Genomic DNA, 68,412 nt, shown 5'->3' on the forward strand with positions numbered 1-68,412 from the left:
CTTCCTTGAGGAATTTGTGCCAGTGTTCAACCACTCTCTGTGATAAACTTTTTCCTAATGTTCAACCTAAACCGCCCCTGACACAGTTTCATACCATTCCCTTGGGTCCTGTCAGTAGTCACCAGAGAGAAAAGATTGGTGCCTGTCCCTCCCCTTCCCCCTTCCCCTTGTGAGGAAGCTGTAGACTGCTATGAGGTTTCCCCTCAGTGTCCTGTTCTCCAGGCCGAGTGATCTCAGCCACTTCTTGTATGGCTTCCCCTCTACACTCTTCGTAGCCCTCCTTTTGGTGCTCTATAATACCTTTATATCACTGTGTATGTATTGGGGGACTCAAGCTGAGGCTGCAGCAGTGCAGAGTAGAGTGGGACAGTCACCTCCCTCAACCTGCTGGCACCGCTGTGCCTGATGCACCACAGGGCATGGGTTGGCCCTCCTGGCTGCCAGGGCACACTACTGACTCATAATCAACTTGCCATCAACCAGGACCCTCAGGTCCCTTTCTGTGGTGCTGCTGTTCAGCATCTCATTCCCCAGACTGTACTTACTTCCTGTTCCAGGTGCAGAATCCCCCATTTGTCTTTGTTAAATGTTATATGGCTGGTGATTGCCCAGCCCTGTAAGTTGTCTAGGTGTCTCTGCAAGGCCTCTCTAACTTTGAGGGAGTCAACAGCTCCACCCAATTTAGTATGATTGGCAAGCTTACTTGGTACACCTTCAGAAAGGTATATAGAAAGGAAAATGTTACACTATTATGTTATATCCTTCTCTAGAATGAATGTACAATAGCCCAGCATTGAATTTGATTTTTGTATGCAGCACTTCCAAACTATATGGGGTGCTGTTTTCAGTAGTAGAGGCCGTGGGTTATGAGAAAGCTCATCTTCTTTGTAACGTGCACTTGGTCACAGTTGTCATTTTCAGGTGGTGATGTCTGCATCCCTAGCTGAAGATTGACAGATCTGTAAAGAGAAAAGTGGAGTTATTGACAGTAGCGGAGACATCCCATACAGGTTTTGGCACCTGTCCTAGACATAGGACTCAAAAGCAGAGAGGCTGAAGATTTCCTGGTTTTCCTAAGCTACTTAAATGTCTGTTTCTTTTTGTCATGTGGAAATCCAGGTTGCTAAATACACCAGCAGTTTTTCAGTGGATGGAGAGGATTGGGCTTGCAGAATGATTGTGACTTGTTTCAAAGTGGCAAGATCAGCAAGACCAGAGCTGGAAGAATATACCGAAAGGAATGAAATCGTAGCTTCGAAAGATAGAAAGGAAAAAATAGTAGGAGATGAAATAATGCTGAATTTAAAGGGCAAAAATACATAAGTAAGAGGAAAAAGAGCTTTTCAGCTCTTTTTTTTCAGCTTTTAATTAAACTTCTTTTAGATAAGTTTTGTGATTAATAACCTAAGTGCTGGAATAAGACCTACAATCCTTGTATAAATGTAACCAAAATGCTTTCAGCCCTGTATTCATGTCAGAACACCTCATGCTCTGGAACTTATGAAAACTGTTCAGCATCTCATTCCCCAGACTGTACTTACTTCCTGTTCCAGGTGCAGAATCCCCCATTTGTCTTTGTTAAATGTTATATGGCTGGTGATTGCCCAGCCCTGTAAGTTGTCTAGGTGTCTCTGCAAGGCCTCTCTAACTTTGAGGGAGTCAACAGCTCCACCCAATTTAGTATGATTGGCAAGCTTACTTGGTACACCTTCAGAAAGGTATATAGAAAGGAAAATGTTACACTATTATGTTATATCCTTCTCTAGAATGAATGTACAATAGCCCAGCATTGAATTTGATTTTTGTATGCAGCACTTCCAAACTATATGGGGTGCTGTTTTCAGTAGTAGAGGCCGTGGGTTATGAGAAAGCTCATCTTCTTTGTAACGTGCACTTGGTCACAGTTGTCATTTTCAGGTGGTGATGTCTGCATCCCTAGCTGAAGATTGACAGATCTGTAAAGAGAAAAGTGGAGTTATTGACAGTAGCGGAGACATCCCATACAGGTTTTGGCACCTGTCCTAGACATAGGACTCAAAAGCAGAGAGGCTGAAGATTTCCTGGTTTTCCTAAGCTACTTAAATGTCTGTTTCTTTTTGTCATGTGGAAATCCAGGTTGCTAAATACACCAGCAGTTTTTCAGTGGATGGAGAGGATTGGGCTTGCAGAATGATTGTGACTTGTTTCAAAGTGGCAAGATCAGCAAGACCAGAGCTGGAAGAATATACCGAAAGGAATGAAATCGTAGCTTCGAAAGATAGAAAGGAAAAAATAGTAGGAGATGAAATAATGCTGAATTTAAAGGGCAAAAATACATAAGTAAGAGGAAAAAGAGCTTTTCAGCTCTTTTTTTTCAGCTTTTAATTAAACTTCTTTTAGATAAGTTTTGTGATTAATAACCTAAGTGCTGGAATAAGACCTACAATCCTTGTATAAATGTAACCAAAATGCTTTCAGCCCTGTATTCATGTCAGAACACCTCATGCTCTGGAACTTATGAAAACACTGGAGTGTTTTGCTCATATATGCAATGTTAGTTTCCCAGACTTGTATTTTATTTGTATTATATGTACTGATTGTTCATTAAATATATAGGTACAGAAATCAAAGGGTTTTTGTTTTTTCTTGTCTCTTAGTCCTTTCAGTTAAAAAAAATTTAAAAGGCAGGAAAAAATGGTGTTTGGTCCTGTTTTTTCAAAAGCCTTGTTTTTTATTTGTGTATGATGCTCATTATTTGGAATGAAAGGGGTAAAATTAATCTTGAAAGAAGTGGTTAAAAAGACAGATATTCAAGCTCTCAAGGAGTTTGGCCAATTGTTTTATTTTAAATGAAATTTTTATTTGTGATTTACATTGTTTTTTCATTACACCTTGTCACACACTTCTGAAAAATGGTAAAGAGGATTACATGGTGCCGGAGCAACCCATTAACATTATTGGATATAGTGGGAAATCTTTGGTGGTTAACATCTGTTGTAATAATTGGGGTTTTTTGTTGGTTGCTAGATTTCTCTGAATCCCTTCTTTGTCCAGATGTTGGGTACTTTGCTCTTTCTGTGTCAAATTTACCTGTTACTCATCTCTAGTTTCTGATGCAAATTACTGCACAGTTTTTGATATCACTCTCTTGTCATGCTCTATTTTATGTGGTTTGTTTGGTTTATACAATTCAGATAGAGAAAAGTCCTGCATAAACCCACTAATTATTTCTTACTCCAGGTGGCAGTAAGCAGGAAATTCTTGGACAACATCCACAGTGAGTTAGAAAGGGTGTAGAAGAAATAGGGATTGTACACTTGGGACTGGTTTCAGACAAGAGGCGTTCAAAAGTTTGGGCTTGGCTCAAAGTATGGAACCCTAGCCTATATGTAGGAATCCACTCATATCTGTGGTGTTAGTATATTTTTGGCATCCCAGGAAAAAACCCCAAATGTGTATTTGGTTGCTGAAATACTTCTGCATGGTGTCTTTAAGTGAGAGAAAGTTGTGTTGAGGGTTTACATCAGTTACTAAGTGAAGCATTCAGAAGCTTTACAATGGTGGAATTAGGGCTGTCTTTGCTAGTTTAGTCCTCAGTCCCCAGCCCTAGTTGTTACTGCCTCTGGTTTGTGCATTTTGCAGGAATTGTCATCTACAGTTGTCAGAAGAGATTTGAGGTGGGATGAGGTGTTCCCTTTGTAGGTAGCTCACACCCTATGTTTTCTTAACTGGCAGATCTGCCATACTTGAACAATGGTTCAGGCTGGGTGTTAATGAATCTGCATTATTTCCAGTAGTAAATATTAAGCCTTAATCTGTAATTAATTTTCAGGCCCAGTAACTGGCTTTGCTGTGTGATCAGCAGTGTAAAAATATATCCTCATGTCAAAATCTTCACAAGCAACCTCAGGCTTGGCTTTACTTATTACTCACTAGGTTCATGAGCATTTGCAATCTGCATGTAACAAAAAAGTGTGCTGTGTCAGGTCTGCTTTTACTTTTCTTTCTAGCCATTACAGACTTGCTGTAATACAGCTGTTGTTCACTTTTAGCAAGCAGTGTTCTCGTAATCCAGTACTGCCGTATTGCAGGAACAGGAGCCCCAAAGCAAAATGTAAGAAAGCAAATTCAGTCAGTGAAAAAGGTGAAAATTGAGTTTGAGGTGATGATAGAATGGTGAGAAGTTAAAGCTTTGGAAATTTTCCCTGGTGTTGTCATCGCTCTACTCCATCTTCATTTAAAATGATGTCAGTATTAGAAAGATCTCAAAATCTGGAGCTGTTTTTTAATACAAATAAATTTATTCATGTACATTCAAAGAAGAAGAAATGGTTGGTGCATAGAGAAGCTGCACTGCTCAGCTTCTTCTGCTTTTAAATCAGGGTCTTAGGATATCATGTATGTAGTTTCACTTGGATTATAACACTTCTGTAATTTCATATTGGCCTTCTGTACTTTCAAACCTTCGAAGAGAGCAAAGTACTTAAGGCTCTAGTTTGTATGCAGACACCTATGTGCAAATGAAATGACTAAACTCAGTAGCATTTCACATATGCACAAAGGTGTTTGGTCCTGGTCCATCAGCTGTCAGTTCACACTAGATGTTTTTGACTGATAAAATCCTTTACCTTTAGGAGGATTCTTAATGGTTTTTGTGGGACCAAGGTTACAAAGCAGTATGCTGAAACTTTATTCACTTTGGCCCCATGAATCCCTTGTCAGTAAAGGCACAGAAACCCTCAAAGACTGAAGTATTAATTACATTGATACATCAAATTGCATTTGTAGGAAAATACCCTAAGATTTTAGAAATGTAAGGGTTTTTTTCCCCATGATTTAATGAGTCTGTCTCTAAATGAATTTGTTCTGATGTGTGACTTAGTGTTTTCAAATAGAGGTTTCAAGTAGTTGATAACATATTCAATGATACAGACTTTTTGGTTAAGTTTTTTATGATGCACGTAGTGGTAAATGGTTTCACATGACTTCACATAAGATTGGTAATTTTTTTTTTTTAATACAAGGGGGATAAGCTAGGCAGAGTAACAGAGATAACTTTGAGTTAAATGCATTCTTTTCCTGGAGGAGTAGTAAGCTATAATTAAATTATTTTAATTCAAACCCCTTACAAGTACACTAAAATAAATCTGATTTTTTGGAAGGAATTTAAGCTCTAGAGCCAATAGTGATTGATGAAAGGAATGTTTGCCAATAAGTATGCAGGGAACACTGTGCTGCTCCTTCCTAAGTGTGCTTTTCTAGTGTATTTTTATAATTAGCTCATAGGCAAATGTTTTAAAACAAAACTTTGGGATGAAACAGTGTTAGCAGCACAGAAACCAAGTGATACGAAAAATGAGTGAATCCCTCGAAGTAGTGCAATTAAATAACTTAGCTATAAACTTTTTATATAAGCTGCTGCTAACATTTTTCTGGCCCTCTGCTAGCTGAGAGGTAACATGTTCTCATTGGTTCACTTTGCGGCCAAAGGCCACGATGGTCTCAAACAGCCTACCCAGATGACCAGGAAGAGTGTGTGGATGATGTGGATGGAGCCAAAGGTATGAGCTTTCAAATGCAGAAGGTAAACTGTAAGAAAACATGTATCTTACTTGACTGGGAATAATGTTTTGAAGATAAAACAGGAATAAGAGGGTTGAAATGGAGGTTCTTCTGTAGGGACTAGTCTGCAGCAAATCTGGTAGTGGAATATGTTTTATTTCTCTTAGTGCAGAATAGTCAACTTTCCAAAGGGGAAAAAGGTACTTATTTTAGAAACGGTAATATAGTCGAAAAAAGGCAAAAGGAATTGATAGTTTTACATCACAGTTGTCTCATGTTTTTTGATGGAGTCTTGTTTAAGAGGTGGTGTTTCTTTGTAAGTTCTTGCCATATATGTTACTGCAGAGCTGATGAGGTTGGATTGATGATGGTTTTGCAAATGCTTGTACATCACTATCAGAAATGCAGTTACTCTGCACATAAACATATTTTTCCATCTTGTATCTGCTACTGTTAATATTTTTGCCTTATTTTCTTTAATACTCTGTATAAATGATAGGGATATTAACTTCAGTAAAGTGTTTTAACATCCTTAAAGGAAAATCACTGTAATTGTAGTGCAATGGATAGTTTAGAATAAAGGAAGAATATTCAAATTCTTAAGATGTTACAATTGAAACTCATGAGTAGGTATAGTACTCCCAAACTGAACATCTGCATTGGAGCTATTTGGAGAGGTGTTTGCACCCAGATGCTTGAAACTACCTCCTAGACAGTATAAGATAATTTGTATGACTTCGGCTTTTCATAGAATCATTTATATGGAAAAGACCTTTACGATCGAGTTCAACCATTATTCAGCACTGAACATTTTCTAACTTAACACAGCAAAATTCTGTAAAGACAAAAATTTGTGAAATAAAATCAATAAATTTAAAACTGATACTTACCAACAAACATTCTTCTAAAAACTGTACATGATTTTGTAAATGGTCTTTATTCTTGTTTCCTTTATACTGAGTTACTGTTATAGATCTCTTCTCATTCTTTCTACTCGATGCCATCCCGTGTCCTGATGTGCCCTCTTCTTCCTGCATTTTCAGCCTCTGCAGGTTTGACAACATGGAACTAAAAAGAGGGAGTTTGCCTGGAGCACAGCTCTGTCATGGTTCTGGTTGAGCTGGTGTTAACACCAGTATAGCTACTCCTTGCTGTCAGTCTTAGGCCCCTTTCCTTTTGAATAATCAAAGAGAAAATTGTGTCCTTGAGCTAAGATAAGACCCCAGAAGTTTTTTGACTGTTCTAGGCTAACAGGGAGGCCTTTTCTTTTTAGGTTTTGGTTTTCTTTTTCTTTGCTTGTTTGTTTCTTCCAGGCGGCCCTGCCCTGTTTGTTTTCTAGTCTTCAGTTGCATCCCCATCCACTTATCTTTGTCATCCCCATCCTCTTCTCTTGTCAGTGGGTAGCTGATCCTTGCATTGAGCCCTGTGCTTTTGTGGTTGTGAGAACCCTGAATGCTTCCAGCTAGCTCTGCCAGTGGGGGAAGGCTCAACTGCTCATCCCAGGCCCTAAAGTCTTCTTCGCTATCTGCTACATTTCCATGTATGCTGTGGCATAAAAGTTCAGTCTATGCAGAGCTGAGTTGGATTCAGTGATCCTTGTGGGTCTCTTCCAACTCAGGATATTCTATGATTCTAATTTTTGGAAGTATATCTAACTACTTCAAAGTGTAAATCAGCTGAGAAGCACTTTTTGCTTGTATTTGAGTTAGTTTTCTGTTCTGACGTAGTCACTCACTGTGTGGTTAGGTGCATAGAAGTGCTGATGTGATGAGGGTGAGAGAAGGTAATGGGACACTGGTAAGACTTCCCTATTGGTGACAGATAGGAACCTACTGCTTAACTGTATCCACTTTTATAGGTCAGTCTGCCTACTTTAAGCACCAGTATAATCAATTTAAGTTTTAAAAAAGATAGAGGTGGGGGAAGTTTAGGCTCTAATTTGAGCCAGTGGTGCTCATGACAGTTCAGTCTTTCTTCTTGTCCTAGTCTTACACAATTCATAGAATTTTCATAGAATTTTAGGGCTTGGAATGGACCTTACAGATCATATAGTCCCAGCCCCCCCTGCCATGGGCAGGGACACCTCCCCACTAGACCACGATGCTCAAGGCTTCATCCAGCCTGGCTTAGAACACTGCCAGGGTTGGGGCAGCCACCATGTCCCTGGGCAACCTGTGCCAGTGTCTCACCACCCTCACAGGGAAAAACTTTATCCTAATATCTAACCTAAACTTCCCCTCCTTCAATTTGAACCTGTTATCCCCTGTCCTATCATTGCAGTTCCTACCAAAGAGTCCCTCTCTGGCTCCCTTGTAGCCCCTTCAGATAGTGAAAAGTTGCTATGAGGTCTCTTATAGGCCCATTTTGGAGTTCTGTACTGACCTGGGTTAGGGAATTTATCCAGCTGAAAAGTGGCCTGACAAGAAATTTATTTACCTTTAAACCAAATGAACTTCCCCTTTCATTCACCACAGGGTTGTTGAGCTGGTCTGTGTGGGCAGAGGGAAAAGAGCATAGGGATAGGGAGAGGGCAGGAGGACTGCAGTGCTAGCTTGCTGTCACTGGAGTGAGTAGAGCTGGGGCATGTAGCTTGGTGTTGCCAGTTCCAGCCATGTCATTCAACTGAACTGATTTGTCCTTTTTAAAAAATATGTTTGAAAGTTTTATGACAGCTTCATGTTGTCTCTAACATGCTAAATGATAGGCACAGCAATTGCACTTTGTACTTACTTTACCTCATGAAAGTCAGAGCAGAGAAGCAAATTAAGTCATGAGTGGTTTTGTCATATTTATAGAATAGACTTTGGTTTTATTCTGGTGTAAAAATTCCAAGTAAGATATTTTTGAGGAGAAATCTAGGTCTAGTTCAGATTCTGTATATTACTCATTGTTGTGATCTGTTTTGTTGCCAGATTTCACTAGTAAATATCATATGTTCAGTACTGTGTAACCTTATAATGTAATCTCTTAGCATTAATAAACTTTAAAAGATGACTTAAGAATGACTAATGTTAGTCTCTTGTTTTTTTCTTAATGTAGAAGTAACAGAAAATGCTCTGAAAAAGTGTTTTTAAGCCGTAGGTAACTTAAAATCTGCTTCATCTCTTAGTTTCAATACATTGCACTTTTAATTTTTTCATTTAATCTGGTGTTTCTATAAGCAATTTTAAAATGAAATGATTGTCATTCAAAATATCTGTATCTGACCGTAGAGTTTTCATAATGTTAGCATCCCATCTGATGCTATTCCGAAATGTATTGTCTACATCAAAGGGTGAATAAATAGTGTATTTGAGGATGAAAACCAGGTATATAACTTTGTTGAACTATACAGTGTTCTGAACAAATGTCCTTTAAAGAGTTTTTAACTCAGAAGCTGAGAAGTAAAAAACTGTGTTTGATAAATTCTCATCCCTTTGTTTTGAAGAAAGTGGATTTGGAAATGCATTTTTTTTTTCAAAGGTCTGTGTTTATTCAAAATCACTAGCTATACTCAGAGTACTGAATTCTGGAGACAACTGAAAATGAACCTCAACTGTACTTTTAAGTGTGAAATTCAGGCAGCAGCATTTGTTCTTGTTAAGTAGGATTTCTCAGTGAAAAAACTCCTAGATCCTCCATTGAAGAGACTTTGGGTTTTTTTCTGAACAATTGAAGTCTTCCACATAGAAATACAAATTTTAGGTTGTGGTCTAATACATGCTATGTTTCTCAGCATTATGAGAGTAAGTAAAAAAGCAAGTTTTTACAGGTAATGTAGAAAAATACTTGTATCCTGAAATAAAAATAATTCTCAACCTTTGTGCACTCTGTATGCAGATCTTCTATTTAGTTAGGCAGAAATTAAAATGTGCTGCCAGAATGTTGTCCTTTATTTTTGGTTCATTGTGCACATTGAGCAGAACAGAAATATTCAGGATAATTCTCTAATTTGTATCTGAGCAATTTTAAATTTTGGACTTTCCAGCCTTTTGATCTGTGTGATCTTTCCATGGTACTTTCTGCTGCTGTTTGTGACAGGATTAGTTTACTAGTGTATGTTGTATAAACAATGCTGTCTTGTTTCTTTAGATTGACTTCTATCTCATATATAAATAATAAAGTTCTTTTTTTCAAAATAAACATTTTTTTTTCCACTCTTGCAGACAATTCGAAGCTGAGACATGTAGAAAAAGATGTTTTGATTCCACAAATAATGAGGGATCGAGCCAAGGAGCTGTGTTCAGATAAGGTGCAAGGTAAGAGTCAAATATTCATTAAGAGATCAGATGTATTCACTTTTGTGCCCTGAATGTAATCCTTGGTTTTGAAGTCGTGTAGTCAGAGAATTAATATGTATGATCTGCATCTTATCTGTTCACTGTGAAACCAGTAGTGAAGCATATAAATCTGCTGTGTTGGCTTTGGCTGCTTGGTGGTGTGGACTTCCAAAATGACTTGTTCTTGAGGGCTGTGGAATTTAGTATGATTAATATGATAATTTCCACATCTTAGTCTAGACTATGTAGTGACAGAGCAACACAAGAATTACTGTATTCCTGTATGTATTACTTGACACATAAATGGAATTGCCTTGTGAGCCTTCAGTTAGGACCTCCTTCACTATGATAAATTTGTTTAAATATTCCTAACTAGCTGCATCCTATCCCTGCCCCAGTATTTAAATGATATGTGCACATAAGCAGATGTGTTACTAGACAGACATTGATATAGGATGATGCAGTCCATATCTGTTTTCATTTTCTGGTGAAGAGTACTGGACAATAACTCTTTCACATGGTATCACCACCTCTTCTGACACAAAAGTGTGCTTACATTTGTGGAAGAAATCTGGAACCTTTTGAAGTGCTATAAACACAGAGCTATTTACACATGGGTTAGCCAAGAATGCTGCTGTAAGAGGGATGTAAGAATGGAAAAAAAAGAATTAGGCCACAGAATTATTCTGTACAATCAAGTGGCAGGCTTTCAGTAGAGGGTACTTGCATCTGGTCATCTAGATCTGTGCTCTAAACTTCTTTGAGTGTGCAGCCCAGTAGTAAAAAAATTTCTGAGTGCTCAATCCAAATATATGTATTTATTTATAAATTATATAAATGTACCAGTGTACTCATATATTATGTATATTCTAAAACATAAAGAGAAGTTAAAAAAGGATGAAATAAAAATGAAATAAATAGTACTTTAAAATAATTTTCATGCTACTTATCAATGGTAAAATTGCTCTAAAAGTCTTGCTATTAATAACAGTATTTTTATTGAGATCTATATGATTGAATACGCTTACTAATTTTTAAAATATTTGTTTAACACTTCATGATACAGCAGTTTGAATGTCTGGTTCAAAGTTCAATTGATTTCAATACTTGGTTTTAATGGGTGTTACAGCTGAAAAAGATACCTTAAAAGATGCATAGGTTCCAAGGGACGAGTAGACTGTTGCTTGTGCTTACTAACTTTTACTAAATTACACACATTTTTTCCATCCCGTCTGCAAGTTTTGCAAAGGTTTTGCTGGAAATTGGGCTAGAAAGTGACCATCTTCTCTGATCTCAATCAGTTCTTCAAAACGAATTGGAAGGTGTTGGATGTTTATATTTTTAACCTGCTGAAAGTCACTTGGAAGATTTTTAACAGTTTAGAAAGTTCTGTTTCTATCCTTTGAAAGTGCACAGGTAGAAGAGGGTTTTGTAGGTGGCACACTCACATTGCGTTCAGCAACGAAACCAAACCCATGAGAGGAACATATCCAAACACTGTTTTCAAAATGCTCAAGTTTCTTTTGAAAAGGAGTTACTTTCTCACTCATTGTTAAAATGTCCCCTTCACCTTGAAAGGGCACATTCAGTATGTTTAGTTTTTGGAAATTTCTGATAGGTAGGAAACTGCTCACAGCCACTTGTGGTCACCAGGTAACACCAAAAAGGTCAGCAAATTTGCAACATTGGTTTTTTTGTAAAATGTGTCTAATTTGACCACTCTTTTAAGCACTTGCCACAAAATAGCCAGCAAACCTCAGCATGGTAGAAGATATTTTCATGGCTTCTCTCCATGTTATTGCAGAATCTAGTACAGGTGCTACTGTTTGAAGGGCTTGTTTTTGTTAAGTTATCACATTGATGTCATCCTGTAGTGCTTTGTGCACTTCGGGCTCCAACTACCTTGCTGCAATAGCTCAACTATGAGTGATGCAGTGAAGGAGTTTTACTTGAGGTGCTCTCTCCAGAACCTTAGCCTGGAATCCCTTTTTTAATCCAAAGTAGTCGCTCTACCAGTGGTTAGTTAGACTGTCACAGTTTTTCCATAAAGCATTGGTTTTACTAAAGAAGGCATTTCTGTTGAGAACAGATCCAGTACATCTCTCCTTTAGTAGCTCACAAAAAAAAAGTTCGTTATGCATTTCATTACTGAAATGCAAATGCCACAAGCCGAGAGAAGGTAGAAACATCTGTACTTTCACCCAACTGTATAACAAACCTCCCACACTGTGTAACTTGTTCTAACAGTTGTTCTAATCTCCAGCAGTATCTTCTATGCATCTTCCAGCACTATTTACTGACAATGGACTGCATTTTAGTTTGTTGCTATATTGTTTTGTGTGTATTCTTCCAGGGAATTACCATGGCAGGAAGAACAATTGATTCCCCAATGGAATGTGGTTTTATGTGTTTCACTATTCCTTAAACTTCAAAGGTGGCTTCTAGACATTTATCACTTGGTTTAGAGTCAAGTCTAGTTAAAGTGGACCAATGTATTTTTAAGCAGCTGCTTTTAGGGTTTCTCCAAAAGATATAAGAGTAGTGTTACAGTGATTTTGGCATTGAGTAAGAGGGAAAAGAATTGGGAATATCTGCCAAAGGAAAGTGGCATTGCATGAGAGGTAACTTCCAGTACTGCCAGAAGGGCATAATATACCTTTTTTTTTTTTTCCATTTAAATGATAGTTGAATCATTTTTACTTTGAATTCTATACCTGTTGGGGTTAAAAAAACCAAGATGAAAAGCTATTGCAGTGGTGTGGGTCATTGAAAGAAGATGGCAGTTAAAAATATTTTGTGAGATTGTTATTTGTATAATATCATTTGAGGGTAAACCAAAGGGAGACTGTGTATGTGCTTTTCTCCTCTGAGCTTTCTCTGTGTAAGATGAAGACTGGTTTCAGCATCTTCATTTTCTGTGGCAGCAACCAATATTGGAGATTCTTGAGCTGTGAATTGTGGACCATTACCTTGCAGCTTCTCCATCTTTTTGCCTCCATAAAGTTTTAAAGCCTAATACTATGCTGGGTTTTTTTTCCTGTGACGTTAGACAAAACTACAATTTGTTTCCTTTTCTGTGTAGAGTTCAGTTGTTTTTCTTAGGAAAATGAGGTTTCTGGATACATCTGTCTCACCCTTATTCCTCTGTCACCTGCAAGTCAGCTTTGATCAAATTGTGCAGAAGTTGAAGTGGAAACTGTGTATTTCTGATAATTTTTTTTGGTAACAAATAGACAACCAAAACCCTACATTGACACCCCTATTTAAAAAAAAAAAAAGGTGGGAGCATAGGTTCAGCTATTTTGTTTTACACCTTTTTATCTGGATGGAGGGAGGAGACCAAACCACAGGAAATGAAGCTTTAGCAGTTTTGTGAACGGGAGATTTATAATCTTCTAAATCCATTGTGAAATTATTCCTGGAATAAATTTGTCTTGTAAGTACACAGGGATAGGTGTTAACCAGAGTAAATAGGCTATGCTTATTATGCTGTAAACAATTATAAGCTGTGTAATTAAGTAATCAAAGCTCCTGCGATTCGGTTTGTGTGCTGCACAGTGTACACACGTGCGTGAAATGGAGCTGTTTACACCAAGTGGCAGAGCCACTCGTTTAACTTGCTCTCAGTGCAGGATTTCTCTGCTTCCTGTTAATTATGTTTGAGCAACTCCTATTAATACAATTTTGTTTGATTTCGTCTTTAGGAAATTTTGGTAAATGCATTGGTAATACAGGAAATAAAGCTATTCCACCAGTATGGGCCTTCTCAATTGTGCTGGTCAGGCTGGGTTCACATGTGTCCCCATGGGGAGCCCCCAGACATTCAATAGTGCTCTGTGTGAGCACTGGTCCATCTGTATACAGCCCCTTACCTTAGCCTGCAGCTATACCACCTAGAGCTCTGCGCTCATCGGAGCTAATAATGCAAGTAATGACAGCCTGTCCAGCACGTGTTCAAGAGCTGTCCAGGGAAAAGAAACCCCAAGGGTTACAAAAAATAAATAAAAAAGTAAAGGTTTTGTTAACTCAAGAGGTGATCCTGCTGCCCTAGCACAGTTAAATGGGTGACCATTTCTGTGCTTGGTTGTTAGCTTACCAGAGTAGCTTACGGATGAAATAACCATGAAAATACATCCATCTGATAATTTTTAATAAGTTAAGTATTGTGTCTGGTCATATTTCATTTTCCTTAGGTTGTTTAAATTTACTTTGAATTTTTATCAGCTTGTTCCAGTCTAGTCCTTATGTGTGCTCTATGTTTCTTAAGAATTTTGTACCTCTCAGTTGCAGAATAATTTTGATGTGTTTTAAGATTTTTCAAGCACTTTTTCAGTGAAAATGGATAAATTAGTAATTTTATTAAATTGGGTAAGCATGCTTTCTGGGAAACACTAGGCAATTTTCCATGACCATTGTGTAAATATACTTTATTGTGTCCATACCCATGCACTGTATGTGTGTGAAATCATATACAGGAGTTACAAAAGTGTAAAAAGCATGCAAGCAAAAAATCCCAATGCCATTGGCACTCAGGAACTTTTCACTCTGTTTTTACTAACTATAGCATGAGTTTGCCTGAAATAATAGTAAAACCATGTATTTCTGTATTAGCATGTTGTTTGCATTTCCAGCCTAAGTAACTCCAAAGAGCATTTATTAGCCATTGCTTCATCCATTACTTTAATGAAATGTTTTCTTAAGCAAGCTGTTTTCCTGTAAAATTATAAAGTTTTTGGCTTTAATTTCTAGTTATAAAACTGAAATTTGAGTGAACTTCTTTAAAGGAAAATCATAGCAAATTTCAGGAACCTGGAGTTAGTTTTTTTCATCAAAATGGTTATCTTTAGCTTATCAGAACTTCTGTAGTTTGATCTTCGCTTTCCATGAATCTTCTCTGCTCTCAAACTTGGGACACTGATGGAAGAAAACCTGCAAGAGCTTTGCTTGGTCTTGCTTATACCTACAGGATGTTTGTTCCATTTCTTGAGGGCACTTACTCTGCTGTTCAGAGTGATGGGATTCTGAAACTGAACTTAATGGGTTTAGCTAGAGAAGAACTGTTGAGGACAGAAATACGCAAACTTTAAGGATTGTCAACTTAGTTCAGTTTTATTTTGGGTTACTTGGCTTGGAAAATAGAACTAGAAACAGCTGACTGATTTTGACATGCTGTGCATTCACACTCTGATGAAGTTGTCCTTAATCGAGATCCCAAAAATAAATTAATGGATCAGTGAGTCAGTCATGAAATCATAATTCTGTATTAAGTTTCTTGTATATGTTTTGTATATTTCTTGTATTGTAAAGCATTTCTGCCCACCTTCCAAAACCTCACAACGTTTTTTTTTGCTGGGAGAAGAACAATCTTGCTCCCAGACAAGTTGGTTCTGAACAAGTTTAGTTCTGATCTGTTTTCATCTGAATTTTGTTGTCTGCAACCGATACATGGTCTGAGTTTGGGCCTTTCAAGGTCACCAAGAGTGACTTGCAAATGTCTTCTGTAACTGTAGCTCATTTGTAAGGCTCAAGGATTCAAGTCAGGGTGAATACAGGGACAGATAGTTGAAATCAGCCTAGTTCTGCCGTTAGAAACATGGTGAAGTAAATGTGGCCATTTCTTACTTGAAGCGTATTGTGGGAGACATTCATTTGGCAAAGATGACAAGTTGTTCTGTCTGTTGGTTTTTTTAATGTATTAATTTATTTTTTTTTTTAGTGAGGGAGGAAAAGGGAAGATATTTCCACCTGTGCTGAGTTAAGGACCTTCAGTGGAGAAAACGATTGTGTTGGTTCTGTTGTCTGTAGGAGCTGTGTAATTAAAGCAACTGGAGTAAAATTGCTGATAAAAACTCATAATACTTGGCAAGGCTTTAAAAAATGGTTTGGGAAGTGTGGCTGGAAAAGGACATTTTCAAGCAACCACCCTCCTCCCATTCTCCAGATTTCCCATTAGCTCTCTGCTCCTCAGGGCTCATGTTGATACTTAGTGAAGATGATGGGATGCAACACTACTGCAGGCTTCTCTACAGTTGAGCATGACCAGTGTCAACCAGAGTTTTGATAATGTGCAGTTACTGAACAGTCCTGTCACTGACATTATCTCTGTCCCCGTAGGGGCCACCTGCTCTAGACCATGACCCTTACACCTGACATATCAAGGTCCATAAAACCAAAGAAATTTATAATTGAACTGCATGTGATGCTGCACATTTAAATGGCCAAGCACACCTTTAGATATTCCTTTTTCACAAAAAAATCCTATTTTTATATATACTTTCCTATCAGAGATGCAGATAATGAAATGTGTGAAAAACTTAGCAAATTTTCCTTGCTGTTACCTGGTGGTGTTGCTCACTTTCCTTTGTATTGCAGGCCAAGTTCTGTTAATTGATGCAAACCCTTGCTGAATGTTTAGGGAGGATTAACCTGTTGGTACTTACAGTCATGGCTCTGAGGTTGCCATCAGAAGATGCTGAGATGGATAGTAGTGGGAAATTGCATGACAGTTCACATTTAAAAATTTTGATTGTTTTCTTGAAGAAAATTAAGATTCAAATCAGCATTTATGACTGAACTTTGCTCATCTGCTTTGCTTTGTTGTGAAAATATAGTCCTTGCATTTTAAAAATTCACACATTTAGGAGTATCTGGGAACACAGTGATCTTCTAATTGACCAAAGCAAAAAGATCAAGTGACTGATAAAAGCCAGTGAGTTAACATGACAACTCCTGGTACTTTTTTTTAAATTGACCTGCTGTGACCAGAAACTGCTTACATGTGCTTAATGTACTTATTATTCAGAGTTTGGAGGAAAACCTGAGAGAATACATGGGAATAATCATAGATTTTATGACCAAAATAGTTGCCTTTTAAGAGGATGAAAAAAGAATGCTGCATTATCACCTGCAACTTCATTTTCCTGAGAGGAAGGTTAGTATAGTTTGAGAACATAGTTTCAATTCATACATATAAGTGCAGGTGGAGAAGGGGAGAAGAATTTTGTCCTCTGTTGCTGGATTTATTATCTGAATGTTGAATATGTTATAGTCATATTGTGTGTGGCCTCATGACCCTGTATGAAGCTACTGATATTTCTGTTGTTAGTTATTTAAATAATTTTGTATGTTTTGATAGTCCACACAGCTATATTTAGTACTGATAGTAAATTGCAATGTACATTTTATTCTGTCTAGTGTTTCTCAAGAGTAAGATGTTGAATTTTTATATGATGTTCTTGTTAGTGCACAAAAGCTTCTATTTTGAAAAAAATTATTCAGGACTATATACTTCCAATGAACATCTACTCTCATCACATTTAACTATGTGAATTAATACAATCTCTAGAGGGATTATGGTATATTGAGCTTTGCTCCAACAAACTGGGCAGAGAGAACAGCTATGTGTAAATTACAGTTTGAAGAAATGAGATTCTAGATCTTGTGGGTTTCTTTTTTTTTTAAATGATAAAAGCATTAACTACCCTAAGCTAATGTAAGGGATTTTATAGAAAAGACATATGAGGGCATAATGTGTTGCTTGGTGATGAGTGTTCTAACTTGCTTTTAGTACTTTGAAGAAAATGTTCAGGGAACTTGCCCTGTTTGATTATTTTTTCTTCTTTCCTCCTCCATGTCATTTCAACCCAGCTGATGACAAGAAATGGGTCAGACTGCTAGCTTTACCACTGCAACTTAGTTGTGTGGGGCTTTTTATTTTTTTTATTTATTAGGGAATGGAACAGCTTTTACAGGGACAAAGAGAAATGAAATCACTTTCAATGAAAGAAAGAGGCCTCATTATAGCCACCAACAGCAGTTATTGACAGCTACACTTCCTATTAACAAGGAGCATTTAAGAGTTTGGCTGTTGGATCTTTGGACTTGATCTAATTTGCTAGCATTAATTAGTTTCTTTTGAGCACAGACACTTGGTGCTCACAGCTATAGATTTGGAGGACTAATTAGGACAGAAAATTGAACAGAATGGGGTAAGGCATTAACCTTCAACCATTACCAGCTGGGGCTCTGATAAAGACCACAGAGTCCAAATGCTCCTATTCATGCAAAGAGTACTCTAATGAATATCAATTTCAGCCAGGTTGCCATATCCTACAAGCCCTGTCTTAATTTTGATTCTCCTACCTGTTAGAGATTTTTATGTGTAGATATTAAAGTGATATTGGTAGTTCAGAGCTCATGGATGAGAACCTCAAGAGGTTACCTGTGCTTTGTCATCTTTCAATTTGGTTTTCTCAAGTTAGAGATTTTATTGGTTTCCAGCTAAGATCCCAAACTTCAAATTCATTTAGCTGTCCAGCATAAATATATTAACATAGACCAGATTAATCACATGTTCTTAAAAAGTGCTTGTTTTAAATAGAGGATGCTTGCGTGGCTTTGGATTATCGTAGTACATGGCAGTAATATCTGTGACAAGAGCACTCACCAAGCTAACTGCTGGAAGTTGAACAATAGCATTGCTTCTTTTGCAGCTCTTATGATGAGATACAATTATTATATTGTGATAAGTTGGTGACGCAGTTTTAGGAGGAAAACTTTTCTTTCAGCCTGTGGATTGATAGTGTTTTAACATCTGCAGAATGGAAGTACTTTAACTGTTTATACAGAAAGGAAAAAAGCAATTGCCTTTGTCCTTTTGTACCATTTATTGGATTACTGAAAGTGTTGGACTTGAAATTAAGAGTCAAGTTCATCAGTTGTTTCTACCCTTTAGGCATGATACCACTCTCTGACAAACTCCCCATCAAATCTGGGTCATTGTTGCTCTCTCCATGTTACTTCTGAACCTGGAAATTCCTTGCCCAGTGATGAAAAAAAGTGTAAAAGTCTCTTGACATCATTTTTTCAAACTTCCTTCTTTCAGGAAGGATGCTAGCAGTGTCTTTTATGTGCTCAAATTATTTCCAGTTCTCTGCTGGTAAACTGTCGCATTGGGTTGAATAGCTGTTCTGTGTCTTAGGGTCTTGGTGAAGTTGGATTAGCCCAAACTGTAAAAATAGAGAAATTCAACCTTGCTGTAGCTACTGATCCTGCAGATATTTCATGGTATTTAGACCAGTCTTTAGAGAACCCCTTTTGCTGACTTTGAGGTGAGTGTCCACAGGGCAGTAGCCAACAGATAGGGGAGATATGGTCAAGTTTAGTCTCCCAACAGATGTGGGAGGTTAGTGTGGTTAACCTTGCAGCCACTTACTAATATCTTTTCCCAGATCTTATATAAAGTATTTGCTGATCTTACAGTATAATCAGAGTTGGAAGGGACCCTTGAGGATCATCTCATTCAAATCTTGGCCCTGCACTGGACATCCCCAAGAATCACACCCTATGCCTGAGAGCATTGTCCAAGTGCCTCTTGAACTCTGTCAAGCTGAGTGCTGTGACAGCTTCCCTGGGAACCTGTTCAGTGTCTGACCACCCTCTAGGTGAAGAACCATTTTCAAATATCCAGCCTAAACCTCCCTGGTGCAACTTCAGACCATTCCCTTGGGTCCTGTCACTGGTAGCCTGAGAGAAGTGGTCAGTTTTCTTTCCCAGCTGATACATGTTAATTCTTCTGGGTCAGTCATTCTTACTACCAGCAAGTGAGAACATACTTGGGAGTCTGTGAGGGTTTTTTTTGGTGTCCATTCAATTGATGGTGGTGATAACCTAGGGATACTGTATTTCAGTGTTACAGTAAGGTGTTGCTGTGGCATAGCTGCTTATGGCAGTGCATTATGAATGGCAGTACATGTGATTTACAGTAGCTGTTACTCTAACTGCATATTCTTCATGATATATTAAGTAGTTGCTTTGCAGTTTTGGATTATAAACCCCTCTTAGATTCTGCATTCAGCAGTTACATAGTTAGCACTTTGTGTAAATAAAGCTTAATACTTTTAAGAGGTCGTGCTCTATTCCCATTTCATGTACATAAATATTTATATTACATATGAATTATGAATATTACCCTGGAGTTACGTTCACACAGAAAATAGGTTATTTTTCAACTGTTGAAGTCAGAATGTGTTGTGTAGGTACCCTTTGGTTCAGCAATGGAAAACAGAACTTATTTTGATCAAAAATGTAGCTACTGTGTATTCAGAATGACAATAAATAGTGAGCTTTCAGGTAGCCTACAAGCAGTGTATTGACCTGGTATTCAGGATAAGGTAATGGGAAGCAGCTTCTGTCCACCATTCTTGAAGTTGCCAAGTATATTGGCCAAAGAAAATTGCTCATCCAAATCAAAACAATTGAAATGACATATTAATTCCAGTTGAATTAAATGGGAATCAGAATAGGATTTACAGTATCACCTAATGTGCTTTGATTTTGAGGCAGTGCATTATGTGAGTTGTAGTTTTGATCTCTATTTTTACTGCAGATTGGAGAGCTATACCTGTTGTACATATGATTATGTGGAATACTATGAGTTAGCAGAGCCAGTCAAGAAAAAGGGTAGGAATCACAGGCCTTATTAGGCAATAGGGGAACACAAAGTTGAAATAGTCTGGCAGATATACATAGTTTCAACAAGGTGTAGTGTTCTAAGTGTTCTTCATTCTTTTTGGTGTTCTGGAAACCATCAGAGTGTGTTTAATGAAATCTCAAATTTTCATCCTGTTTTAGGATGGAAACATTCGAAACTTCTTTTTCAGCAATTGCTTAGTTTAAATTGAGTGAGTTGTCCCTCCAGCACTTACTCTTTGATGTTGAAGTTAATGGGTCCTATGGTGACAACACTGACAATGCACAAGTGGTTTTTTTTAAAAAGTAGAAACAATGTTGACTATTGCTGAGTAAAACCACATTCTTGTACATTATTTTTCAGGTCCTTTTAATAACAGTAAAAAGTAATTCCCCTCTTTTCTGTTCCCAGATTTACTTTCATTGCCATTGTAATTGCTTTTGAGTAGCTGTCTTCAAGGTGCTGCATAGGAAAAGAGGAGGGAGATTTGTGCTCTGAAGAGTGTTCTACTTACAGGTCTGATGCCTAAGAAAGGAGTAAAGGCTACAGTAATGAAGGTCATAAAACACTTGTGCTGTGTTGTCATCCCTCTGAATTCTATTTTTTAACAGTCCTGCAGACAAGAGCACCTGGAACATGTGCTGCCCCAAGATCAGGATAGATACCTCTACAGGGAGTGTAATCATGTGGCAGAAGACCACTTATATTAGAAGGGAACTTACATTAGGAATTTTGAAGAAGATAATGTAGAAGACCAGTGTATGAAAATTTCCCTTGGATGGAGTCAACAGGTTCTTCTCTTGATATCTGGCCACTGTATTGGGAATGAGTTGAAGTAATTGTAGGGAATTTGGGACTTAAATTATGGTATGAAAGGATCTGCCTTCCTATTTTTTTCCTAAAGTGAATTTAAACAAAGGTTTATTTAAGAATGTAATGCCTTGTTTCAGACTTCTAATAGTCTAGTTCAGGTTTTCCTTGTATAACTTTTATCACCCATAATGTCTTGCACTTTATAGTCTTCCTTCTTTCTGTCTGTGATTGAGAATCTCTCAAGGAAGTACCTAGTCATTCTTTTTTTCTCCTCTTCAATATAAACTAAATATGCCCTCCAAGCCTTCAGATCAGCAATGTATTTCAAGGATATTTAAATAGTCCTTTTTGAAATACAGTCTGCTCCTGTGTGTAAATGTATTGTTACACTTGCATGCCAGGCTTGATACAGGTCTTGCTTTGTTTCTTGATGACAGAAATATCTCATACACTTTGATGTCATGGGATGCCTATGAAGTTGGTGGAAAAAAAAGCACTGCTTGAGATGTAATCCCACCTGTGGCTGTAGACTGTCAGACCTTTTAAAAGTCATTTTAGGGAGACATGGCTCATGTTGGAAAAAAACTTCTGAATGCTATTGTTTAATATGTGGGAAATGTACAGAGAGGCTATGATGTGGAAACACATAGGGGAGAGTTGAAAACAGGACTTCTTGATGCAGTCTAGACTGGTCTTAACTGTGCTTCAAAAGTGTTAGCGTCAGCTCTATAAAATGATTATCAAACCTGAGTGCCCTAGAAAATTGCTGCTGCATTGGAGGACCTTGACAAACTTGAGAGGTGGCCAATGAAAACCTCATGAAATTCAGCAAAACCAGGTGCAAGGTCCTACATCTGGGCCATAGCAATCGCATGCACTCCTACAGGTTGGGTGGGGAAGTAACTGAGACCAGCAACAAGGAGAAAGATTTGGGAGTGACAGTGGATGAGAAGTTCACCGTGAGCTGCAGTGTGTGCTAGCAGCCCAGAAAGCCAGTTGAATCCTGGGCTGCATCAAAAGAAGTGTGACCAGCAGGTCAAAAGAGGTGATTCTTCCCCTCTACTCTTGTGAGACTACACCTAGAATACTGAGTGCAGTTCTGGTGTCCTCAACATAAGAAGGACATGGAACTGTTGGAGCAAGTCCAGGGGAGGCCAAGAAGTTGATAAGAGGGTTGGGGCATCTCCCATATGCAGGCAGGCTGAGGAAGTTGAGGCTGTACAACCTGGAGGAGAAGAGACTGCGTGGAGACCTCATTGCAACTTTTCACTATCTGAAGGGGCTACAGGGGAGCCAGACAGGGACTCTTTGGTAGGAACTGCAATGATAGGACAAGGGGTAATGGGTTCAAATTGAAGGAGGGGAAGTTTAGGTTAGATATTAGAAAAAGGTTTTTATTGTGAGGGTGGTGAGACACTGGCACAGGTTGCCCAGGGATGTGGTGGCTGTCCCAACTCTGGCAGTGTTCAAAGCCAGGTTGGATGAGGCCTTGAGCAACCTGGTCCAGTGGGGAGGTGTCCCTGCCCATGGCAGGAGGGGTTGGGACTAGATGATCTGTAAAGACCATTGCAACCTCTAAATTCTATGTTTCTATGATGATTCTATGATTTATCAAACATAAAAAGAGCACAAGTCTAGAAAGGACTTTAAGAAGACACTATAGGCCATTATCTTCTCTAGGAGCCATATCTAGTATGCCTGTGCTTGTCCTGTAATCTGTTTGTTTCAGTTTCTATAGACAGACTGTTTCAATGCTTAGTTTTGTTTTGCTTTTCAAAGAATGCCTTTTGTTTTGTAAGTTCTTGGGTTTTAAATGCCTAAACTAACTTTTAATTGTGTACCAAGCAATATTCTAAAACACTGGACAGATTCGTGGAAGCAGCACTTTAAATGGAAGAAGTAGGATGATCTGATTTCCCTCAAGCCAGCTAAAGGGAAAAAGAAAACAAAAAGGGTAGTTCAGTAACCGTCCTGGAAATGTGTTTCTACCACTTAGTCCCTGAAATGGCTTAGGGTAGGTGTTGAATCCTGATATTCCAGAGTTGTTTTCAGGAGCATGGAGAATTTAATGCACAAACCCTAAAAAGCTGTAATGTCACGATGTGAAAAATGACATTAAAATTCATGGGGAGATCTAGTGCTTTCAGGTTGAAGAAAATGATGTCTAGTAAACAAGAGTGACCACAGTCTGCAACTTCAAACTTTGTTGCCCATTACTTTTTTTCCTGCCTTTGGGGTGATAATTTTCTACAGTGAATCTGACAGCCCAGTCAAAATGATTCACAAGGCCAATGGTAAAAGGTACTCTTTAATTTTTTTTTTCTGGTGTATGTAATCTTTATAATTCCTTATCTGTCCTGATTTCCTCCTCTTGTTTCTTTGCATTCTTTCCCACAGAATATGGGAAATAAGACTATAAAAGAATGTCTACTGTTTGGGGTTAGTAATTAACAAACTAATCTATAATGGGGTAGTAACAGAGCTCAGAGCTTCTGTGGTGTCTTCAGTGACTTCTCTCTGATATCCTATGTTTGAAATATTTTATATTATCTACATGTAATGATGCTTCATGGCTTCATGCTGAGTAATAGTACTGTTTTGTCTGCTTTCTCTTTGTAATAGAGCTGTCCCCATATTTTTGAAAGCTATTCCTGATTTAACTAGTTGGAAATTAAAAAGCATATACATATATATGTGATGGATTTTTAAAAAAAAATTATTTTATACATTCAAAACAGCTAGAGAAAGTTTGAGTACTTTGCGGAGAGTGAGAATGGTGTGGAAAAGAATGCTCTTGCTTCAGCAGGGCTGTTGTGTAAGTTCATTTTGATATGCTTCATCTGTTGAGTAACCATGAAACTTCAGGAGTTTTAAAACAGAATATTGTTTGGGGAATCTGTCCTCTTTACTCTGCCATCAGATTAATGTAAATACTAGTTACTGACTGTGCATAAACCTTTGAGAAATATTCATTATTGGGCAGCGAATACTTAGTAAATTACAACCCCCAAAAATAATGCTCTTCTGTAGAAGGAAGACACTTCACAGAGTTGGCAACTTTTGCTCTGTCTGCATTCTCCCAACTGACTAGTAATTCAGATGAATAGTTCTGGTCTCATCTTTTTCTCTCTTGCTCTTGCAGTTTAAATACCAATTCAGGAAAATGTGGCATGTGATGAATTTTTTTTTTCAAGTTAAATATGCTAGTTCCATTCTCTTCTAGATAACTAACTACATGTTCAAATATGCATTTATGCACCTGAATTTAGTGTCTGATTACTACTTTGTTGATGAAAGGTAAGATTCCATGTTGGACTTTCAGATGCAAAAAAATTATTATTGTCTCTGTGGAAAACTGCTGGATTTGAATGACTGCAGAATGAAGTTCTCTTCTAAATGGTAACTGATTGAGCTTAGGAAACAGATGCAACATTTAACAGACAGTTCTGTAGTGCAGCCTATTTCTGATCTCGTGGTCTTACCCAAAGGTTGTTGTTTGCAAAATATTCTGAAGCATAAGCAGTGCTCTCACTGTAGAGCTGTTTGTTCCAGACCTGATGTTCCTTATCTCTGTGGTCCTAATATTTGAATTGTAATGACCTGACTTGCTTGAAAGCTAATTCAGACACTTTAATAAAGAGGAGAAGTAATCACCTTTGTCAGTGTGTTAAAAGGACTTAAAAGTAATTGTTTGTGTTACAATATTTTAGGTCCACCTAGATATGTTTCACATAATTGGTAAATTGTAACAGTGACTATAATTGATTTAAGGGGAACAGGTGGAACTCCCTAGTTTCTAAAGTAATATAATCAATGTCTTAAATTTGATTACAGGGTTGGTACACTGATGTTTGGGTGCTACCACATGCCATGGTCATCTATGTAAAGAGATATGATGAGTGTTTTATGTGTCTAAACCCTAACTGATTGCACAATAACCTTTTACTTGGGCAAGTACCAACAGTTTTCAAGTGCTCAGGTCTCTAAGCCTTGGCTGAACTCGTGGCAAAAACTCAGAATGATCACCTAAAACTTGATGTATTTCAAGCTCACGAAGGGGATGAATCTGAATAAGAAACGGTCTAGTCATTCTCCTTTCTGCAGTCTTTCAGAGCTCCATTGGGGCAGAACTTAGCCTGTTCTGCAATTCTCAGAGGGGAGACCCTTATGAATTGACCACTAACCTTAGAGACTTCTGTTGGCTCGTTGAACTCCCCCTTTGATTTTTTTTTTTTTTTTTTTTTTTGTTAAGTCATGTAGGATGGGAGACATTTCATCTCAGCTCTGGTCAACTGGAAGTTATGTCTAGTCTAAAATGAGTAATTCTGTTTAAATCTCTTAGGTGGGACCTAATTGCATTCTAGAACTGTATCTGTCTCTCTCACTCTCTCCTGCACCCCCCAACCCACCATCTCCTTCCCTCTCAAGGCCACAAGAAGGACAGCAAGGTACTTCCAGAATCAGCTTTAGGCGAGACATGGAAATTCTAGGTGGCTAAAAGTAGGTACAGTGAATTCCACTGGTAGTCATTTTTACTCTCTGTTCACACATGTAAATGAGGATAAAACCATATATGAAGGAGAACTGTCATGGTCAATGTGTATGGGACATTTCATTGATATGCATAAAGCAAGGGTGGCTGGGCTATAAATTTTTGTTAGGGTATTTGATCTACTGCAAAAGGTATGTAGAAACCCTTAGACTTTGCAGGCATTTGCTAAGGTTTCCTTTGAGCTGCGTTCTTCCTGTCTATTTCTGGTTCCTTCCACATCTTGGGAGTCCCATTGGTTTGTTAGTATCTGCTTTAAAGTTAAACATCAATATGTCTGCAGGTTCTGTGCAGGTATGGACTGGCAGGATAGTAAGTGTCTTTCAGCTCTCACGAAGATTTGGTGGAACTAGAGGAAAGGCAGTTGATGCCTGCTGGTTCATTAGAAACGAAGCTCAACTGGACACCAGAGTTGCCAGTTCTAAACTTTGGGGAGAACACATGGAATTGAATGAAAGGGTTTTGGTTTTTTTAAGTTTTATGATCCCTATCACTTCCCTTTGTTTTATCACCACTAGCAGCAGGCCTGGACTAGCTGAATATTGAGGAATAAATTTTCTGGAAGTAAGTTTGCATCCTATTTCTTGTTTCATCACTGTTTTTGTCCCCAAATACTTACGATGGATACGGCTGAAATCATAGTACGGAGGGGAAAACAAGCAAATAATCCCGACAGTGTAAACTTAAATTCATAAATCTGAGACTTGCAAACCAGACTGCTGTACAAGAAAACAGATGCTATGCAATAAATTAATACTAAGCTGAATAATAAACAAGATGTATTGTTAAAGGGTTTTAATGCAAAGAAAGTGATTTCAGACTTTCATATGCTTGTTTTCTGTCTTTGTTTAAATGAGGCCCTTGCATGTGTTTTCTTTATTGTTCTCTTTTGCACCCATTTGAGCTTCGTTGGGTTGAGAACTCAGTCTCTGGTTGGGCAGTGGTGATTAACTTACACTAAATAGGCAGCAATAATGTGATTTGAGAATGAAAAGGATTCATTTCTTTTAAATGAGGGGAAAAAACCTAAGGTTGAAGGAAATAGTTTACATAATCTGTAAACTAGTTAAGGAGCTGAATATTTATGCAGGTTGAAATTGAAGCTTAGTTGCCCTCTAGGGGTTTTACATTAATACAGCATATGCTAGCTTTTGGGTGGTTTTTTTTTTCTTTCAGAATAAAGGTGAGACAAGTCTTTGGAAAAAACTTACATACTGACAAATCTGTGGTGGTGGAGGCATGTGTACATCTGCATTCAGTGGGTAAAGCTCATTTAGTTCAAAACCCAGAAAATGGAGGAAAGATTTTTAGCCAGATTATCTTCTTTTAATATCAGTGTACCAGTGGAGAATGTACTCAGTCATCCACTCATAGCACTGAGAGGTCCCAGCCAGAAAAGATCCTTATGTAGAACTCAGGATGTACCCCAAAGAGCTTTCAGCCCTCAGTAAGGACAGAAGACAAAAGGTTACAGGGGGATTGTAATGGTGCTGCTGAGAAGGCCATGGTAATGGCAGCATTAGCACTGTCAGTTTCTGCTTGTGTCCCAGCCACTGGATGCTGTTTCAAATTCTTAGTGTCCTCAGCTGCCACTGACTAATGTGCAGGGATCTTCTGCCACATCTTGCCTTACAGCAGCTTGAGCCCTGGTTATGGATCCTGTGACTGAACGTGTTAGAAACAAACTGTCTTCTTCAGAAAGAATATGACAAAAATGAAGTAGTTCTTATTTGTTTGGGTAGTGTGTGATATTTCGTAGGAAGTATCCTCATGCCATGGGAAGAATTGTGACTAAAATGGCTTCTAAACTAAAGCTATATATACATTTCCTCTCATCTTGACTTTTAATATCTCTTTTTCCAATGGTTTTGTAGAAGATTTACTGCTAGTATTTACTTGAAGAATTGCTAAATAAATTCTTAAAAGTGCAGGGTTTTTTCTGAATATGAAAATGACATTTATGTGATTTTTTCCCCCCCCGTGTTTCTTTCAAAACAGTCTTGAGACTATATTGCTCCAAAAAAGTTTTTGCATCAGAAACAAGGCACTTGGAGCAGGCAGAAAAGGTGCACTTAAACAAGAACCTCCTCTAAACTGAGTACATGTGAGCATACAGCTTCAGGAGCACACTGCAGTCAACTGTCAGAAGTTAGAGCACTGTCCCTCAGACTTGATTATACCAAGCTACACCTGGATTTGTGCCAGTAAAGTCAATATCTTAAACAGATTTTTATGCCATTTTCCCATTAAGCTTTACACTGAAGAACAGTTTCTCTTTTTTTTTTTTTTAAGGGATTTTCATACCTAGGTCCTGGTGCATTTTGTTTTTACTTTGTATGTTTGTCAAAAGCTTGTTTGTAAATCCTGTCTGCAAGTATCTCATTTTACTGTCTTCAAAATTATAGCCTTTGCTCTGAGGAAATGACCTAATCTCTTCATTTCTTTGTGGAATCAGATCTATTATTACAACCCCTTATACAGATTAATGCTTTCTACCAATGCTTTGGCCTGGTACTGTTTGATTCCGACAGTCAGTAGCATCACAGAAGCACCTGCTTGGTTGTATCTGCACAATGCTTTGGCATGACATCATGGCTTTAACCTTGTGCATCCTTGTCAAAACTCGTGACTTTTTCAGCTGTATGGCACCACTTCTGCCTTCTGTTCTCTGATGCCTGAGATCCATGCCCAATCTGCCTGGGCACTAAATGATTCCTGGAAGCTGTGCATTGGACCAAAAGACATGGTAGGTTAGAGAGGAGGGGGTGTGTTGAGGTTTTTTAGGATTTTTTTTTTCCTCCTTTCCATGTTCAGTTTCCCTCCCTGAGTAGAAGCACCTGAGCTGTTTGCTATCATTATCCAGGTTTTGGTCCAGAACAGAACTGGTCTGTAAGTAAGATTGCAACAAGGTGCCAGTCGTGCACTGTTCTGAATAGCCTTTTCCTCATCTGTTCAGTTTAATATCTCTGAAAAGTTTGAAGAAAACATGTGTTACTAGCTCAGGGAGGGTGTGTGTTGTGGGGGAGTTCATGATCCAGGGGAGCATCCTAATTGCCCTGTTCCCTCAGGGCAACATGCAGTGCTCACTGCTCATGGAGAGTTTTCCAGGACCCAACCATAATACACAGTTGTGCTTTGTTATGTCAAAAAGCTTTTGTGCAACAGTTTTAAAAATCCTGTAAATGTATGGTCACTGGATTATTTGTTGTCTGGCATTCAGTCCTTTTTGGGTACTTGGTTATTGCAGTCATTTATTGAAAACACTTTACAGAAGATGGAAGGTAAATGTTTCAGAGTCACTGCCAAATTTCCAGGTCCTCCTGAGAACTGGTAGTTTGCTTTCTTGTCACATGGTTTAAAAGTCATCTCGTCAGAATCATAAACTGAGTAGGGAAATCTGAAATTCTAAATACCTACATAGTCAATGACGTACCTTTGAAAGAGTAGTTTAACATTCTTTATCACACTGTGGTTATAATTGAAAGGGTCAAGTTGCTTCTCAGTGTTCAGTTCAGAATATGGACAAAGCACAATTTCTGGGTTGGTTGTTTGCAGGTTTTTTTTCTGAAAAATTGCATTACTGGTTCTGTCATCCTTATAAGTGCTGAGTAGTATCTCTTTCAATAGGAATCCTTCCCACACCTCCACACCAGCATATGGCTAGTAATTTTTGAATAAAAAAAAAAGCACAAGATTAAACATATACTGCGAAGTAAAGTAAGTACATGGGATAGCTGCCCCCACCCTCCATCTGGAACCCTGAAATCAGTTTCACTTTTGCTTAAAGATTTTGTTTCAGAGAAGGGAGAACTACTACTACTACTGCTACTACTACCACCAACTTTCGTTGTTGGAACTTTGAGTTAGGAACATAGTTTTGGAAGTCCAGTAAATTAAACTGGAGGGGGGGGGGGAAGGGAAAAATCCCCCAAACATCACACTGAGAGAGCTGTTGTCATGATGGAATAGCCGGGTAAGTGCCTGAGCAGGAGTTACATAAACGCCCTGCTCTATCCCCACCGTGTGGTAGAAGGACATTACTGTTGGTTCTGCCACTCGCTGAAGCTCTGTCTTCTAGAAATATGTTTTTTTAACTTTGGAGTTCAGCTCAAGAGTCAGTCACCGTGGGACAGAGGGAGGAGGATGTTGTTTCTCTTAATCATCTGTTATCCTAACTTCTCAGCTGTCCCTGGGTGGCTCAGCAGCTCCCAGAGGAGGTGGGAGGATCAGCAGCAGCGATGCTGCTTAGCGCCGAGGATCAAGTTGGATGCACTTGTTTATATAAAAGCAGGCAGTGACAGACAGTAGCCATGGGGGAACTTGCATTTGTTCCAGTTCTGCCTCTTCCAGCGCCTGGTATGGTAACGCTTGATGTCAGGGATACTTACTGCAGGGTGGGAGGAAAATTAGATCAAGTCAGTCTTAAAGGATGCAGTTGTTTAAACCCAGTGCAGTTTAACTAGGTGGCTGTGCTCATCGGGAGTGCTTTGCCTGGAACCTTATATAGAAGGCAATGCTTGTTACTGCAAAAACATTGCTAAAGCAGGTTTCTTTAGTAGACAAATCATGGTTTACCTGAGTAAACTGTTTCACTGTGATGTGCTGACTTTGCTTAAAAGGTTGGGGTTTTTTTGTAAGAAAAGGAGTTCTGCATTTCTTGACAAATCTGCCTCCATAGCCCAGCAGCTTGTCATCTTTGAGCTCTTCAATCTGCCTTTGGCTGACAAAGTACAGTCACTGTAAAGCCTTATATGTAATAGTTCTGCCCTTGCTGTTTCTCCTGTCTTCTGAGGACATAACCCTCTTCTATACACTGCTGTGTTCTGGCTGTCTTGCTTAGTCAGAAGCAGGAGGACATGTCTCTTAGCTCTTAAAGAGCTGGATTGCTGGAATTTACTTCATAAATTTGACAGTGTACTGTGTTTCTGTATGTTTGGGGCAAAATACACACACATGTAGATATGTGTGCATGCACTTGCATACAAAAAATCCTGACAACTTTGTACATGTGGGATGAGAGATCAGATCAGGTCAAGCTTGTGTCTACTACACTGAAGGTATCAAGTAGGTTTCTCTGTGTCATCTGTGCCAAAGCTCTGTTTGCTGTTGAAGTCCAAGTTCTGTTGAAATTGTAGTGACTAAATGCATGTTACTAATAAATTATGTCTACCAGTGCGTTTCATCAGCATTTAGCAATTGTCAGCAAAGCACTATCTGACATCTTAGGTTGTACATTTTTCCTAGTCAAGTTTCATGTGTGCGTTCAGCATTCATATCAAACTGAAAACTACATCTTTCCACCCCTTGTCCCCCCAAAGTAATTTTGGTCAGATCTCATGTGTGCAGGACTGATACAGAAACATGGAATGAGGAGAGCTGACCAGTCTTTGTCCAAATGGCAGGACTAAATTCTCCTGAAAGTACCAGGAGATTGCTTGTGTATTTTTTTTCAGAACTCTTTTTTTTTCTTTTTTTTTCCTAGGTTTTGTTGTTGAACTGATTAGGTTGGCTTGGATTACTGTGTTTGGCGGTGTTCCTCAGGTTGTATTTTGTGTTGGGCTTTTTTTTTCTTAAACAAAACAATTTTTTCCTTTCTCAGACTCTGCTTTTCAGTTTCATTCCCTGTCTCTTAGCGCTTATTATGAAATTAGGAAGAAAAGGTCCAATAATCTGCAGTGGGCAAGTGTGGGTTGACTGGGACAGACAGAAGTACTTCCCTGCTGTCGCTGGGATTTCTGGATATCCCTCTGACAAACATCCACAATTCAGTCTGAATGGGAGCAAATTTTAGGCTACAGAGCATGTGTAGTGAGGCTGGTGAGGGAGGTTCCCCCAGCACAAGCCTCTGCATCATGTGGGAATGGGACTGTGTCTTCATTGTTCATGGCTTTCCTCGATTTTCTCATGATTCCTTGTTGCTAGTTTTTTAAGTTCTTCCTTTTTTTTCTCCCAGAAATTCTGACTTTAATGATTGTTGGGTTTGAAAGCAACAGAAATGCTACTAATGTTTCTGCAATGAAAAGTAGATCAGCAGCTGAGCAATGACTTTGGTTTTAAATTAAGTGATGTTGGAGAATCCCTACATGCTTTACATGGGCTTTCAAAACTGGTGTGGTATTGTGGTTTCCAAAAAAAACCCCAACAAACAACACACAAATGGAAAAACCCTATATTTTAAAATAATTTTTGAAACAGAAAGTTTAAATAAGCCATTGATTTCCTATATTCATTTAAAAAGCCTGTTCTGAGCAGTTGGCCAAACCTGGAACCTTGTAATATCAATGCATTTAAGAGATGAAACTTTGAACACTGTTGCTCTTAAGTGAAGGTAGATGGCATTTACAGAGCAAGTAATTGGATTGTTCTGAAAAAAAATTAAATCCACCCAACCAACCCCAAACCTTTTTGTGCTGCACAAAGTACCTTTCCTCCCTGCTGCTTTGGACTGTTCTGCATCCAGCCGAGAGGTACTTTGAGGCCAATTAATTTTTGCAGCAGGATTTTGAAAACTTGCTAATGAAAAAGGCACACATGGCATGAAACAAATAACTACAGTTGCAGTAGTTGAGACTTCAGCGGGACTTGAGCAAGCCACAGCAGATCGATGTTAAAGGAATTCAGGCTAGCATATACATTTTTGGTGTTGAGATTTTTCCCCCCCCTTTCTTCCTCTTTTGTTGGGTGCTTGTCAGTTTAGACCCACTGTGAAGTGATCGTGAGGGTTTTGAAAGGCATGTGAGAACTTTATGCTTCCAGGTATAAGCCCAGCTTGCAGCTGACAGGGGTTTCTTCATAATGTAGACTTTGGCACATTTCTCTAAAGCAGCTATTACTGGCTTCTGAGAAAGATGGTGTACAGGACAAATGGGCCCTTTGTCTCATTCATGATGTTATTTTCTCATCCCTAAATGTGCCTTAAAGCAACGTCTTCGGATTTGTTTCTAGGATGTTGGTAACACGTGTTCTTTATCCCAAGGCATTGTGTTGAGACAAACAGTTTCTAGGTACTTTTTGAGAAGTATTCGTCCTCTGTAGATCACAGTTGTATTATTTGCCTTTCTGAGGATTCTCTTCCGCTGTATGTTCACCTCTCAATCACAAAACAGGGGATGTTTCAGCATCTCATACTGGTGTGCCAGAGATGCTGTGTTTTGCTGAAGGATCCTGTTTGTGCTGTGTACTTTAAGATAAAGCTGCTGTTCTGGGCTGAGAGTGTCTTTAAAACGATTGGGCAGGAGGATGAATATCCTTTCCCTAAAATTCCTGGGATTGTTTCTCCTCAGTCTTGTAGGACAGATGCCCCCAGCAGTATGTTGGAGCTACAAAAGCTGAAATGAAGCAGCTTTTGGGGGGCTGGTGATAAGTAGGAAATGGGAAGTCTATGATTATTTTTATGTTATAGCAAATGAATATTTGCAGAGACAAAGTATTTGATCTGATAACAGAGGTTCACTTGAAAGAATCAAGGTTATTTTCTGTCAATTTTCTCTTTGCCCTATATAAGATGCATTTAATTATTTCATGCTATCTCCTTCTATTCAAATTAATCTGTCTTATATATATTGTTGCTCAAATTAGAATAATTCTTTAATCAGCTGTGTTATGCATGCCATAGTAGACTAGAATAGGAAGGCTACTCCTAGCATACTGACGATGTGTATTTTATTTGTTATTGTAATTTAAAAGTAAAATCAGAAATATGGATTTCTACTTGACTGGAGAGATGATTTAGTTTGAATATCAGACTGATCTTAATCAGGTGAGAATTAATTGAGTTGGAGGTATTAGATATTCAGTGATGTTAACTGAACCATGATCAATCTACAGAGAAGCTTTCTTTTGTACTGTGTTGGAAATATCAAATAGCTCATACTTTACAATGTAAAACAATCTCTTCATGTTCATCCTACTACCTCCTCTGGCTCATTAAATGCACCAGTACTCTGTCCTGTGCATACTGAGTAATCTTCAAAGTAACAAGCTAATAAATCATAATTTAATACAAAATTAAAAGCATGATAACTCCACCATAAAGTGTTGTTGATAATGTTTTGTATCATTTAAATGTTTTTGTACAAACATATGTTTTTGCAAACAGAAATTTTAAAATCTCATCCTTGTTTACATTTCAATGGGAACTGTTTCTTCCTCCTTCTACCAGCAGCCCCTAAATTGCCATTGTCACTTTGGGCATCTTTTTTCCACCCGGTGGTAGAGCCCAAGGAATGACCAAAATGCTGGACGAAACTATTTCCTTTTTTGTGTAAAGGGAAAAAAACTACCCCAGGAATAGAACAGAAGCCTGGTCTGGATCATGATGCAAGCTTTTTTTTTATTTTATTTTAGGAGTGTGATAGCAGTATCATAAGTGTTGAGAAAATATAAATGGTGAGATAACACCTCTGTAGGACTTTCTCTTAAGTAGTAAAATTGTAAAGTCTTTAAATAAACGAGAGCCAGACATGAGAGGATCAATTTATCTTGATAATGGGGAATATTTCATTTATTTTGTGTACAAGAACATCTGCAAAATAGATGCACAATTATAATTGATAAAGCTGCAGTTCTAATGTTATATGAATTGCACGACACTTGGCAATATTAGGCAGTATGAAAGTGCCAAGTGTTGTTATAATCTGAATCTGCAAAAAAATGAACTTTCAGAAATAGTCTTCGTGCTACAAATAGTTCATATGCTGAAAGTAATAAGGATGATCCCTTGGCATTGTTATATCAACACAGTTTCCATGCTGCTGCTTGTCTGGAGATAAGTCCCAAACACTTTCTATTCTTCTCTTGCTTTGCCCATGGAAAGACTTCCATGTTGGCAGAAAGAAATAATTAAGTACCTAATATTTTCAAATATTTAAGTTAAAAAAATTCCTTTAAAAATCTGCTTCAAATATCATCTGTTACTGGTTGTTCCTCTTTATTAAATCACAGAAGAAAAGCCACAATTTTTATTGCGTGAGGCAGGACGTTACAGGTTTTTTCATAAAGTCTTTCTTTTGCATATAGGTAACTGAAACTTTATCAGTCCAACACACTGATTCCACCATGTCACTTTGAATGAGCACAGTGAAGGGACCAGCCTAACTCTGCTCAAGGTTGGAGGGGTGTTGTAGGCTACAGGAAGAACACTTGCATCTTAAATATGGTGCCTTGTTTCTGTTGTGTCCACTGGTTGTAGGTCTGGAGACACTGAGATTAAGAGTGTTAAGTTTAACCTTGTCTGGTTTAGTGGTGTGGAAGAAAATCATCACCTTTATTCAGCTGAGCTGTGGCTCTTGTCTTATGCCAGATGTTGGTTTGTCCCTTTGGGTCAAAATCCTACAAGTTTTTATTCTCATCATACAGGAGCAAATACTTCTTGAACCTGTGAATATGTTGTAAAATGGGAATGGGCACTACCTTGGCTTTTTATTTCCTTTATTTTTTTAATTAAGAAGTGTATGTGCCAGGATATCTGTTGGTGGATCTCAGCTAACTTTGTTGTAACTTTCTGGTAGTATTTCAGATCTTTTAAAATTAACACATTAGAGTGTATTGCATGTGTGTCTCTGACTGCTTGGATAGTCAGGGAAATGATTTGTCCAGTCTTTATTCTGTGATAAGTGAAATGTTACACAGTTTCCATCTGCTTCTCATATTACCTTGTAGTGAAGTCATAAAACAGAGTTGGGGAAAAAGGAATTAAAAATGCTAAATTAGATACTATTTCTTCTTAGATACTATTTTTTCAGCAAAGGTTAGTATGGACTGTAAAGATCTTTGTAAACAAAGTGTTCTTTACTGTGCTCAACCTTCTAGCTAATTATCAAAGAAACCTTAATAAAAGAGTGCTCTGCAACTTAAAGGAGTTTTTAATCAACCATCAAATATACTAAGTCAGACACTCAAAACTAATTCGTAAAGCCTCCAACATAATTTGTCTAATTCTGTATTGGAATAGAATTACACAAATACTCAGAGTAGGATTTTTATAAAAAGAATAAAAACAAGCATGTCTGAACAGCTAGACAGGAAAAAAAGCCTTTAAAAGCCTTCTAAAATTATCTATAAAGCTGTGATTTTACATATGTCAGGACCTAATTTCTCCTTGCTCTCTGTGTTGTGCTTTCTCAAGTAGGTAAGTTGAGATAGGGAGACTCAGTGCAATCCTGGGCAGCTGAAGATCTGGAGGTGCCAAGTACCAAACTCATTGGCTTCCCTCAACTCATCAGGGCCCGAGATGCTCCCTGCTGAGTAGTCAGTCCTTGGAAGGGCTCATTCATCACTGACCTCAACCTCATGCCTGTCCCTAAAAACCACATGAGCTGTGTGGTCTTCCCATCATGGGCAGATCATCTACACGTGCCAGCATGCCATAGTTAGGTGAGACCTGGCCAAACCGAATTGCTCTGTATTCAAAAATGGTTGTTCAGCTTTTGCTCAGTTGAAAGCAGACCCTTGTCTTGGCAGAGATACTCTTTGGCCTTACATACTTGGTTGATTTAGAGAAGGTGCTAAATTGCAGGCTTGCTTTAGCAGTTAAAAATCTCTCTATGTTGCTGTAATGGCCAAAACATAACGAGGCTTAAAATTCGCAGAACTGTGCCCAAAACTCATTTTGGATTTGCCTTACAACAGAAGCTCAAAGTTTTCTTTATGAGAGAGGGAGGAAGAAGACAACATACGGGCTCAAGTCAGTGATGAACTATTCAGTGAACTCTCTCTGTGCTGTAGCCTTGAGAAGAGATCTTTGCTCTGTGTGCATCCCCTTAGACACAGCCTATGGCACAGAGAGGAGCCTGTGGGGTAACCTATGTCAGATATGATGTCATGAACCATAACTGCTGCAGGTGAAAGGGAGGTCTGTAGCCAGTTTCCGTGGTAACTGGAAGGCACCTGCAGCTTGTTGACGCAGTACTGGGTCTGTCCTTGTCTGTGCACAGAGCATTCACTGACAGACATATGTAGCTGTCCTGGAAAAGCCTTGGCAGGGCTGATTTTATGGAGGCCAAGCTTTTTTCCCCTGTCTAACAAGGCATTTTCACTTCTGTTGTGTTCTGTCTCTCATTTTGTTTAGCTTGTATTTACAAATATTGGGGATGACATTTACTGTTTGTTTGAAGCATTTCTTTATTTTGTGTTACAGTCTGCAGTGAATTTGCAGACTGGCCCAAATTTACCTCTAGTTTCACTGCTGCTTGAGAGTTCTGTTTTGGTATCTTGCTGCTTGCAGCCCAGGAAGGCATTAAAGTCCTGGAAAGCCTTTTGCTAAAGTTGTCAAGATTGGATCATACGTGAGATTATGAAAAGATCAGTTCTGCTCTGAAAGAGCAACTGTATGACGTGCTGGGTATGGGGAAGGTTTGTATGAGAGTGAGGCCAGGTTCCCTGGTGTGCTGATTGCTGCTCTTAGCTGCTAAAGTGTTAAGCTACACCAGGTTTGTAATAAGCTCCTGTGTGTCTGCTCCTTTTGTGGTGTCTTGCTGTGCACCCTGAAACTTTGGTTTACAATGCAGATATTGCTTTAGTGAAGAATGAGTGGTGATTGTCAAGATGACAGAACTGGAGATTAATTCTTGGTTTGAGATTATATCTGGAACTGTTGACCATTATTTGTGAGTTTATTCTCCAAACCAGTAGTTTTAAGAGTCTTTGTGCTGCTCATTATTGAGGTGTTTCATTTCATGAGAGGAGTTGTCAGCAAGACAGAGCATAATTAAAAATAAAACAACATTCTCCAGACTCCTTTATGGTTTCTGGTAGATATTTTTAGCTAAACATGTCTTGCACCACACTCTTTACATGACTGCCAAGGAGAAGAGAGGGATAATCAAGTTTTGTGTGCTAATATAAGGATACCCTAATATGCTTTAACCTTCTCGGGTTTTTTTCCCTCTGCTGTTAAGCATCAGTAATGTTAAAGCTAAATAGCTGGAAGCAGTTTTACCACTTCACAACAGTGCCTGGCCATGTACTGCAGGCAGGGCCTCCTGTAGGCAGGGAATGCTTGCAGTTGCAGTTCAGGGTTTTTGTTCACTGGGACATCACGCCTTTAACCAATCAAGACGAGTGAGCTAACAAGTGAGAGGGACCTCCTGTTGTCTTCTGTGGTTTTTTACTTCACAGCTTCCAGAAGAAATGATTACTACAAAAAAATCCCTCAGCAACCCAAAACCTCAGCACAGCACTTCTTTAAGTGCCTGTAGAGAGCAGAAATCAAACTGGTCACTAGGTAGACCATAAGTTTTCAAAGGCTTTGGATGTTTTTTCCCTGAAAAAACAAAGGACATTTTTAGAAACGTATTAGTAGGTCTGATTTTTCTGAGATACTGATGTAGGGACGGTCGGTGTAAACAGTCCAGGAAAGAGGAGAAGAAACATCAGATTCACCTCTGAAAGCCAAAGAAGCATTTTAATAATGTAACAACACATTTCATGTCTTGTTCTGAGCTTACACTGCTTTGTAAACTCCAGCTGTCCAGAAGTTTCCTCAAAGTTGTGTATTTGATGACTTTAGGTCTAAAACACATACCAAATGTGGTCTTAGAATCTGCATGTGCTTGTTAAGAGACACCTTTGAGCACAGATTGGTGTTGCCCCAACTGGTAATCAACTGGTTAATTTAAACCTATTTTCTGCATACTGTCATGTGGTTTTCATGTACTGTATGGTGAATTTGCCAATGTGTAACACTGGATGCTGTGTTGGAGCATGTTTTAACTGTTCATCAATAAGTAATACATTCAAAGTAGATAAGAAGTCAATTCTTCGCAAAATTTTGTGAAGATACATGTAAGTTTGCCAGTATAAGGACACTTAAGTCTGTCATCAACACTTTCAGCAAACGCTGCCTTTTCTTGTAAACTGTTTTAGCAAAAGTGTAGTTAATACAGCCATGGACAAGCCTATTAGTGTCATGTGGGGATTGCTTGCAGCTGTTGGATCACCTTGTCCTCAAAGCCTTGCCACTAGTGTCCAGGATACAATAAGGTGGATTTTGTTCCAGTCAGGTGTATGATTGCTTGATGCCCATTTCAATGGGCATCTGCTCTGAGCAAAGGACAGGATTGCTGCTTTTATAGGCACAAATCTCTGGTTTCTTTATTTAAGTCTTGATGTGATGAAGTTACATCATTGTACAGGATAAGCAGTTACTTAGGAGGCAAGTCTGAAACTTCAGCTGAATGTCTTGAACACATACAAGCCTTGGAACAGGACTGTGTGACAGTTGGTGTGTTTGACAGTTGTGCCCATATGGTCAGTAACTTGCAGGTCCTTGAAGTGCTTTTTATGACACCCAGCGTGACTTCAAAAGGTGTATCTGTACAGTAATCTGAAAGACTTGAAGAGATACCAAAATTAAAATTTCAGTAAACACTACATATCTGATTGCTGTGTACAAGAAGTGGAAGATTCTGATATGAGTACCCAAAGTACAAGTTTTTGGACAAAACAAAAAGTAATGTGTGTCCATGTATAGATATATATGATACTCAGTGTGCATGTGCTCAGTGTATGTAAACATACTCAGTGCAGTGAGTATAGATAATGTGATTTACCCTTTGTATGATATAGCACCATTAAGTTTTGATGTTACTGGATTAGATGTAATTTTTGCTAAATATGTGCAAGAATATAATAATTTCTGCATATCCTAAATTTACTAGATATTAAATCACTACCAGGAAGAGCTCAGAAGAGGAGAAGTGGATGGAATTCTGAAAGGGGATGCAGTAGAGGGGAACTTGATCTGCAGGTTCTTGCCCTGGATGCAGATGATTACTCAGACCCCTTAGAGCAAAACAGTTTGAAATCTCCTGATAGAAATAACAGCTAATTCTCATCTAGAGTTATTATTCAGTGAAACATCTGTACAGGGTGTTGGTGACAATAAGGCATGGTTTTAGTTGCTCACAGGTAAAACATACATCCTGAAGTGTGACTTTGCTGTTCTGTTTTAGTGTCTCACTGACTTGAAAACAAGTCTTAAGACCCTTAAAATAGACTAGGTACTTTCACTTCATTGACCAACTTCATTTTTCTTAAATGCCAGAGATCATGGTCCCAGACATGTAGATGATCATCAGTATTTATGTGGGCAGTGCTGTTTATTAGACATTTGGACTTTGAAGAAACTCCGTACTGAAGAACAGCTACAAACCACTGCACAATGCAGAGAAGATACAGAGGAGACAACAGTCCTTCTTGGAGCACTGTAGTGCCATGAAGTACAACGTAGCACTTCCAGCTTTTTCCTTGCATTCCCAGCAGAGATTTTTGGGAATGCCAGGAAAGAACCATGACCTCACAGTTTCTTGTCTCCTGTTCCAACCTTCACAGGAGATTATTGCCAGTGGCATTTCTTTGAGGCAGAAGTTGCTGTCAACACTGCTGCCTTCTTAATTTATATTTAATTAATTTAATGTAGATGCAAACATGCTTCAGTAATCTCAAAAGCTTTCATTGCAGAGGAAATGCTAACAAGCCTGGTTTAGCAAATTTGTCATGCTTCCTTTTGTTTTGCTGTGATAGCCCTGAGTAGTCTGTATGAAAAGCAGGTGCAAGAATCGTGGATTTGCTGCAATAACTTCAGAATCTGTTGGTATTAGCAACAGCAATATGTGTGTGAATGTGTTACATGATAAGGGGAGAATCCCAATTAAAATCCTGTTGCTAAACAAGTGACAAAGACTTTGCAAACAGTATGACACTCTAGGCCAACTATGGTTATGTTAATAATAATAAATCAGATCTGGTATGATACCTCCTACACATGGGATTTTTTAATGAATTGTCATTTTCCTAACTTCAGTTTAATCTGTGTTATCTTTTTTCCTTCCCAGCATTTACTAAATGCTGTCAAGAAACTGGTTTTCTTATGGTGGTGAAGTGTCGGCCAGAGAACACCGCACTGAAAGACTGTCTGGTTGGCTAGTAAGTCCCTCATGAGTTTTTATTGGTTTTTTTGGTACATGACCTGTGCTAACCTAGAAATGAGTAGAAATGCTGACTATTCTCAAAAGGGTTATGCAAGGTTAGGGACTCCAATATCTTTTCTGAAAATGGTGTCTTTGCTTTATTCACACTCTTCTGGTCAGATCCCTAACGGACAAGATTTTATTTACGATGTACATATAGGGCTATGACTGATATGGTGATAGAATTCAGCCCAGACCACCTGTAGATCTGTATTTGCTCTGCTGCATCACATATGTGGGGATGGGGCGAGCAGTGGAGCACCTTCGTACTCTGTTAGTGAGAAAGGATTAGTTTGTTTTCATTTTGCATCTTGAACTCTGTTTTTAAGATTTAGTCTGTCTTGAAAGCCTCCTGCTGTCGTTCGTGAACAGCAGTAGCAGCAGACCTGGGAAGTTGTTAGATATAAGAGAGGTCAACTCGATGCCATGGTGGATTGAAATGTCTCTTTTGGAAGTCCTAATATCAGGCTGAAGCATTAGATACCTGAATTTCCCAGAGTGTGGATTGGGAATTTTTTGAGTTTGACTGGGGGAAAAATGAGGTTGGTTTGGGTTTTTTAGGTGGAATGTCTGTCCTGCTCTGTTAAACCAGAGATTAATTAATATTAAATTCCTTTGAACTAGTGACAGTTCTTCCCAGATATTAAGGAATTGATGAAAGAAACAAGTGCAGCCAAGAAAGAATTCAGGCCTAACTGCAGTCAGAACTTGCTGGAGTTACTGTCTGTACCTTTGCCTTTTTAAAAAAATAGATGGAAACAAAATGCCACTGAAAAAAAATGTTTAGTGCTTGAATAGTTATAACTAAAATCAAACTTAAAAGAAAAGGAATTTAGTGTAATGCTCAAGGACCTACATGTCTACTGTTTGAGATAACTTGAACCTCTTCCCAGTAGTTGCTTGGGTGCATAAAAAAATGCAAGGGGTCTCTGGCAGAGTCCCATGCTGAGGAAGGTAACTCCAAATACTAAATTATTTAGCTGAACTGAGACACCAAATGTCTTGCCCTTTTTCTAGTTTTCCTCTTGGTGGCTTCAACTGTAGAGGCTTGAAAAGGACTATGCCTGAAGAGAGAGCAGTGTCATGAGAGAATGCAGACCAACTCAGTATTTAAAGCTTACAAAAACAACTTAAATGTTTGTGCTTTATTTAAAAAAAAAGGTCTTTTATTATTGAAGGCTGCCAAATTTTCTTTGGGTGTGAAAAGAAAATCAGTTATGGGTGTTATTCATGCAATATCTGATCCATATTCCAAGATGAAAACAGCATTATGCATTTTTCTGTCTTGTAGCTATTCTGATCCATCATTCTATGAAGAATGCAAAACAGAGTATTTGAAGCAAAGAGAAGAATACAGAGCAACTGGAATTAAGAAAAAAAGACAGAAGGTTACTTCAAATGTGTAGTTAAAAGGAACTTTTCAAATTTTATACCCAACTTTGATTTCACTTGATTAAACAGACTTAAATCATCTGTACCCCCTGCATGGAATTTAATTGAAATACACAAAATGAGATGAATGGAGAATAAAATAATCTCTGAAGTTCAAAACCAGTTTTTAAATTTTCTGTAGTTAAGGATCTAAAGCATCCTGTCACAGTTAGCAGGAGAAGTTGCAAAGGTCTGTTCCTCTGTCTGGGTTTGAGATTTTGTTACTAGTTTACAATTTGGAGTTTACAGTTCCAGAATGTCCATTTGGGATTTAAAGCTTGTGGCTAGTTATGTGAGCCAGGCTACAGAAAAACTTAAGGGTGAATAATTTCAGGTATGTTAACAGATCACAAATTAGGTATACATTGAAGTTGATCTGTTAGTCATCACTTGATGCTGGTTGTTTATAGAGATGCATTTTGCATTTGTCACCCTTCTCTTCTACTGAGAAGAGCTGCTTGGACCAATGTGAGTAATGTTTTTCATGAAAATGTTGAGTCATACGAGATAGTACATGTGCCAACAGTGTGACTCATTTTTAAGTGTATGTTGTGAGAAGGGCTGGAAGCTCCATGCTCGTGTGGGGCCCAGATTGACCATTTTGACTCTAGAGGAGAAAGTAATCTGATTCAGACCTTACCTGAGAACAGGGAATAAACTGTATAGCTGCAACACTTCAGGAGTGAGTGATCACACTTGCAAAATTATTATAGGTAGACGTGAGTAAACAACATAACATTTCCAGTTAGTGGAAAATTAGTTGTTTGACTCTGTAGTTTTTAAAAAAGCGGAAACAAGTTACATCGTGAAATGTGTTTTTAAGGACAGTTACTGTTCCTTTACCCCACTGTGAAAACCTGCAACATTTTCAACCCTTGGGAAGCTAGCCTGGGGGTGTAACCATTGTTAAAAACCCTTCCAAAGAGAATTTGGGCAGGAGTGAGCATTCTCTTAGGGGCAGTTGTTGCTCACCTGGGTCATGCTCACGTTTCCAGCACAGCTGGTGAGCACAGACAACAGCACCAGCAGTTTTCTGGCTCAGCAGAAAGTATGTTCAGCAAAAAAAAAGTGACCAGTAGTGGAGTGGAGGAATTGAAGCCTGCAGTGAAACAAAGCCCAGATAAACCTGCAGGTCATGCTCCCCCACCCTTCTGTACATGCTGTCTGTGAACCACAGCCACAACTCACTTCTGCACTGATAACTTTAAGTTCTGCTGTCAAGCCTGAAAATACATGTACTGAATTATGCTGTCAGGCACTTACTTCTCTTTACTTAACACTGTTGTGAGTGTAATGAAGAACTGGATTAGTGCAGCTCCTCCAGTTTGCTATGGGATGTACTCAGAGCTGGGATTTGCACCTGGCATCAGCTTCCTCTCTTACACACCTATGGCCTTAATGCAAAGTTTTGTATTCTTGGTCTCGCACCTTTCACTTTCGTAGTGTCTTGTGCAGTATCGTGTACTTGAATTTCATTTACCTCTTTTAAAGTTTAAATGAAAGAATGAGTACTATGAAGTGGCAAAGTCATTACTAGTCAATGGCTTTCAGTTTTGGTTTTGTCTCAGTTGTAACTCTCCTTCCTGCTCAGGTTAACAGGAGGCAGCCCTAGATTCTAATCAGTGTAAGAAAACATCTGTAGTTTTGGCAAAGCCTTCATCTTCTGCTTCAGCAGGGAACTGAAAGCTTTTTTTTGCTACATGCTGAGTATTTTTTAAAAAGCACTTTGATTTTGTAAGAAGTTACTTGTGAAGGAGGACACGGTACAACTGGGGCAGCCTGACTGTCTTCCCCCTCAGCCCTTTCACCTCCCAGCAAAACGAACCCTGGTACCTGCCTGTACTTAGAGCAGCCAACTCTAAGTGCTGAGGCAGGGAGCTGACATGCAGTACTTCGTCCAGCCATCTCCATCTAAGACAGGGATTGCAACTCTTAATTAATGGGCCCTAAATAGTTTGGGTTTTTCTCTCATTTTGAAATAAATTCTGCAGGATTCTTACACATTATTATCCTGCATAGGAGTAGACAATCGGGGGAAGGAATCTAGTTGTGTCTCTGCTGTTGTCAGTTTAGCCTGTTCATCTAGAAAGGTTACAGAAGTGCAGAGATTAGCTTGAGAAGGTCAGCCAAGGTCTGCAGCGTGGCAATGCCACTCACCCATCACAGTTAATACTTGTATGAAAGCCTCTGACGTTTTCTAACGTGACCTTCTGAAAAATGAAGGTGGCATTACCAAGTGTTTACATTCCCAGTTTTAACACTGCCTGTTAACAACTAGAAGCTCCTGCAAAGTTGCAGGAATTTCACTGTAGCTGCATGATGAGCCTGCACCTCGTGCTTACCTCCTATAGTGGCAACCTGGTGCCCAGCCTTCTTAAAATCATTTGCTCCAAGGCACTGTTCATTGATAGTAGTGAAATAAAGTCTTAAAGCTAGAAGAGTGCTTTGTTCACTGAGTACCCTTGCATGGTGCAGCAGAGCATGTGGCTGTTTCTGCAGCACAGGGGCCTATTTGTGCCTCTCTGTAGCACTTGGCAAGCACCCAAGACACCCCCATATTTCACTAGAGACTGCACTCTCTCAGGGTATTAAAGCTGTCTTTAAACTCCTGAGGAGCCCCCTACAAATGCCAGATGTGAAAGGAAGAAGGAAAAAGGTATCATACAGTTATTTAGAAGTTTGCTTTCAAAGAGTAAAATGCAAACTCAGAGGGAAGATGAGTGGCAGTTTGTTATGCACAGGGTTTTCAGAGGCATGGAGTGACCAAACGCTGCTGTCTGAGACATCACCCAGCAATTAATCTGCAAGCCAGAAACCCATTCTGCTTCACATTTAGCACAGGGCATGCTCCTCCTCAAGTAACTCCTGCAAGTAATTCCTGTGTCCTGTTTACTCTGCTGATCAACAAATGGTCAAATATAGTTGCAATGTAAGTGCTCCATCTATTTAAAAATTGGTTCAGTAAGCACCTTGGGTATTTCTTACATGCTTCTCCCCAGATCAGACCATCCATACTAAAACAGTCATTTTACCACTGAATTACTGTATCTTAATGTTTGAAACACTTGGTCTCTTCCATCTTAAAGTATAATTAAATTTATTCTGCTGGACACTGATCACAGGGTGGTTTGGTTTTTTTTCAAATGGTTCAACTGCAACTCAGTTAAAATTAGGGTTTCCTTTTACTGCTGATCGTAAAAAATAAAATGCTTTCATCCACTGTCCTATGTTCATACAATTGCAAGTAGCACAGCAGTTCCCCTGAAGAAAGGGGGGAAAAGCCTGACCCCTCAAAACCTAAGAAATAATACAAAAAAACCACCAACCCAGAACCTCACATGGCCTTTTTATATTCAAACTACACAACATATCAGGAAAACACCTTACTGCTCTGCAACCCTCATTCCTCACAGGACCTGTCTGAAGACCGGAAGACAATACAGCTGTCAGTTCTCTCCTCTTTTACCAGGCCACAGGACCATTAAAGCTACAGCTGTCTCAGCACTGGAGTCTCAGTCTACTGCAAGTTGGTTTTGAAATCAAATTCACTCTGCTTTCTATCACCACTGTAGTTCCTGTGATCCTTACGTGGGCCTGTGTTTCATCACTTGGTCTGGGTGTTGTCTTATTCTAACTCCCCCATATGTCTAGTGCTGCTCTCATCTTTTTCCAGCTGTAAAAATTGGACAATGCATCACAGCTAATTTGGGAGTTTGCTTTCTTCAATATGCCTAGTTTACATAAAAGGAAAACTGATCAGTTTTAAACCACAAAACTGGCAGGGAAACCTACACCAACTAGATTTTAAAAATATTGAAAATGAACCAAAACAATCCAAGTTTACATGTGACCTATTAGAAGGTCCATCCAGCTCCCCAAATATCCAAATACATATTCATCAGCTTGCCATATGCCACTTAAATGTGCAAAGCAACAGCCTCCTCTGGCCCTAAAAGGTGTCTTTCATTTCTGTTAAATGGAATTAGTGCTTTCTTAAATTGAACATTGTCAAAGTGGTAGGTTAGGTGAGGTTTTAAAAAAGTTGAAAGTTTGCATTCAAGTTAAATTTGTTTTGGTGTCATTTAGTGTAACTGAGGACTCTGGTCCTTACTTTATGCGATTTTACAGTTTGCTGTAACACATGCACATGTGCACACAAACACCAGAACCCCATTAACTACAGCTACTTCTGCATGTAATTTGCTGTCAGTCTGATGAAAAGATTTCACTTCTGAAAATGGAAACAGCACTGTAAGCCACCAGCCGTGTGGATTTAAATGACTTTTCTGCCTTCAGTCAAAATCTGATTGTAAGCTTTGGACCAACAGATGCTTTACATGCAGTTAGCTCCCAGGTGACTCCAAGGCTGGGGACTTCCCCTTCAAATGTTACAGCTCGGACGTGGCAGTGAGGGATTGGATTGGAAATGCTGCCTACAGCAAACTGCATCATCAGTCCCACTTCTCCCCAGTACCTGTAGTTCTCCTAAGTCCCTCTTGGCAAACAGCACTGCTCCCTTCTCCAGCACAGGAAGCAGCACAGAAGATAAACCAAGAGTCGAAGGCAAAGCCTGGAAATTCTCAGCCTTTGCACAGAGAAGCTTAATTTAAGTTCCCCTGTCACACAGGGCAGGACAGGCTGACCAGGAACCTTTTCACACAAGTGGTCAAAGCACAGGAACACACTGTAGCTTAAAGTAACTAAATCCTTCAGGTTTCAACATTCAAGAGAATACTTTTCCCAGAATATGCTGAAGCAAGCTACAGTAGATGGCCATTTTTCCCCTGAATGAAAGAGGATGGAATAACATTTATACACAATTAAGGAATTAAAACTAAGTAAAAATTTTTGTGCCAAATAAGGAGATTTGTAAAGTGAAACCAATTTCAAACAAAAATATATTTATTTAAAATCTTGCACAGTAGAATTCCTTCATCGCACAAATCAAAGTATTAATCATGTTAATGCCTGTTGGATAATACATCACTTAATAAAAAGCCTCTGTAACACTGAGGTGGGGAGCCCCAAAAGTAAGCTGTGTTAGAACTAGATACCATAGAGCTTATGCAGCCACATGAGCAATGTTTTGTTATTACACAGGTAGTTGGTTCTATCAGCTAAAGCCTAGTGACTTGGATTTGTTTTATGCATATTGGGTTTTGTTCTATTACTTTCCAAGAGATTGTACTCCCCTGAGCCAGCTGTGTTCATTGGTCAGAATAAATTCCAGCATCTGACACCATTTCCATTAATCACAGACAAGCCACTATACGTGAGCAAGATAATAGAAAGAGAAAACCAGTATCTGGTGAATGGGAAACATTATTTATGTATGCTGTTTGCTAATACAGAAGAAGGTATCAGGAAGGCCTTTTTTTTTTTTTTTTTTTTTTTACTTTGATAGACAAACTGAAAGAAGAGATGGAGATGGGCTTTGTATGAAGTACTTACTGCGCAGGAAGAGTGTCTGGAACCACACGGGTCACGTAGCACCGTGCTAACACTTTTACAGCCCATCATGGCTGTGCTACAGTCACAGCTTCCCCCTGTATTTGCAAGCAATTTTAAGATAATTTGCTACTAAACAGCTGTGAAATTAATTTTTATTACTTTGTTTTTATGCTGAACCTGTGAAGTTGAATACTGCACCCACCCACCTTTAAACTTTATTCAGTACTGAGTATCTTCCCACCCATTACAAGTTAGGTATCATAGATCCAAAATACCAAAGCATTTTTGTCAATGTTTTGAGCAGTCAAGACATTTCACTTAACCCTGTTGTGTTAAACCAGATATGAAGCAGAGAAGTTTAAAAAAAGGTATAAATTGTGTTTGTCTAAAACAGTTTGTAGCCTTAAGAGGAAAAAAACCAAATTAAAAAAACCAGTACTCAAGACACCCATAATCTCTAGAGCAGGCAGTTGTAACTAATAATTCAGTGGCATACTAAAGATACCACAAAAATACTTACGTATATCAACAATGCAACAACACCAAGTCTGATTAAATTAAGGCTTTGTTTCTTTAACAAAAGAAAAGTTAGTAGCCTTCCCCACCAGAGTGCCAAGGTTCTGGTGCTGTGCAAATGAGGCACAATGTGGATTAACTGCACTGTGAGCAGGATGGTCCTTGTGGCAGCACCACAGTGCACAGAGTTAAGTCAGTTACCTACAGCAGGAACGGAAGGAAATGAGCTGAACCCCCAGGATTCAGTGCTCAGCAGCATTGCTTACTATCCCTTAGAATTCACAAACAAGGCCCAAATGACACAGTCTAAAACAGGATAGCCTAGGGGTGATTTTTCTCGTCACTAATATAAATCAAGGTTTGGACAGAAAAAAATTGTCACTAGTATAAATCAAGGTTTGGACAGAAAAAAAACCCCCAGAAACACCTTTCTTTTTTAAAAAATGACATAAAAATGCATTTCTAAACCAGAGGAATCCGAAAGTTCATTGAAAGGAGGAAGGGAGAGAGAATCCAAGTCTTCATTTTATGTCTTACTCAAAAAAACCCACCCACTCAAAAAATAAGCTCAGAACTGGTACACGTTTTAACACCAGATACCAAGTACTTTGTTGTTAACACACACATAGCAAACAAATACAGAACTGGATTATTTTGCTTTATTCCACAAATTCACTTTTCAGTGTAACCTGCAAATGTATGTCATCTGCAGTACAAATCTATCTAGGCCCCATCCTATGTATTACATCATACCAGCACAGCTTTAACTTCAAGGAACTTGCTCCTGATTTACAGCAGAGGAAGACTAGGCTTTCTGCTTTTGGAACTAGAATTAAAAATAAAGAAAATAAAAAGAAAATAAAGAAAGAACATTCCAAGCAATTTGTTTTCCCTCTTTAGAAGTCCAAGCATTAAGGTGCCTCTTCGGAATCATTCTGAAAATGCCTCAGTTCATTCTAAACACTGTTCAACTTTTGTGCAGACAGTTTTGATTACACTGATCCAAGTAATCTGCTGGACAGTTTGACAAAGTTGGTTTATTTTTCATTTCCCAAAACATACTCTCATTAGGCTTTGGAGGACTTGGGAATACCCAGGAATTATCTTCCAGAGAGCTCTTTCCATAAGAATGTTGCTCCTGAAACGTTTTGCCATCAAGTGGAACGGGTTTCTCATCTGTCCATGCTTGTAGAGGCACATTTCCTGATGGTTTGTGGACACTTCTCAGCACAGGAGGAGACACAGCATTGCAGAATTCTTTATCATTTTGTGAGAGGTTTTCACACACTACTCCAGATGTCAAATTCAGCTTTGAAATGTTCAAGTCAACACACTGTACTGGTGCAGTAGAGGCAGCTGAAAAAAGAAGATAAAAAATAGATTTTAAAATTACATTATGTAATGCATTTTTCATGTACTCCAAATGTACTACAGTCTAGCAGGTTAAAAGCCACAAGATTTCTGACCATATTCAGTAACTACTTAGAAGTTACAAGCAATGTACTAACCTCACCAGTCTGATTTTACAAGATGAATCAGAGATCCTGAAAATCACAATGTCTAAAATACACCTAACTCCAAGGAAACCTGCCTACTCCCACTTAACGCAGATAAGCTGATGGATATTTCTGACCAGATTGGAATGGATGCTGAAACAGAGGGTTTCCATGTGCTTGGAGAAACTGACCAGATGCAGAACACTCACTGCTGCTTCCTATTTGATTATCAAGTCTTTTAACCAGTTGTGTTCTCAGGCTGCCCAGAACCTGAATTCTCACTGCCCATGAAGCAGTAAGAGGGAAACACACAGTGTTTACAGGTTCTCTGTGCTGACTTCGAAAACTGAAGTGACAGATGGCAATGTTTAGCCACCTGAAATTCCAGAGGACTTTTAAACTGTGCTAGAAATGGGAAGATTTTGAAACAGAACAGCATCCACCTTAGAAATGAGGCCAGAAAAACTCTGTATGATCACAATAAACCTTGACAGGTTTACGATTAAAGACTCATTCGGTTCCCAGTTTCTCTGCTGAAGTTACCTGACAAATGTGTTTTAGAATTGTAGGAACATGGACTCAGCTGGTAACAATATGGCCAAGTCTAAAAAATGTGTTGATAGTTTATCAGCCAAGTACCAGAGAGTGATCATTAGTCATTACTGACCACAAAGGCAAGGGCTGACTGAAAGGTAAATCCTGTCATTACCTCACTGAGCCAAAGCTGTTTAGAAACAAAAATGTCTTAATCTGGTAATGGACATGGACATCAGAGACTGTCACTGATACACTGAGTTCACTGTCTCTTAGCTGTTATTCTGAGCACAGTAAACACCACAATTGCAGTGAGCAGAAAACAAAGGAAATGGACTGTTCATCACAGTGTTTGACTGATAGTCTGAACCCTCCAGAGTAAGAGCACTATGGTAAAGCATTTGGCTCGAGAGAAGCATATCTATGAAATACAACTGTCTGATGAACTGCTCACAGAAATTATACATACTCTGTGGAAATTATTTAACCCTTATATATGGCAGTTTTGCTTCCCCGGTATTTTGACATTCAGAAAATGTCACCTTGCATAGCATTTTGCTAGAAAAGGCAACTTTTCTGAACACCAACATATGCAAGCATAAGGGAATTTCAGTCTATTAAAGTCTAATTCTAAAATGTTGCTAATTTAATACTTCATATATTCTGTACTGGGAAAATAAGACTGTTTGCAAAAAGATTTTTCCCCCCCTAATATGAAGTAGTTGTGGTAAAAGGTCAAATACGAGTAAACTTAACACCTCAGCCTTGTGCACATAAGCAACACTTGACTGAGAAAAAAGCCACAAGGGGAACAGAATACAGTACTGAAGGAAAAACACATCAGCAACACCTTTATGTGTGAAGTTGACCAGTATGAGACAGAAGCAAAAGCAGAAAATGGGTAAACTGGAACCATAATTCAGCCTGGCTTATCAACTTCAATTGATGAGATTCTGATAAGACATGATAGCTAGTTTCTGTTTAAAATGGTACAGCTTGAAACAACAGTTTGTGTAAGGTCTGTTACTGCAAACACTGACTTGCCTTTCTTGGTCACTGCTGAGTTTCTTTTCAGTTTTCGTAGAGTCTCAGCTTGCGTACCAGCCACCAGTAGCAAATTAGACATTTCTCTCTTCAGTTCCCAATATGCCTGTTGCATACTTTCAAAACAAAAGTTTATTGAAAGTTTAATATTGCCACCTCTAAAGCAGTCTAATAATATGCTCATCAAGCGTTAACTGTTAATAAACTGTTAATAAATTGTCCAGTACTGCTAATTACCTTGAACTGATGGACCTTTGTATATTTTGATTCCTGCATATTACAATATATAATGCATTATATACCAACATACAAGATAATACTAATAATTTCAATTCCCCAAATGGAAAGAAATATGAAGCATACTTTTCAGTTTTCTCATTTGAAACTAACCATCTTCCCAGAAAATTAGTAAATCTCAAAGGAATACTTGAAATAAAGGGACACTAGGGTGCAAAGAAGGCAGAGTGTTAACTTGGAATGCTTGCTGATAAATGACCACACACACTATCATATGTTATGATCTTAGTAATGTTAATTGATCATAATTTTAAATATTCAATTAAAAAAATAAATCAGTACTTGGGTTTTACACCATGCACGTTACTACACCTACACTGAATTCAGACTTAAAACTAAGCATTTCCACCACAGCCCAAACTAGAACATAAAACATACTGTTTCATATTCAAGTCATCAAATTGAATACACTGCCTTATTGGACAGTGTAAAAAACAGTGACCCAATTCGTTCTCTAATTTGAGAAACATTTAGCAACAGCAGCACTGGTCCAACATTGATATTTCAGGTTAACAACTGATAAGAAAAAACAAGAACAAAAAAATTCAGGAGTTAAGAGAAGTCAATCACCACATGTTTCTTGGTAAAAGCTTGAGCAAAGGCTTACTGAATACCACATTTAGGTTGATTAATAATTAACTTTGTGTTCAAAGACATAAGGATGTAGTTGCTTCAACTTAAACATGAAATCCATGATTTAATGGTTTTTTTGATGCTTAACATTCTACCAAGACATATTTATTGAGGACAAGTATCATGGATGAGATTTTTCAGAACATTTCTTTCTTCCTCACTATATTCACCTATAAGATGTTTATTTGAAAACAGCTCAATACCTCAAACTATTGAGATGACTAAGAATTAATAAGCTTTATAACTGTATTTTCAAGTTCCATCCCTTTAAAATTGCAATACAGGATCACTCCTGCATGAACTGTATCAGGCATCAATATGTTCAAAATCACTCTGAGAAACAGCCATTATTCTGTCCTGTGAGTTAATGCTAAGAGAGTGTCCTTAAAACAAAGAAATTAAAGTTTCTCCTTTGCACAGAAATATTTCCCCAGAATACAAACATTCAGATTCAAAAACACTTTGTTAAAGAACAGGGAAAGCTGATAGTTCAATAGGTAATGTATAGATAAAAAGTTAAAATTTTCAGAACTGGTATTTCAAGGAGTTCAGCTAAACCTGTAGCCTTTCTACTGCAGAATCCATTTGGCTCTTTGAACTTTTGAGAAATGACAACTTTAAAATTAACTTGATGTGGCAACCACATTTCCTTAAATCTGAGTGTTTTGGTCTCAAAAGTAAGATCAAACAAACTTTAGTTATATCAAAACAGAGCTGTCCAATATTTAACACAGAAGTGGTAACTACAAGAACAGCTCAGTGTCTGTCACCAACCAGAAGGAAAAGTGCTTGGATGAATTTTGAAAAGAGCATTTAGCGCTTTTACAAGCATTTTGCAAAGGGACTTGAATTATACTCAACATTGTAACAGTTTGTGTGGATACTGACCCATTGCAAAGCCTAATTTTCAAGGGATTTGTAACTGAAACCCAAGGATTCCATGTGACTGAAGTTTATCCTATACTGCCTTCAGTATGATAGCCCAAAATACCTGCACTGTTCTCTTTCAGTGACTGATCTCCCTTCCCATCTGTTCAATACCCAAGGAAGCAACAAGGCATGAGGCTAAAGTCTGTCCTTATGTAGGACCACTCTTCCCTCTGGTGGAAAATACTGTAAGTGCATGGACAGGCATGACTGGGTATAAGAGATGCAGTTGGTGTTTAATTTCCACAAGACAGAACATGTGGGAACTTTTGTTCATCCATTAACTTTTTTTTGCATAAAGAATTAAAACATATAGACACTTTCTAATACAGCATACATACTCAAGGCAGGATAATCTGGTAGTTTATACTATAAGCACAATTATTACTTGAATGGCTGCAAAATGAGGACAAATGCTTTCTGATATTTTAGCATTTTTCTGGACACTACCTATTTCTTTTTGAATAAGTCATACAATGGCTCCTCAATATAAAGAAAAAAAATCTCCTTTAAAATGTTACAGTAGAAATATTACTGCACTAGCAGTAAGAAACAATGCATGTTCCAGAACTAAGCCATCTTAAGCCTGCACCTATGCAAAGACAGAAACTTTCCCAGAGACAGAATGAAAGTATTCCACAGCTGGGATAAGACTTGGAAATTTATCCACCACCTCCTCAAGTAAACTAATTATTTAAAAACTGATCTTTAAAGCCAAGATAATTTCATTTCCATTTTCTGTACAACAAATCTGAAGATGTGAGTATTTTATTGCCATCATCATCCTGAACTACCAACATAACAAAGAATTTGCAATGATCTTGGTAAATGAGTATACTAAGACTTAATTATTTTACAAATTAAATTATGTAACTTGAAATAGCACACTTAAAGAGGCTGCAAGAAGAATTTACTTGTCCTCCAGTAAACTGAAAACATGAAAGTCACTTGACTTTTCATACCTCTGGAGGTCTTGCCTTTGAAGGTGGTCTCCATTAAATGGATTTTCATATTGAACCTGCTCCTGCATAACAGAGGGAAGGGTAGACAGAGAATGAATGAACATGATTTCAGATCTTTTATCTGTAAAAACAACAGTGAAACTACAAGTTCACTAATAGTGAAATTCAGAAGTAAAGTAGTCTTCATTTGTGTTGGCTGCAGTGGGTTTCAAAAAGGAAATAAAGATGTCTACTAAGAACTTCCACTTAAAAATGCTTAAACCATATACTTATATGAAGGCACTGCTCAGCCACTTCCATACGCTCTTTTATACAGTTGAGGTCTCAATGTGTGATTGTTTGAAAAGCAAAATTCGAGAAGACTTTACGTTTAAAAAGAAAGTAATCAGTCTTCTCTTGGTATTTCCCTACCACAGTATATAAAGAGCTTTACATTAAAGCAAACTGCTTCAGTATAGATTTACTTCCACTAGCTACTTTTATGACAGGAAATACTTTATCCCTTGAGTCTGAAAGACTAGTTTAAACCTGCACATATAAGCAGCCTCACTGAATTTAACAAACAAAACATGGGGCTCACTTTGGTAGCTGTGTTTCTAATTAGACCCTCACCTGTGATGAGCTCCCATTCAAATCCCTTCTCTGCATATTCCCTTCCTGCTACCACTCCCACTAGCCAAAGCTGTTGTGAATTTGATACCTGGTACTGTGGTTTCATGATGGCCTGTACATATTTCAAGCAACGTGACAATATAATGTACACACTGCATCAACTGCAATGTGAAATCTGAGTAAGAGTATCAAAAACAAGAAAAAAAAAAGAAACTATTCTTGCCTAAGGTAGAAAGCATTTGAAAATGCTAACTAATGTAATTAAAACAAGTAATAACTAAAATGCCAGCTGGGTTTGAAACAATGCTGACTTGTCATTGCCCATTGATCACATTTGCCTGTATTTCACCTGTCAGATTTTTCCCCTTCTAAAGACTTTCCCACCACTCTCCATCAGAGATTCATTTTCACAGTTAAAAAAAACCACTTTGCACTATATTACCCCACATTTGAAAACCTGTACGCTTTTACTTTTCTATATTAAGCAGTTACCAGAAACCAGAAATTATATATTAAAAAAAACAAACAGAAAAAGGTTGTTCCTTATATTTGTTCTTGGCAACTAAAGCTGCTGCCATAGGCATTATTTAAACAGTGTCATGTGTTGTGTTCCTTACAACTGCTATTTTACTCTGTTCTCGCTAGCAACATTCACTCCCATAATACAATCTGTAATCTTGAATTACTTATACATCTGTTACTCTTTCTAGAGCTACCCAAAGACACCAGAACTGCATGTGAGTTTCAGTTTGCCTTCAGATTGTACAAGTTATTGAAAACACCTGAAAGAATTTCATACAAGTGAAAACACAACCAACACTCAGGGAAGTTACAAAGCACCTCACATGCCTTCAAGGGAATGTGCTTTATCCCCATCTAGTGGAAAAATGCCCTCACTCAAGTATTATGTGAATCAAGATTACACAGTCATTATTATTAATGACTGTAAGGAACCTAGGCCAGGCTGCCTCTTCAGACAATCACATCAAAATCTCTTACACTCGTTCAATCTGACTGCAGAGCCACAGAGACTGCCACTGTACCTTTCATCAAAGGAAAGAAATAACAATGCACTAGACAATTTTTTAAACTTAACTCAATTTCCTAGTGTTAAACTATCTTAATTTTCTTCCTGATATACTAACAACATCCAGGTTACAAAATAAGTTCCTCACAACAGAAACTTGCTCCAGAAATGGCAGAGAAAGGCACCAAAAGATGTACTTTTCTGGTAAGCTTCATGCAACTACCCTAAAGAAAAGGGCTAAACCTCCTTAAACAAATTCCATGACATCTTATAACACAAACATGAGATTTTTTTTTCCTTAAGCAAAAAAAGAGGGAAAAAAAGAAAAATAAAGAGTCCAGATTTTGCCCAAACTTTCTAAGTAGTGCAGCTTACACAGAACACTTCAATGTGAACGACTACCTGTAAGAAGTCATACAGTTTTATTTTTTGTTGTCATATGGGCAATGGCTGGGAAATCTCACCTGTGTAGAATCACAGAATACCCCGAGCTGGAACATTCCCCTAAAGATCACCAAGTTCAACTCCCTGCTCATTGAAGCACTACCTAAATTAAAACTAAATCTTATGATTAGGAGTGTCACTCAGACACTTCTTAAATTTGGACAGGCTTGGTGCTGTGACCACTTCTGCAGGGAGTCTATTCCTATATCCAAGAAACATGACAGTCTATGAAAATACCTAAGGTTAATTTTACCAAAATGTTCATCTTTCACTCAATTGTGTACTTTATACCTTTGTTAACCCTTTATTTTGACTGAACATAGCATTTAAAATTAACTATTAATACAAAAAATCCTTAAAAATTAAGGTACCTTCTGCTTGGATTTTTGCAACTCCTTTCTGAGACTGTTGCACTCTTCCTTGAGCTTTTCTAGATCCTGTTCCAGACTATGCACTTTCAGGTCACTGTTCAGTTTCTCTAATTCCCAGCTGGCCTGAGTACAATTCAGACTTTTCATCACTGTAAAGAAGACAATCAAGACAATCATGTTCTAGTCTCATTCAAGGAATGTAACTCTATGTAAGGTTTCTCCTCAACCAGCCCATGCCCTACAAAAAAAGTCATATTCTGAAGAAACTGCAGTCTATGACAACAGAGAAATAGTAACACTGGTAAAGGTGTTGGCAGAGAAGTGGTTTATTTTCTTAGTTTAAAGCATGGAACCCTACTTGCCAGGAATGCACTGGAGATTTTGCATAAAGAAAAAGGAAAGTACCATCAGAAAAAGGCACTAGAAATACAACAATCAGTTCATGGCAAATACACAAAACATATATACCAACTTGCATACTTTGTACATGTTTTGAAAATGTGAGCCTTTTCCCTCTCAGATTTATATCATTATGGAATTTATCATTAAGTTTTTCCCAAGTTTAATATTGAGATGTTCCCAACAGAACAACAAAAGATACAATCAACACAAAAGATAAAGTGTACAAGTTACATAAAATCTTATTAGATAGAAGACATTCATACAGTAAGAAGCAACCCAAGATGATCCTAGCATCAAATCAGAAGCAGGACACTAGTTAGACAGCAAGAAAAGAAAGAACACACAGGAAGAAAACCCCCAAGTCTTCAACTGCATGGTATACTTATTTCTGGATTTAACAGATTAAACAAGTTTAAGCTACACTGATTTTTTCTTAAACCAGGTACTCAAGTCCACTTAAGAGTAAAATTGATTTCTAAACAAGGCTTCAAATCACCACATTTTCAGAGCTCTCCTTATAAACTCTGCACTTCTTACCTCCTTGAACCATGAGGTCCTCAACGGTGATACTACCATTACATGGAGTTTGTTCTAGGTTTAAAAATTGATGCAATTCAAGTAGTGCATTACATGCTTGAGGTCCTCTTGGAGAGTAATCCAATTCAAGCACAGCAACACTTACAAGTGCCCTTCAAATGACTGCACTTGTACAGACTCTGAACTCAGTCCACATCTCTAACCTGACACAGATGATGTTTTCTTGTTCTCCTTTCTTGTAACTAAATTAATAGGGTTTTTTTTTTCCACAGTGTTTTGTTTTCCATACCTATCATGTACACAGCACTCTACAACTGCAGTAACAGAAGCTGGATTTGGGCTTTTGGAATTGCCAGGATACACTGTTTCTCCTTCCTCTTTTCACCACGCTCTCTACAACCAACATTTTTCTATTTTTTCTCATCTGCCAGCCCTTTCACTGACTGCTGTCGACTGCAGCTATTGCTATACAACATGCTCTTGTACCTGACATAGCCCAACAGTGAGACAAAGGAAAATACTGGAGCATCTGCAGGTACCAGATGAAGTGGATAATCTTTGTCCTTCAACAAGTATGCCCCCATCCCACTCTGAGGAAAAGGTGGTGGGTTCCACAGATGTATATGGCACAGCCTACAAACTGTCAGGTTGTGCCAATTTCTCAAATTATAAAATCATCTACAGTAGAATAACACAACAGCCTCAGATGCTTACCACAGAGCTCCTCACCTATCATGCATGTCACCACTCACAAGACTGAAGACACACACCAGCTCAAATTACCTTACTGCTGTACAAGCCTCTCTTAACTAGCCACTACATAGGGTTAAATCTTCATGCCCTGAGATCGTAATATAACCACTAGGTCTCCTCAACATACATTAAGATGAAGTAACCAAATGCATACCCTGTTGAGTTTCCACTTCAGTTCTTAATTGTAAGAGCTCCACTTCTTTAGACTGCAACTGTTCATTCAAGGTTTTCAAGGTTTCCGCATTTTCTTTCACCTATTTTCAGGGTGGGGAAAAAACCAAACCAAAACCATTTGTGAAGCTTTTTATCTATTATCCCTGATAACTCAATTTTTAAAAACAAAACCAAAGCAAAACAAAGAAAAATACTGCTTTCTTTATCATTAGCCTAGCCCAGTAATAAAATTGAGATCCTTTAAAGTGTTATTCTGACAAAGTATCCTCATGTACTTTAAAACCCCAAAGGAGTGATAAAACTAACACCACAGATCTTTAGTAAATAAAATTCATTCTACAGTAAGCATTTGCTAACTATGCAGTACTTATACACTATGCATTTAAGTCATTACTTGACAAGGCATACCATTTTTTCCAGTTTGCTTTTCAGATTATCCCTGTCGATGCAGGCCTCTCGATAGGCTTGGTAGGCCTTGTTTACTTGTTCACGGCCAACTGAACTGCCTCCCTCTTCCAGTCGGGACCCAAGCAGCTAAAAGTTTAACAGATATGAGAAATAAGAAGTTCTGTATGTTATGTTGAGAAGTGCAATATTTAAAATAGGCAGTAGTACAGCCTGCAATATTAATCTGTCATTTTTCTTTTTCAGTTTACATAATAAATTAATTGAATACATTGATATGGACCAAAGTTTGTTGCAAAAGTGCAACAAAGACTGTCTACAAATCCTGCAATCTCTAATCTTACTTAATGCTTAATGTAAGACAGAAGTCTTACACCAAATCACATCCTTTCATGAAGTTCTTGTTTTGACCAAGTACTGCATTTTCCTTTCCACTGTTTATCCTGCACAATTCCTTTAAACACATTCAGTGTATCTCTTACAGATACTTATAAGAGATTAATGCATATTTTCTTTAAAAATAGGAGCCACAGAAGAAAATTTATAAAAAACAAAGCAGTGACACATATCTGCCTTAAGTATCTCCTCTTTTAGGTGCTTGCTCAAAACAAAGTATGGAAAAGCAAGGCATAAAGTTCAGAAGTTTCTGCTCTTTGGTTTTTGTTATTGACTCTCAAAGTATGTGTCCTACTCATTTTAAGTTTTGTCCTTTACATTTTCCTCCCCCAAATGAAACCAATCAAATAGGACACAAGTCTTAATAAGCTTTCTGGAAGTTTCCATACACTTTGAAATTGAAAACTCAAAAGGAATAACTCCCCATGTACTTTTTAATTAACAGGTATATCAACTATTGACAAAGACTCAAAGTCAGTTCTGTTACTTAACAGCCTTGGACTCCTCTCTCATAGAAATATTTTCATGGTATTCATGAACTAAAAAGTTTTCTCTATGGAAAAACTAACATCTTCAAGAGAATTACATTGAACCAAGCCAAACCAAAAGACACAAGACAGAAAGAATTGTCAAGGTCAAGTCCTGCTTATTGTGATTTTGAGTAACCACATAAAAGATGTTACACTCAGCATGGCTCAGAGAATATTCCATCTAGACCTCTATTCCCATCCCCATCACCCCCTCCCAAGACCTCACATAAAGAAAGTGCTGAGATAGTTTTGTCTTTTGACAGAAAGTCAATCCTGTCAAAGTAGTCACCAAGAATTCCTGAATAAGTGTTTCAAAGTTGTGCCAAGTGCAACTCAAGCTTTTCATTCCAGTGCCACAAAATAATACACACTTTGAAAGCTTTTAAGAGTCAGTGGCACACACTTGGAACTAATTCCTAAAAAATGCCTCAGCTCAAATGCTAGGATCTATCTTTCCATCTTACAGCCATTGTTCAGTGCTGAACAGCTGTGCACTGGGTCTTGATGCTGATAGATTGCTTTTCTATATACATGTTTAAGGATAGCATTCATTACTTGGAGAGAAAAACCCATGCCTTGGTCAATTTTTAGCTTGCATGAGCTTCACCAGACTAAAGCCATGAGAAACTGCATATAAAACAAATTCCTAGATGCCTTTATGTTTTCGAATTACTGCATCAGAAAACAGCCAGCAACATCTCTGTACAGGGCACTGCTGCACTGACTACATCATATATGTGCCCAGTAAGAATCAAAAATCCCAGTATGGCACAACTAGACTACCAGGGGAACAAACTGTGCTTCACTTAAATAAATTTACCAAAACTCTGTCACATTAGAATGATTTTAAGTACATCTTTCAAATCCTTGATCATCTGTTCTGCCATTCAGCCAGGAGCAAAAAGAAGCCACTACCAGAAACTAGTAAATCAACTTTTTTCTTACCTTCTCTTCCAGAATTCTCACTCTTTTTTTTAAGAAGGAGTTTTCCTTCTCTGTCTCCTTTAGTCGTTTCTTGATATCTTCATATGCAGTGACAAGGGCAAAGTGTGAGGCAACAGACTCATCGCCACTGTAGGATGAAACAGGAATATCACTGTCTCTCTTGTGAGCATTGTCTGCTTTTTCATGGTTCAAAATACAGATGTCATCCTCTACCAACTCCTCCATGACAGCTGTTAAAAAACCAGATAGATATGAGTGCAAGGTTTTCACAAAGACAAATTCATCAAGAGTCTCAAGTCTGAAAACCTTCCAAAATAATACTGCAGTGTGTTTCTGTCTAAGCATGACAAGACTGAGTAACTTGGAAATATCTTAATCTTGCAGAAAAAAAATTAAAATTCATTTTACACTGAAAATACACTGGTCAGAAAAGAAGCATATTTCACTGTTACCTGACAACAATATTTTGAGTATGTACAGATTTATAAACCCTCAAATTAATTTTTATTAAGCCTTAACATCAACCTAGAATTTGGCCTGTACCTAATACCTGAAGTCCAAAGGAATATTATATCAGAATTTTTGCACCAAGTAGTAAGAGAGTATAGTTGCAACAAATCAACTAATTACTGTGGCTCCTGAGCACAACTGCCAAACTTCCTTCATTCTGGAATGCAAATACTGATACTTTTTCCAAACTTCAAAATGGAATCATAAGGTACGTGTGCACCTGTCCTTAAAGAGAGTGAATGAGTAGCTATTCTTTACCTGGACACAGTAGAAAACCTCCTTCTGAACAAAAATTACAGTCATTTTTTGACTGCAAGTATGGTGAGAATGAAAACATACTCCATAACATGACCTGAATGGAGGAAACCAACAATAATCTGACCTTGAGTAATCAGATCCACCAGATCAACAAATGCAAAATAAATGTTAGACTGAGGGTTTTTTGCAGCATACATCATTTAGGCATAGCAAATCATTTGAAAAGAAAATATCATCTTAACCTCCATAGACGTTCTTGAGCACTAGGTCTTAAGGGAAAATCCCCAAAGGCATTTTCCTTAGAGTTACTAGTTATCAGGAACAAGTTACAGGGTTTGTTTTAAAAAAACAAACCAACCCCCAAAACTTAAAACCAACCTACCAAAATAAAGACACAGTTCATTCTTATTTAGTTATGAAGATCAAGATTCCTTGCATTTCTATGCAATACAAAGAAATACTATACAGTGCCTGATAACATCCCCCTCCCTGTCCTTATACTACTGATGTAACATCTACAAAAAGCAGACTTTCGTTTTTCATTTTCCCCCCTTGAACAAATCCTTAGGCTCCTGCTGATTAGCTAATGAACCAACAGAAATGCTGGAATGAAAGAACTGAGCATAATGAAGATCCAGTTTGTATTGCAGGAAGAACTTATCTCAACAGAAAACCAACTTGATCAGCAGAACTTTGCAGGAAAGGCATCAGTGCAGGAAAAATCCACAGCCACAACTGCTGCCACTACTCTGTATTTGCTATTCAAATTCAAACTAGACTTCCATTTGTTTATACCAAGAGGTAAAGGGATCAACTGCCCTGGAGCTTGTCTGTGTGGACAAATTTCTCCTGCCGTGCTAGGAATGGAAAAGCTTACAGACTGCAGCATTATGAAGAGCTGTAGTACAGCTACTGCTGAACAATGGTGCTGTTACCACATTTGTCTCAATTTGCTCCAAGCCAGTCAGACAACATGATAAAAAACTGTGACAGCTCATTTATACTAAATAGACAGCAATGGAGTTGCAACAGTGAAAAAAACACAAGAAAACTACAAACCAAAACTGAAGTCCTTTAACGGCTATCCTTCAGGAGGCAAACAGATGTCTTATACAGTGTTTGATGCCTTTTAACCAAAAAGGTAGCCTAAGGTTCCCTTGCTTGTTGTTCTGCCTCATATTTAAGTAGGAAAGATTCTTGCAAAAAAGGTTTGCTTCCTTTTCATTGCAAGAACAGCATCACTCTATGCACAAGGTGACCTTGAGCAAAAGCACTGCATCATTCAAATTGCATTAGCTGACTGAAGGAATTGCCCATTTTGTCTTCTAAGATGAGCATACCATATCAGCTTATCCTCCCTCATTTTACCAAGGGCCCTGCAAGTCTTGTCAGCCATGTCATCAAATTCCCAGGAGCTTGGCCTCTCAAGGCAACACATCTCCTTTTCTCTGAACACTAAACTCAAACATCATTAAACAAGTGTCACAGCTTATCATTATCTCTTGAACAAAGCAGCAGATTTGTGACCTTGTACAGAAAATACATCTTTATCCCCACTTTCCTATAGCTCCTAAATTTGAGCATCATACATTCCCTATTTCTTGCACACATCAGTTCCACCAGGAGATGGCAATACAGAAAAACAAGAGACAACAGAAGATGAGACCATATTTATTCTGCATTTTGTTAACTCACACTTACTGCCTTTATGAGCTTCCAAGAGATAAAGACCTTCAAATAAGGCTCAGCATACACAAATACTATTTTATAAATTCAGGTACACACTCAACCTGCCCCTGCTAAAAGGCCTACGTACTCTAATAATTTACTTGGAAGATCTCATTTAGTTTACAGGATTATTCAGCTGGGGTTTTCTGATGCTCTTCAAGCCATCACTGGACACTGTTTAGAAGAGAAGCACTTAATTCCACACAATTCAAAGGGTCTTGGTAATACATGTAATACAATTTCAGAAAAATGGAATATACCCAATTTTACTAACCATACTGCATACTGAGTGATGGCAAACTGCTATTAAACAGTTTGAGATCAGCAGTACTATAAAGGTCATGGTGAAATGCACATTTCACACAGCTCTTTGTTTTGCTGTCAGGAAAAAGGAAAAAAAAAAGAGCAAACATGCTCACAAATACTTCTTTCTTCATAAGAAGCTTTCTTATGATACAAAAGTGATAGAAAGAAACCCTTAGCATAAAAAACTTTACAAAATGGGGCTACATCTGTAAGAAATCCCCAACCACAGCTGTAGTCTTCCATTTTACTCAGGCAGGAATCAAAATTTGGATTCTCCAGCATTATATTACATCATTTAAAAAATACGAACTGTAAGCAAGAGTCAAAGAATTATTCCACAAGCTCAACTCAAATCTGGCAGTCCCAGAAGGGCTTGCAGGATGGCTCACTGAGTCTGACCACAGACTTCGGCTGTGTTTTAATGTGTCTGACTTCCTCAATTCAAAGCCACACTTGTATGCACTGCTGCAAATGCCCCAGAGCTGTCACTCTGAAACTCCTGAGTGAATTTTGATCTCTCTGGAATTGAGATAAAATCTGTACTAGAGTAATCAGTTCAACTGAAAGATTTCCCACTACAATATTTAAAGTAATATACAGACAGGTTAATGTCTATCTTGGCCTACTTAAAGCAAGCTTTACAATCCCATTTATCACACATCCTCCTTCAAGAAAAGTCTCCCTAATACTTTTGCCTCTGACAAATATTTGACATTTATACTTATTTTTAGAATGATCTGCACTTGACACAGCCTATTAAAAAAGGACATTAATCTTCACTTCCAAAAATAAATGCATTAAGCGAATACCAGTACTAGTGTTTGTATTAAATAACTAATATTTAAAACCAAAACTGCTGACAGGACATAGTACTAAGTTCTAGCAGCTGCAATTATGTTCTCTGTTTGTAAACATATGAGTTTGAAGAGGTGGCAGCAAGCAAGTTTCCTTTCACATAATGTGAAGAAAACACAGGCTTACAGAAACCACTTCTGTAGTTCATTGATTCTCAATGCGTGTTATAGAACAGCTTTGATCTCATATATTAAATATCTTGAGAAAAAGAATGTTTTCCCATTTCTTACTAATGCTTGGCAGAAACACAGCCTTTCTCTTTATAGAGCTTTATGAATACTAGTCAATAATGTCATGGGAGGTAGTTAAATATAAAACACATTCTACACACCAGGAACACAGGGTGCAGAGGCTCTAATAGCAAACAGACCACCATGCAAACAGATCTGTGTAGTCTGAAATGCTAATCTTATTCTAGGATCAGAAGGAGAGACAGTAAAAGCAGGATTAAATAAATTTTTCTCAGTATGGAGCAGATTCCCATTTTGCCCCACCTGTTGATTTGAAAGAAAATAAAGCTGTTTTCAAAACATTTCCAAATGTCAAATGCAAATAATTTCAAGATGGTATTTTCCTGATTTTTTCCAAGCCTGAACCATTTTACTCTGTTTACCTTCCAGACTTGAGGGGTTTGACTTCATAACGGTATTATGAACAGTTTCCAGCTGTTCAAGAGCATAATTTTTCTACTGCTTTATCTTGGCTTACATACAAGGGTATATATATATGCATGTGGCATAAAAATACAGCTTAAAATTCAAGAAATGCCTTTGAACCACAGGAATCTTGAATGAGCATGTTGCAGCCCTCACTTTAATTTCAGAAAAGTTGCACTGATTTTTTAAAAGACACATCAGCACAGCAAGGAATATACAGAACTCCTGCAGCCAGCATCAAAAACTGCACACAGTATATGTAGCATATGACATGTGATGTTAAAACAAGCAAGACTACCCATCTCCTTAAGCATCTACCATTTTGCATCTCTCCTTCAGAAATCTTAGGTTCTCTTTAATTCTAGTAGTGAACAGTCTGTTCAACAAAGAAAGACATGATTTTTTACAGATACTTGCTCAATTTTTAGACAAAAAGAACACAGACATCTCAGTAGCTGCTTTGGCCACTGGTTCATCCTTCTGTATGGACAAAGTCCACAGGCCCAAAGCACTCCCTGAGAGTTCATGTGCACAAGGGCACAGCCTCAGCATACTTGGTGCTCTTCCAGACACACGTGAGCACATTAGTTAAATCAGACCTCCAAACTGCTTTTATTTTATAGCCTTCAGGAAATGCAAAGTCACTGTCTCTAAGCTCACACACCAGGTCACTGTAGTTCATCTATCACAAACATCTGGGCAAGCTAGAAAAGCCAAGCAAAATCTCTTTAGGCACAACAGGCATTTTTTTCCACCTCAAGCTTTTTACAATAAATAATCTACTCTCACAAGAACTAGAAAAGCACTAAAAGCCCATTTTATGACAACGGTGCTTGATAATTTTTACTTTCTGTGAACAGTTTCATATTCCAGTACCTCCATCACTAACTCACAAACCTTATGCAAGGTTACATATTCAACATGCCTTTCTGTGGATGCTGTCAAAACAACCACTCTCCCTGACAACTACCTGAAAAGAAGAGAGAGGAAAACTCCAAAAAGTTGCAGTCAGTTAAAGTACTGTCCTCTCAGCATCACAGAATCCTGTTTATTATTACATTTACTGTTTAAACTAATTAGGAGCAGTACTGCCAAAGAAACACAAGTAGTAGCAAGATGCCTTTTGGCTGTTAAACCTTTCTAGCAGCAAATATAAGTATATTCAAAGGTTACTGAAAAACCCATATGTTCTTATGCTAACACTGAATATTATTTTAACAGGCACTTTTTTTGGTGTTCATTCCTTCCCCTTCCAAAATGTTTTTATAGAACAACTATGTATAAAAACTAAGAGGGTTTGTTTTGGTTTTCATATCTTCTTTTGTAAACCAAACAGTAGGCCCTACCTCCCAGTCACATGTTTCTTCACACTCAATTAAACTGTCAGATTAATTAACATTCAGTAAGTTCAGAAGTTCAGTGATAAGGTATTATGAAAGGTATTATATAATTGCACTAACTTTTAATTCAACTGGAAATGTGCCTCACTGGTCACAGGTACTAAAAGGCATGTTAAACTGAGTCGCACTGATGGCCCTTAGTCACCCTTCAGGTCACCCACGCAACAGCTGCAGGTTTTCAAGATGTGACTGGCCAGGGGGCCAGATAATCTCATCTAGGCTCCCTTTTAATTGAAAGGTTGGACCATATGATTTTCCCAGGTCCCTTCCAATTAGGGCTGCCCTACAATTCTATATTCAGGTTTATATCTCACTATTTCAGGCAAACCTGGTCATTTGAATACAAGTTCGTATTAGCAGCTTCTAAGTTGATGACTTTGAACATTCAAGCTACTTATGATTCACTTACCTTCTCAAACTTCATTTCTTCTCCCCACATGTACTGTCAAATATTAGTAGCATCTACTATTTCATACATTAAGAACTCCTCATTAAAATACTGTACCATCATATCCCATTTTCTTCTACCTCTTGGCTTATTTTCTTCAAAATCTATTTTAAAGAAGTCAGATACAGACACCATGTGCAGTGACAGGTCTGCATTCTTTACAGGGGAGCTTTCACTTTCTTAAGCAGGCATCATCCCACATTTAACATTTTACAGTCATAATGCACAATCTCCAATTCATTGCATCTATTGATATCATACAAACAAATGTAACCAGATTTGCAACTCCATGCTCAGGTTTTCCAATGTTATGAAATAAAATTACTCTATTTCTACACCCTGAGTACAATAAATATAGTTTGTTCATGTATTTGACCAATAATTTTCACACATTTCTCACCTTCTCAATGTCACATAGAAACCAGAGACTAAGTGAAAACCAAATTAGAATATTTGCTGAAATTTAGGCAATATTTAAACCACCTCTATTGTATTATCCATTTTTATTGCACAAAGATATCACTTCATCCTTTTTGCTTTTTTTGAAGAACTTTTTACTACTATATTTTCACTGTAAAACATAACCTAGTTAGTACAATGGCAATGGTCACCTTATACTTGTCTGAACTTTAAATATAGCACACAAGGACTGAAAAATAAGTATTTTTAGAAAAGATGTCTTTATTTGGGGGGAAGGAGGTGGATGAACCCTTCATATAATCTGATCTAGAGTTCAGTCAATCAGTGTTTTGTGACTTTGTTAAATCAGCCCTCCAAAGTGCTTTTCTTTTGCAGCCTTCAGGAAATGGAAAGTCACTGTCTCTAAGCTCACACACCAGGTCACTGTAGTTCAAATGGTACTTAGAATTTGGGGCAACAGTGAGCTATGTAAGTTATAGTACAATCATCTGATAAACACTTCTAAGACAACTTTTATTATAAAATACCACTTAACCAAAGAAGAAAAAGTACTAGTTTCTACAGTAATTCTAGTAGAAGTACTAAAATTCTAGGATACATGTGCTAACAGGTAACTTGGATTATTAGCAGCAGCAGCACCTGAGAGGTGCTAACCTGAGTTAGCACTTCTCATAAAACTGTCACAGAAGAGAAACTGACCTTTGGAGCACACTGTACACTTCACTGTTATGACAATAATCTTCCCCTCCCTTCGCTTTTTCCAGAGGTGGCTTCCAGCACACTGATTTTACTTCATACACAGTGTAAGGCAGCGGGGAAATTAAGGGATTCAAGAAACAAAAAACACCTGAAACTACTCACTGAAACAGCTGACAGGCCAACACACTCTCACTTCTCAGCTGATAAGGCATCGATTGGTTTACGGATATAAAGATATTTTCGCTGCCAGATGAAACACCGCGATTTAAAGCTGTAGTTTCTTAGAAGTTGAAAGCATTGCTAGCATATAAAACTACCTCAACACTCATCTACGCTCCCTTCTTCCCAACCAACGCGGCCCGCAGCACTCGCACTCCTGTCTGCTCCAGTTTCTGTTTCCACATTTGCGTCAATAATCCTACTCCGTTCCTTTCTATCGCCAGCCCTCTCCCTGTACCAACACACAGCCCGCAGCTCCCAGACCCCGCACAGCAACTCAGCTCGGTTAGGCGCAGCTTTTAAACTAGTTTTATCACCGGCGAAAGCAAACAGGGACTCAGCACAAGCCGCACGACCCGCTCCTTCAAAAGAGAAACTACAGACCGGCCAGAGCCGCTCGTGTCCCCGGGGGGAACCGCTCCTA

At 38.2% G+C, this 68,412-nt stretch overlaps 2 protein-coding genes across 2 annotated transcripts; one reads left to right on the top strand and one right to left on the bottom strand.

The window, feature by feature from the left end:
• Positions 1-4,031: 4,031 nt before the first annotated feature.
• On the top strand, positions 4,032-42,008 carry CMC1 (C-x(9)-C motif containing 1; the record flags this gene model as incomplete). Its single annotated transcript, XM_009075902.1, has 5 exons — positions 4,032-4,155; positions 5,470-5,540; positions 9,687-9,779; positions 40,468-40,558; positions 41,894-42,008. Coding segments are annotated over 5 exons (494 nt in total), but the record flags the coding sequence as incomplete, so codon positions are not given.
• Positions 42,009-48,967: 6,959 nt separating this feature from the next.
• Positions 48,968-60,714, bottom strand: AZI2 (5-azacytidine induced 2). The gene is made up of 7 exons (XM_009075901.1): positions 60,490-60,714; positions 58,622-58,747; positions 58,194-58,293; positions 56,348-56,496; positions 53,894-53,955; positions 51,075-51,190; positions 48,968-49,356 (listed from the first exon to the last, which is right to left on the bottom strand). Exons 1-7 carry the CDS (start codon positions 60,712-60,714, stop codon positions 48,968-48,970), a joined length of 1,167 nt encoding a protein of 388 aa, XP_009074149.1.
• Between the last annotated feature and the right edge of the window lie 7,698 nt (positions 60,715-68,412).

Source organism: Acanthisitta chloris, unplaced genomic scaffold (genome assembly GCF_000695815.1).
Source record: "Acanthisitta chloris isolate BGI_N310 unplaced genomic scaffold, ASM69581v1 scaffold26625, whole genome shotgun sequence".
Lineage (NCBI taxonomy): Eukaryota > Metazoa > Chordata > Aves > Passeriformes > Acanthisittidae > Acanthisitta > Acanthisitta chloris.

Excerpts from the sequence above, each read along its gene's own strand:
- AZI2 (XM_009075901.1), bottom strand. The coding sequence starts at position 60,714 with ATGGAGGAGTTGGTAGAGGATGACATCTGTATTTTGAACCATGAAAAA. Across the intron at positions 58,748-60,489 it reads TGAGAATTCTGGAAGAGAAG|CTGCTTGGGTCCCGACTGGA; the intron begins GTAAGAAAAAAG and ends TTAAACTTTTAG. Across the intron at positions 49,357-51,074 it reads CTCAGCAGTGACCAAGAAAG|CTGCCTCTACTGCACCAGTA; the intron begins GCAAGTCAGTGT and ends TTCTTTTTTCAG.